General features: G+C 38.9%; 2 protein-coding genes across 3 annotated transcripts; both read right to left on the bottom strand.

Annotated features, from left to right (window-relative positions):
* Window positions 1-10425: 10425 nt before the first annotated feature.
* On the bottom strand, window positions 10426-44095 carry lgals8b (galectin 8b). 2 transcript variants are annotated; one of them, XM_079853451.1, is made up of 9 exons: window positions 43919-44095; window positions 43595-43683; window positions 42693-42903; window positions 42388-42507; window positions 41967-41993; window positions 41744-41832; window positions 41502-41667; window positions 25136-25281; window positions 10426-11388 (listed from the first exon to the last, which is right to left on the bottom strand). In XM_079853451.1, exons 1-9 carry the CDS (start codon window positions 43955-43957, stop codon window positions 11205-11207), a joined length of 1071 nt encoding a protein of 356 aa, XP_079709577.1. In that variant the 5' UTR covers window positions 43958-44095; the 3' UTR covers window positions 10426-11204. The 2 variants fall into 2 exon arrangements, with proteins under 2 accessions (XP_079709577.1, XP_079709578.1); XM_079853452.1 differs by having other exon boundaries at window positions 10426-12063.
* A 7739-nt stretch (window positions 44096-51834) lies between these two features.
* On the bottom strand, window positions 51835-58435 carry gnmt (glycine N-methyltransferase). The gene is made up of 7 exons (XM_079854353.1): window positions 58099-58435; window positions 55122-55249; window positions 54934-55047; window positions 54716-54858; window positions 53982-54106; window positions 51907-52090; window positions 51835-51853 (listed from the first exon to the last, which is right to left on the bottom strand). The coding sequence occupies exons 1-6, from the start codon at window positions 58302-58304 to the stop codon at window positions 51919-51921; spliced, it is 888 nt and encodes a 295-aa protein (XP_079710479.1). The 5' UTR covers window positions 58305-58435; the 3' UTR covers window positions 51835-51853; window positions 51907-51918.
* Between the last annotated feature and the right edge of the window lie 13654 nt (window positions 58436-72089).

Raw genomic sequence — 72089 nt, forward strand, 5'->3', positions numbered from 1 at the left:
ATTCCTGGTGAAAAATTAAAGTAGACTAGTGTGATCAACAGTGCCAATTTTCTTCAGATTTTATTTAATATTTCCAAAATTATTCAAAAATAATGTTTTTTTTACTCAAAAAATGAGATGCCTACTCTCAAATAAATGAGGCCTACGGTTAATCAGATGCAAATAGAAATATAAAACCAGCCCTAATTGAAAGAGAACAAGTTGACAAAAAGATTGAATCCAATATTGGGTGATAATACAACATAACAAGTGATTTATAAGCTATTTTGTGTAGTCCGGTCATTTTTGACCGGGAAGACCACAAGTGTGACAATGTGCCATTTTGTACAAAATAAAAGTTTTTCAAAACAAAATTCCTGGTGAAATATTAAAGTAGACTAGTGTGATCAACAGTGCCAATTTTCTTCAGATTTTATTTAATATTTCCAAAATTATTCAAAAATATTGTTTTTTTTTACTCAAAAAATTAGATGCCTACTGTCAAATAAATGAGGCCTATGATTATTCAGATGCAAATAGAAATATAAAACCAGTCCTAATTGAAAGAAAACAAGTTGACAAAACGATTGAATCCAAAATTGGGTGATAATATTGCATAACGAGTGATTTATAAGCAATTTTTTGTAGGCCGGTCATTTTTGACCGGGAAGACCACAAGTGTGACAATGTGCCATTTTGTACAAAATAAAAGTTTTTCAAAACAAAATTCCTGGTGAAAAATTAAAGTAGACTAGTCTGATAAACAGTGCCAATTTTCTTCAGATTTTATTTAATATTTCCAAAATTATTCAAATATAATGTTTTTTTTTACTCAAAAAATGAGATCCCTACTGTCAAATAAATGAGGCCTTCGATTATTCAGATGCAAATAGAAATATAAAACCAGTTCTAATTGAAAGAAAACAAGTTGACAAAAATATAGAATCCAAAATTGGGTGATAATATTGCGTAACGAGTGATTTATAAGCAATTTTTTGTAGGCCGGTCATTTTTGACCGGGAAGACCACAAGTGTGACAATGTGCCATATTGTACAAAATAAAAGTTTTTCAAAACAAAATTCCTGGTGAAAAATTAAAGTAGACTAGTGTGATAAACAGTGCCAATTTTCTTCAGATTTTATTTAATATTTCCAAAATTATTCAAAAATAATGTTTTTTTTACTCAAAAAATGAGATCCCTACTGTCAAATAAATGAGGCCTACGATTAATTAGATGCAAATAGAAATATAAAACCAGTCCTAATTGAAAGAGAACAAGTTGACAAAAAGATTGAATCCAATATTGGGTGAAAATATAGTATAATGAGAGATTTATAAGCTATTTTTTATAGTCCGGTCATTTTTGACCGGGAAGATCCCGGGGGTTATAGGGTTTTGAACACCACACAAGGGTTAAATCAATGTAGTGTTTTATGTTTTATAATTAGGCAGGATGATTTTCACATACTTTTGAAGCTAGAACTCAAAGGGACAACATCAATTAGTCAAAAGTCTTGTGGACACATATTTAATATGTGTTTTGTGTTCTTAAATCAGCAACTTTCATTTTATTTTTTTCCAATAACCACGCATAAACATTATTCTCTTAAAAATATAAACATCTACATACACGTTGCTCGCATATTATGGTAGCCCTGTTTGTGCTATATAGAGTGAATTTACACCTTTGCCATTAACAAGTTTATAAATAACTGAAAAAAGCACAAATATCAAGGCATGTCAGAACATCTCAAGGACCCCAAAAACAGCTTGGTCCCCAGAGGGTTAAGCTTCACACTGAAAGTTGTTAGCAGATTATTTCACATGTATTGCATCCATACGTTCAAATAAATTATATGTGGATGGATATACACCTTCTATACAAATAAAATTAGAAATACATTTTTTACAAATAACTGGGATTCTAGATAGTGTAACTAATCTTAAAGGGTTAGTTCACCCAAAAATGAAAATTCTGTCAGTAATTACTCACCCTCATGTTGTTCCAACCCCATAAGACCTTCGTTCATCTTTGGAACACAAATTAAGATATTTTTGATTAAATCTGAGCGCTGGATCACTCCTCCATAGGCTTCTAAGGCATTACAACTTGCTGGCCCAGAAAATGTATTAAAGACATCGTTAATATAGTCCAAGTAACTACAGTGGCTCAATCTTAAGTTTATAAAGCGACGAGAATATTTTTTGTGCGCAAAAAATAAAATAAAATAACGACTTTATTCCACTATTCATTTCCTTCTCTCTGGGCCTCGAGTTTTTCACGTAGTATAACTGCGCAGCGCTTCTGTGTGCATGCAATATCTTTGTCCAAGTTGCCTATGAGGACATTCGGGCATCGTGAAAAACATTTCTGGCATCGGACAATAAAGTTTGAACACCTATTAGTTTCTATTAATTTGAACACTCTATTAATGGAGGCCGATCGGAACAAATTTGTTGGGCCTCATGGTCCTAGAGGTCTGTGCGAAGTTTGAAAGAAAACAGCCACCGGGTTTTTGACTCATATCACTCAACGTATCACACATCCACACAATATTCAAATCATATGTTAAATCTTCTTATTCTGAATGACTTACCTCTTGAACCACGGCTGTCAATCAAATAATTTGTTCAATATTTGAGATTATTTGAAAAAATTACTTTTCGAACTCCTCGTAGGCAGTTTGTCCGAATTGCTCAAAACTTGACATGCATCATCTAGAGACCCTCATGGCAAAAACTTATCAAAAGAATTTTGATCTATTAAACCATTAAGCAGATACAATTTTGTATGTCTTGATTACATTACATGTTGTGTGCACAAAGTAGAAACTTATCAAACCTGTGGAAATATGGAGAACATGTCATTTTGAAGAAACATGCTTAGTTGAATGAATTACTGATGCTCAGAGGGCGCACAGTAAATTCTAAACTACCAGCCATTTCAACTGAAAGATGAAAGCTGTAATACTACAGTTGTCCACTAGAGGGACCCGCAGGACAATACATCTTTTTAATCTTTCTATCAGTTTCCAGCACTGACTAATAAATACATGTGTCAGGAATCAATCAGGCTCATTCACATCCACAACACAAAGATCACACTCACCCGAATACTAATCACCTGCACCTGTCATCAATCCCAGAAATCACTGAACACTACAAAGGAACACACCTCACCTCCAGTCCCTGTCGAACCTTGAACTAGGAAATACCCACTAACCTGATCTCTGTGCATTCCAGACTTATGTTCCTGAACAGTTCCAGTCTGTTTCCACAGTATATCCTTGTGATACTTACCTACTTCCTCGTCCTGAGATCCCGCGTTCTCCTCGGTGTGTTCCTCGGATTGTGTTTCGTGCCATACTCAAGCCTGCCGCTATCTGCAAGAGAAAAGACGATCATTCATGTTATTCTCACAGTACCTGTTAATGCATCTACATTTACCTGCTGTCCAACGAGAGCTTCAATAAATGTTATACTGAATCCTTCTTCCTTGGTATCCGAGTGTACATCCAGACAGAAGGTTCGACCACTAACCGCTATGGATTCAGCACAATCCGATCCAGGGATCAATCCAGCTGGAATTCCTCCGCTCGAGTCTGCCGAGCGCGGAGCGGCAGCGATCCCCACTTCCGCATCTGTCGCTTCTTCCCCGCTGTGTATTTCCAGTCCGATGGTGAAACCAGCGCCCTTCTCTGGTCGGGAAGAAGATTGCAATGGATTTCTTCTTCAATGCTCACTTGTTCTAGAGGTACAACCTTACCATTTTCCTACTGAACGTTCAAAGATCTCCTTCATCATTTCACTTCTATCTGGCCGAGCACTTCAATGGGCAGAAACCATGTGGAATCAGACAGGACCGGTTACCGATTCTCTTCAGAATTTCATAGCGCACTTCAAAGAAGTCTTTGGTTGTCCAATAGGTGATTCATCAATTTGTGAACAGTTATAATACCTCCAACAAGGCCTAATGTCTATTACAGAATACGCATTGAAGTTTAGAACCCTTGCCGCTGCGAGTGGGTGGAACGAGAGAGCACTCATCACTACTTACCGTCAAGGTTTGAACCCAGCCCTCAGATTACAACTCGCAATTTATGATGACGTCATGGGCCTTGAAAAGTTTATTCAACAATCTATCCGAGTCTCCCGTCGAGTTCAAAATTATTCTGCTGATCATCACCAATCATCATATGCTTTCTCATCCAGACCTACTAAGAACCCAGATCACCGTGGATTTGAGCCTGTGGTTGAGCCTATGCAAATTGGCCATACCCGTCTTTCTCCATCAGAAAGAACCAGACGCATGACCAATAATCTCTGTCTGTATTGTGGAGACAACACCCATTACATCGGTGTCTGTCCTGTTCGTTCACTTCGTCTCTTGGTGAGTTCTATGGCAATTAGTCCCCTCAGTGTTGCTCCACTATCCACCACAGTATCATTGATTTCTGCTGATGTTATCATTTCCGTTACAGCCCTCATCGATTCAGGATCAGCGGGTAATTTCATTTCGGGCGACCTCTGCCGGAAACTTCAACTCCCGAAAACTCTCTCCCCAACCCCGTTCACAGCCAAAACAGTGACCGGAAAAGTTTTGAATCCTGGGTATGTGAAACACAGAATCAAACCAATCACGTTAAGAGTAGGCTGTTTGCACGAAGAATCATTCACTCCTTTGGTGTTAGAAAATTCCACTTCTGCGATCATTCTTGGCAGACCCTGGCTCATCCAGCATAATCCCGAGGTTTCATGGAATAACGGAGATATTCTGCGCTGGGGTTCTACCTGTTTCTCTACTTGCTTCCCAAAACTTCCAAGACCTGTCCCTCCTTCGTCAAATACCATCTCCATTGCAGTGACATCTATCGAGAGCCCTCGAGAAAAACAGTCCACAGAAATTCCCCCCTGTTATGCTTCCTTTGCAGACGTGTTTAATCCTGAGAAAGCCTCTCATCTTCCTCCACACAGACCTTGGGATTGCACGATTGACTTGGAACCTGGAAAATTGGTGCCCCACGGTCACATCTATTCACTCTCCATTCCAGAACAACGAGCCATGGAAGAATATATACAAGAAGCCTTAAATCAGGGGTACATTAGAGCCCTGCAAGCCCGTCGGGGCCCGACGGGGCCCGACAGGCTAAGCCCATTCGGGCCGGGCTCGGGCCGTTTTTTTTTTTTTACAGATCGGGCTCGGGTCGGGCTCGGGCTTATTTTAGCTTCTCTCCTCATTGTGTATATAATTAACGTGCAGCAGAGCACACGTCACGAAGTGTGTATGAAATATTGTTATATTGATTATATTATAAATATTATACATCACCTAAGAAAGTAACACAAACGCAACACGCATACACGAACGCGCGCGCGTCACTCACGTGCATTAAACAGGTGACACTTCAGTTACTGAAAAGCAAAGAAAGGTAGGCCGTTTATTTACTTATTTTTGCGGTTTGATCCCGTAGCACTATATTCTCCCTTCATGTTTATGCTTCTGTGTAATGGACGGTTTGTCCAATATTTTTGGGCATGATGTTTCAGGCCTATAATAAAAGTTTACCTCTTAGTAGCGTGTGACGTGTGTGTGTTTGCGTGTGTAGCAGAGACAGTGCGCATCAGAGAGCGCGCGATGTGTGTGTGTTTGCGTGTGTAGCAGAGACAGCGCGCATCAGAGAGCGCGCGACGTGTGTTTGCGTGTGTAGCAGAGACAGCGCGCGTCAGAGAGAGAGAGCGCGCCAAAGAGCGCGCGCGTCAGAGAGAGCTTAAAAGTGATTGATGTTGGTCTCGGGTCGGGTCGGGTTCGGGCTGAAAAAATTGCAGGCGTTGTCGGGCTGGGGTCGGGTAGGGCTTGAACACCACGGGCCAGGGCCGGGCTAGGGCTGGAGTTTTTGGCCCGTGCAGGGCTCTAGGGTACATACGTCCATCAACTTCTCCAGCAGTGTAGTTTCTTCTTCGTGGCAAAGAAAGACGGGGGTCTAAGACCTTGCATCGATTACCGAGCTCTTAACAAGATCACCACAAAGTTTCGGTACCCACTTCCTCTCGTACCCACATCACTCGAACAACTACGAGGTGCTAGTATCTTCACCAAACTAGACCTCAGGAGTGCGTATAATCTCATTCGGATACGAGAGGGGGATGAGTGGAAAGCGGCATTCATCACCCCCTCAGGTCACTATGAGTACCTCGTTATACCTTATGGACTGGTCAATGCCCCTTCTGTGTTTCAAGATTTCATGAACGAGGTACTCCGTGATTTCCTCAACAAATTTGTGATTGTGTATATAGATGACATTCTAATATTCTCCCAAGACGAATTTGCACATCGACGACATGTCTCCAGAGTTCTCCAACGATTACGAGATCATTCTCTCTTCCTGAAAGCAGAGAAGTGCATTTTCCATCAAGAATCAGTTACCTTCCTCGGGTATATCGTGAGTAAGCAAGGAGTACAGATGGACGATGGAAAGGTTACCGCAGTCACTCGCGGCACTTGGCCCACTCCACAAACAGTAAAAGAACTCCAACGATTCCTTGGCTTCGCAAATTTCTATCGCATATTTATTAACAACTACAGTACCATAACTTCTTCACTTACTTCTCTTCTGAAAGGGAAACCGAAGTCCTTGACCTGGAATCCTGACGCAGATCACGCCTTCCAAACTTTGAAGAACAAATTCATCACTGCTCCTCTTCTACGTCACCCTAACCCAGATCTCGCCTTCATTGTTGACTGGAGTAGGTGCCATACTATCTCAGCACCAGGAAAATGTCCATAAACCTCTTCCCTGTGCCTTCTTTTCAAAGAAGTTGTCACCAGCTGAACAGAACTATGATGTGGGTAATCGGGAACTCCTCGCCATTAAGCTGGCTCTGGAGGAGTGGAGACATTGGCTCGAAGGGGCACAACATCCATTCATGGTACTTACTGATCATAAGAATCTACAATATCTCAAAGAAGCCAAAAGACTAAACCCACGTCAAGCCCGTTGGGCCTTATTCTTCACTCGGTTCCATTTCCACATTTCCTATCGGCCAGGAACCAAGAACATCCGTGCAGATGCCTTGTCCAGACTCCATGCCTTTCCAGACACCGTTGACGAACCTGAACCAGTCCTGCCCGCTACAGTTTTTGTTAACCCTATTATATGGGACATTGATGATCAGATCCAAGAAGCTACGGGACAAGAACCTATACCACCGGAATACCCTGACACTCTCACGTACGTTACAAACGAATATCGCCTACCTGTCATCAAATCTGCTCATTCGTCAGTTGGTACAGGTCATCCCGGAGCAACACAAACTTACACCCTTCTACAAACGATATTGGTGGCCGGGCATGAGAGAGGAAGTGCAGCGTGTCGTCCAGGGATGTCAAGTTTGCGCTGTATCGAAGACTCCCCGTCACTTACCTTCAGGGAAACTATTACCTCTACCCATTCCCCAACGGCCATGGTCACATCTTGGCATTGATTTTATTACTGACTTACCACCATCAGGAGGCAACACCTGCATTCTTATTATAGTCGACAGATTCTCCAAAGCCTGTAAACTGATCCCCTTACCGGGTCTTCCTACAGCTCTTCAGACAGCCGAGAGCCTCTTCAACCAGGTTTTTCGTCACTTTGGCATTCCTGAGGACATTGTGTCGGATCGAGGACCCCAATTTATCTCACGGGTATGGAAAGCTTTCTTTTCTCTTCTCGGAGTAACGATAAGCTTGACATTGGGGTACCATCCTCAGGCCAATGGACAGACTGAAAGAAAGGTTCAAGAGATAAATCGTTTCCTCCTCACGTTCTGTCAAAATCGTCAAGACACATGGCATCAATTCCTTGCCTGGGCAGAATATGCCCAAAACTCCTTGCATCAGACCACCACAGGATTAATTCCCTTCCAATGTTTTCTTGGTTTCCAGCCACCACTGTTTCCGTGGTCCGGTGAGCCTTCCGAGGTCCCTTCTGTTAATTACTGGTTTCGAGAAAGTCAAAGAGTGTGGAATGATGCCCACCATCATCTCCAGCAGGCCATACGCAGACACAAAAGATTTGCGAATGCACGACGAAATGACACGCCCACGTTTGAACCTGGTCAACTTGTCTGGCTCTCAACACGAGACATCCGTTTACGCCAGCCCTGCCGTAAATTAAGCCTATGATATATATAGGACCCTTCAAAATTCTCCATCAAGTCAATCCAGTCACATACAGGCTCCACCTCCCTCCTCAATTCAAGATTCACCCAGTGTTCCATGTGTCACTCCTGAAACCTCACTATCCTTCTGTCCTTCCTCCCTCCACGGAGCCTGATCCTGACTACACACCTCCCATACCTACCATCGAAGAAGATCCCATCTACTCCGTCCATGAAATCCTGGACTCCCGACGTCGGGGTGGTCGTTTAGAATACCTTGTCGATTGGGAAGGTTATGGGCCAGAAGACGATATCCTAGACCCGGCTCTTCTCACTGAATTCCACCAACAGCATCCACATCGACCAGCTCCACGACCTCGAGGCAGACCACCACGACGTCGGGGTCCTCGGTCCGCGCCCTCATTTTAACATGCTTAAAAACATTTTTTACATTTTTTTATTATGGGGCACTGGTAATATAGTTTTATATAATTAGTTTACAGAGGTATACTGCATGTGAAATTCTTATAGACCATAAAATACATTTTCACAATATATCCCAATAACATTGAAAACATATTTGTCTTGTGTGTGTATTTGTGTGTAAGCATGCTTAATGGAGTTAACAATTACCTTGCTTTAGTGGAGATTACTGTTGGAAACAAACACTTTAGTTTACAAAGTAAGACAATGGTGTCTTTACAAAATCATTACACAATCACATTTTGTACTGAGCTCTCAGTTTGACAATTGTGCCACATTATGAGTAATGTGAAACATGAAAATAGTGTTATACAGAGGAGACTTGCAGTAAAAATTTTGTTACCCATAATTTATTTAAAATATCTGTATCTACAACAAAATGTTTGTGTATGTGTAAGCATAAAGGTCTTAAAGGTTGTATCAGTGATTTCAGGCCCAAAAAAAAAAAGATCACATTCATCTAATCTTGCCTAACGATCCGCTAGCTGCCCGCCCCATAAGCATGCCGTCAAAAAAACGCGTCTCTGTAGGCAGCCTAGGCTCTGAGATCTGCACACAAAAATAACTGGTTTCACCAACCACTCAAAACCAAAACAAATAGTGTTCCAACCAATCACCGACAAGGGGGAGGGTGTTGTGAGGTTTTGAGCCAGCTTCTTCTTCAGCTCCGACTTCGCGTGCAGCCGTGCACGAGCACAAAACTTCACAACACCCACCCCCGTCGGTGATTGGTTGGAACACTATTTGTTTTGGTTTTGAGTGGTTGGTGAAACCAATTGTTTTTGTGTGCAGATCTCAGAGCCTAGGCTGCCTACAGAGACGCGTTTTTTGACGGCATGCTTATGGGGCGGGCAGCTAGCGGATCGTTAGGAAAGTTTAGATGAATGTGATCTTTTTTTTTTGGGGCCTGAAATCACTGATACAACCTTTAAAACGCTTGAACCTCAGTAATTGCTGCTCACATGCTCATTTATTTCACTGCATTCAATAACTAACTTATTCTCTCTGAATGAAAGCATTTAAACACAAGTTTGCTTTCTTTTATTTGATTGTGTATAAGCACTAATTTGCATGCTGTGCATAGAATTTCTAACATATAGAACAGTATGTTTTATTAACTACATTACAAATAAGCATAACCTTCAATTGCAAGAAACAATCTTACTACAAACTAAAACTACAAACAAACTAAGCGTGTGCTCCGATTCATTGCACTGGAGGAAAGCAATGCCTATAATGCCTATAAATGTTCTGAGATATACTGTCATTCATAATATTGCTAAAAATGCTACTTCTCTAGCCAAATACTTTAACGTTTGAGGACTCTTTGGCCAGAAACATTTTCAGTAGGTAAAATATGGACTACTCTCTGGCTGACAGAATACCAAGCATAGATATATGTCCAGTAGGTAAAATATGGACTATAAAATATACTATCTGTCTGATTGAAAATCAAGTGTAGAAATATGTTTAATAGATAAAATATGGACTACTCTCTGGCTGATCAAACATCTGTGTTTATGTTTATTGTGGTAGAAATTCCCATACGCACTAGTGTGAGAATCAAATTAATCTGACATAATCTAATTTAAATTAAACTTCCGTATCTTCTAGACACCTAGTCGTCTCCCATGACGACACCTACGATGTTGTCTGTGGATAATCCAAAATTATCCACAGACTCTGAGTCAGACGACGTCTCGCCCCCTATGATTTGGGAATAAAGGTCTCTAGTGTTTCACTAAACACCTATCACTTTGGAATGGAATGAAGATCTCTAGTGTTTAGCCTGCTGAGAAGTAACCAGATAGACAGACAATGCCTTTGAATATATTTTAATCACGGCCGGGTGGATCTCGGACCAATCCCAGAGAGAATACTACTGGCAAAAAGATTACAGCAGTTTATATATGTGCATGGACAAAAGTAACATGATATTACATTGTTTATTAAATTATGATTAGTTCTTCATTATGTGCAATTCAGCAAATCTAGCAAAATCAGCAATAAGTTATTGGGAAAGGCAAATTGGATTTCTTGAGTCATGAGGTTAAATACATATAACATCCTTCATGTTCCAATACATGTAACATCAGTAGGATTCTATGTGTATATATTAAACCTTTGAGAAGGACTCATTGGGCCTTGCTGGCTAATTAAACATCAGGTGTAATATGTGATTATGTATAGTAATTTAAGTTTTAAGGACTCGTTGGCCAGAAGTATGTTCATGAGGTGAAAACTATACTACCGTATGGCTGATCTATAACATCAACAATCATCTGTCAATATGTATTTGATGTTATGTTAATGTTAAAGGACTCTTTGTAAAGAAATATGTTCAATATTTTAAATTGTCACGATCACCAGCTGGAGTGCCCTTGATAGCCACCAGAGGGCACTCCACCCCATATTATTGTCATTCCCTCACTAACTACATCTCCCAGAACTCAATGCCTGGTCTCATCATTCCCAATTGTATTCAGATGGGTCTCATTACCAAATTTTCTGTGCCTCATCCAGTTTTACTTTCATACCCTAGCTTTTATAGCCTACATTGTCCAGCGGTGGTATAGCAACTGTCCAATGAGAATATACATTACATCATATAGAATGCAAGACAAAAAAGTCCATTTGAGGAGAAATGTGTACGTGAGAGTAGATACATGTTCTGGACAAATCCAAATCTCCTATCTGGGCTGGTTTCCAAGAAACACAAATACATTAAAAGTACATTAAAACAGATCTGTGCTGGAAGAAGAACAGCTTCTCCCTCTTGCAGCCTAGAGGGTCCAGAAAATTCAAGATGAGAGGTTTATCTTACAATATCCCCCATTTGATCATATGATCAGGTGATCTCAGTGTGACTTTTCTTCACAAAACTTAAACGATTTCCTTTACCTTCAAAAACTATCAGCTTCATAAAGCATCTTCAACCTTCAATAGTGCTTAAGAAATCACAATAGACAACTATTTTGTAATCCTCCACAAAATCCTCTGTCAAAAGGCTATGGTACGTTTTTTTCCATAGTGAAACATAGTGTTTTTCCAATGGTTTGGTTGGTGACTGTGGTCCCAACTGCATTGAGATCATTAACAAGCTCCTCCCGTGTATCCTCTCCTCATGATCATCCTTATCCCATGAGGCGAGATCTTGCATGGAGCTCCAGACCGAGGGCGATTGATGGTTATTTTGTATTTCTTCCATTTCCAAATAATGGCACCAACAGTTGACTCCTTCTAACCAAGCTTCTTACTGATGGTCTTGTAGCCTTGTGCAGGTCTACAATATTGTCCCTGATGTCCTTTGACAGCTCTTTGGTCTTGCCCATGGTGGTGGAGAGGTTGTAATGGAAGATACAGATTCTGTGGACTGGTGTCTTTTATACACATAACAAGCTGAGTACTTTCTTAAAGTGACAGGACTAGTCTGTGTTTCGCATGGGCACATAACCAATCTGTGGGAGGCAGAATTCTTGCTGGTTGGTAGGGGATCAAATACTTATTTCACTCGATCAAATGCTAATCAATTTATAACCTTTATATAATGTGTTTTTTTTTCTGGATTTGTTGGTTGATATTCTGTCTCTATCCGTTAAAATAAACCTACCATAAATATTATAAAAATTCAAACTTCAAACTTACAAAATCATCAGGGGATCAAATAATTATTTTTCCCACTGTAAATAATATAACAACTTTGTTACTCTATAAAGCAATACCAGTCTTTCCCAAAAAAATCTGGTCATAATCAAACAATAAATATTTTGTGACATTTGAGCCACATTTAATGCATGAATAAACAAAATTTAGGAAGTATTTGGATACTTTAGTTGTCATACATTTACTAAAGGTATGTTTTACTAATGATACTAACTACACCTTAATGAATGTGACTTCATTTAGAATATCCCTTATAAAATCACTCTGGAACCAGCTGGGTAAGCAATAATAATAAAAAAAGACTAAAAAGAAATTTGTAAAAAAAAATGATCCCATCAATTATTCTAAACATTTCACCAACATGTCCTTGTCACAGATATCTATGGAAATATGATCACTTCCAAGAGATGCCTATATAGATGAACATGCTATTATTATTTGAGATTTTAAGTTAATCAAATAATCTAAGAAAAATCAAGTGAAATTCAGTTATGTAAACCTAGAATGCATCTCACAGTATTCTCACAGTACTGCTAGAGCAATCAATTGTCTTCGAGTCTTTCTTGTTTTCATTGCGTGAAGAGGCCAAACTTAAAGGAGAACTCCGGTCAATTTTAACATTGAGCTCATTTTTTTGTAAATTTGGAGTGCTGTCAGTACAGAGAACAACGACAAAAATCGGTGTTGCCTACACCGTGTTATCCTCTTTTTAAAATTTGCACCCTGTTGACTTCAATGGGGCAAGTTTTAAACCTGCTTTTAGCCTCTTAACATCCTTGATGTGTCATTACAAGTGCCCAGCCATGTGAGTGATTCCTTCAGAGTGAACGCGGGTGAATCTGACTGCAGTAGATGTGAAAGATATGAATAAAAATTATGTTATTTCAGCCAGCGCACATACCTGTATTTACATCCTGTTTTCGGTCGAAGCCCACAGTAATCGATTGTCGAGTTCACGCGCATAGGTTTAGTACGTACGATCATGCGCCCGAACTCGACAATCGACTACTGTGGACTTCGACCGAAAACAGGATGTAAATCACATTTTTGTCGTTCTCTGTACTGACAGCACTCCAAATGTACAAAAAAATGAGCTCAATGTTAAAATTGACCGGAGTTCTCCTTTAAGTGGGTTGTGATTGAAAAAAGCCCTTCATGTTAAGTGATGGCTGACTGTAAAAATATAGTGAACCTCCTTTACATACATAGTACATTGTAATGTACATCAGTTTTAGACTTAACATATGGAAGTAAAATAATGTCAAATGTTTTTGAAACAAAAAGCCTGTTGAATTGCACTACTTGAAAAAATAAAATAGGCATTGCATTAACCATGCTTGCATTTTAATGCATTGTATTTTTAGGGCTTGCATTTTTATGGCCTGAAATTCAACATGGTTGAATATTTAAGCTGTGAATATTTCAACTAAAAACATTTCAAACACATTTTCATTATTAAAAATTCAATAATCCATATTCACCTTTCATATTTCACTTCCAAAATATTCAAACTGTTTAAAAATACAGCCTATAATATTCAACAGGCAATTTTCGGTCCATTTTATTTCGCTTTGCAAATTCGCTTCCACAAATTCAGTGGTTCAAATTCGACAGTAAATTCAACGGAACTGCAGGAAAAGCAGTAGATTACCGAGATACTCTCCATCTGCTGTTAGTCAATCTCACCAGCAGGTGGTGCAAAAGCGCGTGTTGTGACGAAGACCAGCAACAGTTAGAACAAGTCATTCATTCATAAAACTCACTTTACAGCAATGTAAGTGTATTTGTGATTATTATGTAGGCGGTTTTATGTTAAATTCAGTTTCTTCATGGTTACTTTCCCTGTGTAGCCTACAAGCATCTTTCTCTTCCGTGAACAAGATTATAATGTTATTCCCCGATGCGGATATACAGATCCAATGTTACATTTTTGAGGTTGACATATATTTCTCTTGGTTGTTTAGTGGCCTTAACTTTATATTGTGGCGATGTGCTGCATGCAAGCTATTAGGGTTTCCCTCAATACTTCAGGATTCCCCTGCTGAACATTGAAAACGCTTAACGTAGCTTAATGGACTAATTACAGTGATATAAAAGACTAAACTCGCAGGCAAGCAGATGGACTCAGAATAACGCGCAAAGTTTAATGATGAGCGTTTCCCAGTGATACATTGGCATAAAGTTGGCTTGACGTTGGACATTCGCACATTTAGGGACCGTCTCTAAAGTGTATACGACTTTGGTATACACGTTTCTAACTTCAATAGCATTTTCTAGAACGACTTACAGTCATAAAACCAACTGTAAAGTGTTCATGTAGTGTCAGGCATACTGCGCACCCTTTGGATTTTTTATATTTATTCAAATAAATTAAAGTTTGCTATTGAAGTTAGAAACGTGTATGCCAATGTTGTATGCAACTTTTGAGAAGGTCCCTAAATGTGCGAATGTCCAATGTCAAGCCAATTTTATATTTATTAGGCTACATTTAGTCATTTATTTAGCAGACGCTTTTATCCAAAGCGATTTACAGTTAAACTAACAATAGGAGGACAACAATATGCAAGTGCTATGACTCTTCCCCGTTTAACCCTCTGGAGTCTGAGCGGTTTTCTGGGCCCTGGAGGTGTTCTGACATGCTCTGACATTTATGCTTTTTTCAGTTATTTATAAACATGTTAATGGCAAAGGTGTAAATTCACTCTATATAGCACAAACAGGGCTACCAAAATATGTGATCACCATGCATGTATATTTTTTAATTTTTAAGAAAATAATGTGCGTGGTTATTGAAAAAAATAAAAATGAAAGTTGCTGAAATAAGACCACAAAACTCATAATAAATATGTGTCAATAAGACTTTTGACTAATGGATGTTGTCGCTTCGAGTTCTGGCTTCAAAATTATGTGAAAATAGTCTTGCTTTATCGTTCACATAAAACAATACATTGATTTAAATTGATGTAAAACAGGTTTTGCTTGGAAAGCCAATATGCGAGGGGGGCGTGAACGAGGAGTGGTTTACACCTGAGAATACAATGTCCCACCCACTCTGCATAATTAGCCATTCATTCAGGTGTGACACTGACTGAGCCACAATGCAAGGACAAAAGATATATTTAGAAGAAGACTTATATTGACCATTTAAGATTTTGCTTACATCTATCTTGTAAATATGTTTTGCTATTTTATTAAAAAGGTTACAATTACAACAATAATTACAATTTCAACAATATTTCAAGTGTACACTTTCTTTGTAAAAAAAAAAGATTATAGGCCTACATTTTATCTATGTATTCATTAGTTTGAATATAGCCAACATTGGAACAGCTAACATCTTAGTTGATGACTTTATTTTTGACAAAAATAGTATTTTATATATATAGAAATTTCTAAACAAAAGCTTATTTGATGTGGCAGTATATTCTACAGTAAAAACTGTACCCAAATCTAGTCAACAAAATGTTGTCTTTCATATTTCGCCTGACTGTAACGTTGTTTTTATGAAATATTAGGGCATATAAATGTTAATTTGCAGTTTAATACGTTGCTTATACAAATAGCCTACATTTTATTTCAACATATTTCAGTCGATTTTTACTCATCTCAGTATAGCAATACAGTTTGCTAAAACATCATCATTTATTCACACACGCGATTTAAATTTAAACTGTCTTTTTGAGAGCTGTGGTAAACAGCGCGCATCTCTGCCGTTCATTCATTCATAAACAGAAACCCGATTCACGTGAGAAGGAAAAAAACTTACAGTATTCCTCAGCTCGCTCCTCGATATACCCGCACTTCTGAGGTACAATTTCCATTATTATAATTCCTCACAGCGCTGCGAGACGGTGTAAACAAGTAATGTTCTGAATAAACTTGTGTTTTCTCGAGCTGATATGGGGGCGTTCACAGGTTTGCCTCAATCATTTGCGTTTGAATAGCGCGCGCTCTCCGTGGGCGTGTCACATTATTTTTGAATGAGCTGTAATGAGCTTGACTGGAATCGCTCTCTTTTAATACAGATTTCACAAGATGAGAATATTTGTTTTTTATATAAATTACTTCATTTAAAAGAAGAGAATTCAAGCTTCATGCCTGTGTGTCTGTATGCCTGTTTGACTGAGTATTCGCTGAGTTATTGTTCATTTTCGGACGCGTTTCAGAATGGACTTAACTGACAGAGAGAAGGCAGAACTCACTTCGTGTTTATTTTTCTTTATTTGGCAAAAAGCACAACACTTTGTTTTTATTGTGAGTATACACAAAAATAATACACATTTAACAGAATCGATTGATGTATGAAACTCCTATGGAAAATCAAAGTCAACAGAGTATTTATGAGTTTCTTTTACACAGATAAAAAAAAAGCAAGCTGGTATCGCCGGCGATACCGCCGACCTCAGGGGGTTAAGCTAATGCAATACACGTAGGCATAGCCTACTATACTATACTATATATATATATAGAGAGAGAGAGAGAGAGAGAGAGAGAGAGAGAGAGAGAGAGAAGAGAAAGTGTTAGTATTGATCAAGTGTTGATTTTATGCCAGTATATCACAAAACGCTCTGCATGAAACTTTGTGCGTTACGTTCATATTCTTAGTCCATCTAGCCTATATAGTGGCCTACAGCCTACATCCCCAATAAGGTGCGAGTTTGGTCTTTCATATCACTGTATTAGTCCATAAGCTACGTTAAGCGTTTTGTCCCGACGGAAGGGGAATCCTTGAGTATGAGATATTGACGGAAACCGATTATAATCCTGTTCATAGGTAGAGAAAGCTGATGACCTGTAGGCTACACAGGGAAAGTAACAATGAAGTTATTGAATGAAACATAAACACAGCTTTTGTGTCTTTATCATCTTTTCAGCATATATACTGACACAGATAATCATTTTCATTTTATGAATGAATGGCTTGCTCTAACTGTTGCTCTGTCTTCGTCAACAACAAGCGCTTTTGCACCACCTGCTGGTGAGGTTGACTAACAGCAGATGGAGAGTATCTCGGTAATCTACTGCTTTTCCAGCAGTTCCTTTGAATTTACTGTTGAATTTGAACCACTGAATTTGTGGAAGCGAATTTGCAAAGCGAAATAAAATGGACCGAAAATTGCCTGTTGAATATTATAGGTTGTATTTTTAAACAGTTTGAATATTTTGGAAGTGAAATATGAAAGGTGAATATGGATTATTGAATTTTTAATAATGAAAATGTGTTTGAAATGTTTTTAATTGAAATATTCACAGCTTAAATATTCAACCATGTTGAATTTCAGGCCATAAAAATGCAAGCCCTAAAAATACAATGCATTAAAATGCAAGCATGGTTAACGCAATGCCTATATTTTTTTCAAGTAGTGCAATTCAACAGGCTTTTTGTTTCAAAAACATTTGACATTATTTTACTTCCATATTAACACCTCAGAACCATATGTTCTTTAAAACTAGGGATGCACCGATACCACTTTTTCCAGAACTAGGCCGATACCAGTACTTATATTTTTGGTACTCGCCGATACCAAGACCTGTATTTTCATTTTTGTAATTTTGAAATATCTTAGGTAGAGAAACCAAAAGAATATGAATTATATTAATTGGTTTAATTTTGTTTAGCAAATATATATTTACTTCAGTTATTTTCATGCTTAATTATGCCTGTTAAAATGTATTGTACAAGCTTCTTGTCACAGATGGAACAGGAGTCAGACAGGTGGTTAGTGAAATGTAGCTTTATTAACAAACACGGAACCAGATGGAGATATGGTGAGTATGCAAGCAGATGATAATCAGACAGGAACTTAACTGAAGAATCCAGACAGAGGGATCAGCTTGCAAGCCTTAGAAAACCGATCCACAACGACGATGATACAGGTGTGGTTATTGGATCTGGGAAGGTCAGTCATGAAATCAATTCCAATGTGGGACCACGGTCGTTGTGGGATGGGAAGCGGCACGAGTTTGCCCTCCGGGAGTCTTCTGGAGGTGTTGGTTATGGCACAGACTGAGCATCCCCTGACGTACCGTGAAACATCTTGTGAGATGGACGGCCACCAGTACCGTTGACAGAGGAGCGAGAGGGTACGCCTGCTACCTGGATGTCCAGAGCCCGGAGCGGTATGAGCGGAGTCCAGAAGGGCGGCACGAAGATGACGAGGTACGAAGATGAGCCCCTCTGGACCTCCCGGCGGAGCGGGAGGACGAAGGTTCTCCTGGGAAATCTGCTTGTCGATGTCCCAGATGATCGGGCTGACGATCATGGCTGGAGGGAGAATGGGTTCAGGTAGAGGATCCTCGAACGATGAATGATGAAGACGGGAGAGAGCATCCGCTTTACAATTCTTGCTACCAGGTCGGTATGATACGATGAAATCAAAGCGGGTAAAGAAGAGGGCCCATCGTGCCTGACGAGGATTTAGCCTTTTCGCCTCTCTGAGGTATTCCAGGCTGCGATGATCGGTTATGACCTCAAACTGGTGATTGGCTCCCTCCAGCCAATGCCTCCATTCCTCTAATGCGAGCTTGATGGCGAGCAGTTCCCGATTCCCGATATCATAGTTCCGCTCCGCCGGGGATAGCTTCTTAGAGAAGAAGGCGCATGGATGGAGTTTGGGAGGATCACCCTGCCGCTGGGAGAGGACCGCTCCAACCCCTGTTGAGGACGCGTCAACCTCGACAACAAAAGGCAGATCAGGGTTAGGATGGACCAAGATTGGAGCGGTCAGGAAGGCTTCTTTGAGACGTTGAAAGGCTAAGATGGCTTCAGGACATAAGGACAGAGACTTGGGCACTGATGAGACTGTAGTTATGAATGAATGTTCTATAAAAGTTGGTGAACCCGAGGAATCACTGAAGATCCTTCACAGTTGAGGGCAGGGGCCAGTTCCGGATAGTTTCCACCTTCCTCTGGTCCATCTGGACTCCATGTTGGTCTATGATGTAGCCCAGGAATTGCACAGTGGTGGTGTGAAACTCACTTTTCTCCAGTTTCAGGTACAACTTATGAGCTCTCAGTTTCTCCAGAACTAGAATGACGTGGCGCTTATGCTCTGAGAGAGAAGAGGAGTAGATGAGAATGTCGTCTATATAGACAACCACGAATCTGTTGAGATACTCACGGAAGACTTCATTCATGTAACCCTGGAAGACTGCTGGAGCGTTGGATAATCCAAAGGGCATGACCCTATACTCATAGTGACCTGAGTGCGTGACGAATGTCGTCTTCCATTCATCACCCCGACGAATATTAATCAAGTTATACGCACTGCGTAGATCCAACTTGGAAAAGATGCGGTCCAACTTGGAAAAGATGCAGCTCTGCTGCTCTAGAGCTGCTGGGACCAGAGGAAGGGGATAGCTAAACTTCACAGTTTGAGAGTTGAGACGTCGATAGTCTATGCACGGCCTCAAGCCTCCGTCCTTCTTAGCCACAAAAAAGAAGCTGGAAGCGGCAGGGGACGTAGATGGATGAATGAACTGCTGCTGAAGAGCTTCCTCCACATACTCCTCCATGGCCTTCTGCTCCAGGATGGACAGAGGATAAACGCGGCCTTTAGGTAGAGTGGCTCCAGGTAGCAGGTCGATGGTGCAGTCCCATGGCCGGTGAGGTGGTAGCTTGGTCGCCAACTGCTTGCTGAACACATCCTGGAATGCCCTGTACTCTGCAGGAATCTCCACCTGGTGCTGGACTTCTGGACTCTCAATGGAAGTGGAGCAAACGGGAATCTTGGGTCTTCCCACTGAAGACGAAGGGAGTTCTCTGGATCTTCTTAACCGAAGCTAGACAGGTATGAGAACAGTTCTCCCCCCAGCGAAGGACCTCCCCGGATTTCCAGTCGATGGTGGGTTGATGTTGTACCATCCAAGGGCATCCCAGGATGAGCTCAGCAGTGGACTCCTCCAGCACCATGAAAGAAATGTTCTCTGAGTGTAAGCAGCCTATGCGGAGCGTCAGTGTGGGGGTGAAATGGCGAATTCGACCTCGGCCCAGCGGTTTTCCCTGGATGGTTTGGACTCTGAGATCTTGATGACTCCGGCGCTTATGGACTTTCAATTTTTGAAGGAGCTGAGTTGAAATGAAGTTCCCCGCTGAGCCGGAGTCGAGGAGAGCTTGCGCTGAGACAGACACAAGAGGTTAACAAATGAACAGTAGTGCGATTCGAGGTTTCAATCTTAGGAGGAATTTAAATGGAGCTTACCGCCGGGCGCTGTGGTCGAACTGGGCAGTTGCTGATGAGATGTTTATCACCCCCACAATAAAGACAGAGGTTGAGTTGAATTCGGCGCTGACGCTTCGTAGGAGAAAGATGAGTGGAGTCGATCTGCATAGGCTTGGGTGCTGGAGGAGCGACAGATGGAGCCGAGGGCGGAGGACTTACAGCGGTTGCAGGGATATCACAGGCAGACAAGCGTTGATATACTCGAATGGTTTTCTGAAGGAGGCTCTCGATTCCCATGGAATCGTCATATACGACCACCAGCTGACGGATATTAGGATTGAGACCATGTCGAAAAGCAGTAATCAGGGCGGTCTCATTCCAGCCACTAGATGCCGCCAGGGTGCGAAACTGAAGAGCGTATGTACTCACTGAAGAATTTCCTTGACGAAGGTTGTAGAGTTGATCGTGAATGGTGAGATCTGAAACTGTCTGGCCGAAAACTTCCTTGAAATGTTGAATGAAGCTTGACAGAGATTTGACTTGAGCATTCGAGTTCCAAAGGGATTGAGCCCACTGGAGAGCTCGACCGGACAGCAGGGAGATAACAAAAGCCACTTGGGCTGAATCATTGGAGAATTGATGTGCCTGCATTTGAAAATATAGCGATACCTGAAGCAAAAAAACGCTGCAGTCCTCCGCCTCTCCGGAGAATTTCGCTGGTCGGGCCATGGGACAGCTCGCAGAGGCAGCTGACGAAGCAGCGGGTGTTTGCGGAAGTAGATGCTGGCGTGCGGAGTGAAGGACGTCTTCGGGGACGGTGGGTCGGTTAGCCGGTGGAGATGGAAGTATAGACTGACGAACAGCCTGAACAAGCTCTGCGAAAGGATCGCGTGGTGGATTCTCCACGGGCTCCGTTGGATTCTGCATCCTTGGTCTGGTCTTCTGTCACGGATGGAACAGGAGTCAGACAGGTGGTAAGTGAAATGTAGCTTTATTAACAGAAACACAGAACCAGATGGAGATATGGTGAGTATGCAAGCAGATGATAATCAGACAGGAACTTAACTGAAAATCAGAGTCTCTGTTTCAGATGGCGGCTGGAAGATCTCAGGAAGAGGCCTGAAGACTGAAGAAGGCAGACGGAGCTTCGGAAGTAGACGGAAGGCGGATGAATCTCAGGTGAGTAGCGGGTAAGTAGCGTAAGAGAGTCTGTGTGTCTTGTAGAGACGAGACCAGTCAATGAGTGTGAGCTGAATATAAAGGGTGGTGGAATGATGAGATGCAGGTGATGATGATTAGTACTCCGGAGATGATGAGCGAGTGGGAGGAGTGAGTAAATCTGGTGGAACCCTGACACTTCTGTTACTTTCACTGTTCATTCTATTCCTCTATCATATTTTACCTTTCATTTAATAGCACAGAGTATATTTAGAGCTGCTTCAGCAGGGCTCAGTGCTAAGGATTTTTTTCTACTTGCCTGGTTGGGTCAGTGGTTCAAATGTTTAGATACCAGTGAAATAACAGGAAAAACTTATTAATGTTATTAGAGCCTAATTAATGTTAATTTAAAACATTATTAAAGACAAGTAAACCATTAGTAATAAAATAAGAACAAATATTTAAATTACAAATATAATAGAACAAGGATACAACTGAAATAAACAGTGATTTCAGGTGTTCAGGTAGTCCTAACAGTAATTTTCAGGTACAGAATTTGAATAAAGTAATCAAATGTAAAATAACACTGCATAGTCTTCACTGCATAAATTAAATATAGATTATTTTTTATTAAAGTTACAAAAGTCATTCAGTCAAGAGCAATTAGTGATTTATTTTTTGTCCTTTGTTTGATTAACATCAGTAGCAGGTTTATTAAGCTGTGCTGTCCCTTTAAGACCGAATGCATGGTTCAAATATACTGCTATACATGCGTTTTATTTCTCAACTGTTTATGTTCAGTTAGGATATTACCAACTATGTTTACTAGAATAGTCGCCAGTACGGGCAATTTTGGGTGAATTCAGCTCAAGTGCAAGAAGACTTCAAGAATTGAATTCAGTATTCAAGCACTGTCTAAATCCGGCTTACTAGGTGCAAGCTTCGGATGTTTGCACACAGTAATCTTCTTGTCCTGTAATCAGGGCCGTACCCACCATTGAGGTCCCCGAAGTGTGTAATTTTTCGAAGTGTACATAATAAAGGTTGTGAAATAATTGCCTAATATTAACTCTTACTTTGGTGCTGCAATGATATTGTACATCGCCACGATAAACAACCTCATCCGAGGTGCTTCAGCAGACTATCAACAATGCTCGTCAATATCAAAATGTTTGAGATGACCAATCAAATCCAAAGTAGACGGGCTTTATGAGAAGAACAGGTATTGCATACTGTGCCCAGGATGAGATTTACATTATTACAATGTATTCCTATTTAACACAGATATATGTTCTTTGCTATTACAGTGGAAACTATAAGCTCAATTTAACAGCACAAGCACCTATTAAATATATTTCCATAATAGTATTATTGTATAAATATATATTTATATACCTCGAATGTGTTTGAATATTTCGCCAGTATCAGCACTGGGACTTTTCTTACCGTTTGTATCACACTGCTTGTCTGTGTTTGCACAATTTGCATCATTAAGCCAGTAGGGGGTGACAGGTGACTGTCTTTAGAGGGAGCAATTGAACCATTAATTGAACTGATCAGTCCAAAAACATTGATTCATTATTATGTTTAAATGTTAGCAAATGTTAAATATGTGCCTTGTTTTACTTTATTTGCTATTGACATATCCGACCAAACTACAAACTTTCCAGCAATGTCTGGGAAAAGGGAAGCCCTCAATAAGCTTGCGGGTCTGTGCCGCTGAGCACTCAATCCACTCCGCGTTTCGCTTATCAGCTCGTGCACACCAGCTATATTGGCGTAAATATTTTCTTTTCGTTTTTAAACATTTACTTCATAGACATCCTTCTCTGATATATCCATTCTATTCTCTGTTTTCTCTGTTGTCTGTGTTTCTTTGTCACAAGCTGTATGGTATCGGAGCATTTTAATGAGTACGAGAGTACACAAGCATAGTATCGGACCCGATACTGATACCGGTATTGTGCATCCCTGTTTAGAGCCCTGCATTTCAGCCCGAGCCCGACGGGCCCCGACTTTTTTACGCCCCTAGGGCCGGGCTTCGGGCCAATTTTCACGTCATAGTTAAAATGCGGGCCGGGCCTCGGGCCTTTTTTGGGTTATCCTGCTTTTTATATTTTTAGACATTAATTTTAAAAAAAAATTTGAGAAGTTGACGTTGACGATAGAAAAACAAACATAGAAAGACATTTCGTAACCTCATAACTTATGGCGTTTTTTTCCTGTCAAATGTCGAGAGCGCATTATTGTAGCGTGAAAGTAGGCTACATTAATATAATGCGCGAGCGCGAATCTCTCTGCTTGCACACGGAATATAATGCGCGAGCGCGAATCTCTCTGCTCGCACACGGAGGCTAATGTGCCGAGCGCGAATCTCTCTGCTCGCACACGGAATATAATGTGCCGAGCGCGAATCTCTCTGCTCGCGCGCGGGAACTGTACGTGCCCTGCACTTAAAACGTGTTTTAAATACTGGCCATTATAGCCATCAGCTAATCTTAAAATTACACTGACATATGACTGACATGACAGTCTGTCTCACGCACGCACACAGAAGGTTTCCCGTCAGCGCGACCCACGATTCACCTCATGTGCAAATAATGGAGAATATTAAGAGAAAAATCGCGTGCGTGAGAAGAATTCGTGATAGAAGAAAGGAGGACTGGGTTAAAACCTTCCACTGTGGATGCTTAGCTATTCTTTTTCTCCACGATGCTCTGTTAGAGACTGTTCTAACTTTTCGTTTGATTGGACTTTATTTTCGTTTAACTGTTGGAAACCTCTGATGTTTTTCGTTTGATTGGACTTTGTTTTCGTTTAACTGTTGGAAACCACTGGAAAAAAAGAATGGCCATGTTCTGTGGTGCATTTTTGAGGTAAGATAATCTGCAAATAATTTGTTTTTAATTTATTTAATTTAATAGGCTATTGCTCATTTCGTTTGCAAGCGCTGTTGCGAGCAGCCTGAGCCTTCCTCAGTATTTCAAAAAAATTTCAAAATTTTTTACTCACTGTGGTTTAATAAATAAACATTTATTAAACTAACTGTCTGTGTGATATGCTTGAAGTTTTTTATATCTATTGATTTTATTGTAGACAAGTAAAGTATTATAGCATTGATTTGAGAGGCTCAATTGATCAAACATGTTTTACTTGCTGTCGGCTCGGTTTGCTTGGTCGTCATTTAAAAAAAAAAAATGCTCCAAACATTTGATTTGTCTAAATTAACCTAATAAAAAAACATAACTAACAAAACTGAGCTATTTTAAAGGGAAAGTTTTTTGCAAATAGGGCAGGCTGCCGCTGTGTAATGAAAAAAAAAAAAAAAAAAAAAGGGGCTCGGGTCGGGCTCGGGCTGATAATTCTGATGAGCTGTCGGACACGGGTCGGGCTAGGGCCTGAGCGTCTCGGGCCAGGGCCGGGCTCGGGCCTAAATTTGAGGCCCGTGCAGGGCTCTATCCCTGTTTAAAACCGTGTGTTGGCTGAGGAACACTGGACTGAAAAGTGAGGAATAATCTAAATATCCTTCTGTTGTTTTACATCTCACCACAATTGAACATTCTGCAGTTCCACGTCACCCAGAATCTCCAGCTGATCAATGGAGGTCAAGTCCTGCACTCTGTGCTTGTAATCCAGCAGGTGGGATCCGTTAACTGCTATCTTAAACTGATGAAGCTGACATAGGATGATCATCTGACAAGATGAAGCAAAAAAAAAAAAGTTTATTGATATACCATTTCACAAATACACAAATCTTGCTTCTGAAGACAAATAAAGTAACTAAAATGATTGATAGAACATGCTAGAATCATGCTACATTAGAAACATGCTAGCAAATGTGCTAAACCAAAAATCAAGTATAAACCAGCATATTGGTCCAGACAGGTTCATGCTGGTTCGAGCTGTTAAAGTGCTGAAGCTGGTCAAGCAAAACTGAGCTGATGCACCAGCACTTCTGCTTCCCATGCAGGGGACCAGCAACCAGCATCCCACGCTGGTCCCAACATGCAAAACATTCCTTATGCTGGTGACCAGCAATGCTGGATTTTTCAGCAGGGACATGTTGGGTCTACTATTTAGGCTTATTATTTTTCTTTTGATTCTTATTCTCAGACCAAAGTTTCTAAAATGAATCTGGGGTAACACTTTATTTATAAGATAGGTACTGTTACATATCTTACGTGTACTTACTATAGTAATAAACAGCAAATTATGCATATTTACATGCAGCTAACCCTAAACCATTTTGTCTCGCGGTCTGGTTGAAACTAAGCTGGGGTCTGGTGTTGTGCCAAATGTCGAATCAATGTCAAATCATCTCCTTTTTTGTTTATTATCTCATTTGTCGTGCACTAACCTACCTAACCCTAATTATATAGTAAGTACATGTTGTCAATTACTATTACATCCTGATTCTCTGAAGTTTTCCTTTTCTTGGTGTAGTAATCCCTCAACTAAAAATACAGCTCTTGATTTCTTTGTCCAAAATATATACTATACATAGCTGTTATTCCCTTTCCTGCCATTGTTGAAATACTATATACTTTCTCTGATTAAATTCTTTATCGTAAGTGAACCATTATACCAGAGTATAATTTCTTTCCCCAATTTGAACTGTTAAACAATAAAATGACATATTTACAAAACTGGGTCCAGCTTATTCCCCTTTAAGTGTTTGAACATGGATGTCTTGATTTTAATTTTTATGTATTTCTATCCGGCTATGTAACTAGAAGAGCACAAAACTTTTTTCTTTTAGTTGGAATGACCATAGGGTTACATAAACCACTTCTCAGTGTCTCTCGTTATGTTATGGGTAAATATGTCATAATTGGACCCATACAATTTTGTTAGGTCTTTATTAGAATTTTGCTTCCTAATTCAAGTCTTTATTTCATTGGAGTTCCTTATTTGGTTTACAGTTAAACATAAGACGCCATTAAAAATAAACAATCCACTTGTTCCTGACGTGGGATCCTTCTGAAGACTGTACAAAGATGTAAGCGAGCAGAGTAGAAAAACAATAGCCTAATTCAAAATGGCCCTGAGCACTTGTGGTGTGAACATCTCTGTTGTTATGACACGCTGCTTACTTTAAACGGCAGAAATGGTAAAATGGTTGTCATTTCGTCTCGAGTTCCGAATGGTGACTCAATGTCAGATCATCACCGTTTTTGTTTATTATCTCCTTTGTTGTGAACTGACTACAGCAGCCACAAAATGTGACATTTTGCAGTGCGTTTTCAGAGTTCCTTTGAAACTCAAATCTAGATAAGTGAAAATCTTTTACTCCTTATCTTGGTGCATTCGTCAACTTTTAATTTATAAACTAGCAAATATACAGTTCTAAAACCAAGCGTCATGGTTTTTACTTGTCTTGCATTTGAGATTATTAAGAATATACACTGCAGTGTTTACATTATGGTAAATTGACTGCATTTATATAGCGCTTTCAACAGACCCATGGCCTCCAAAGCGCTTTACATATTGCCTCACATTCACCCACTCATTCATACACCGACGGCGGTGTCAGCCATGCAAGGTGCCATCCAGCTCGTCGGGAGCAGCTGGGGTTAGGTGTCTTGCTCATGGACACCTCGACACTTGGTCAGGTGGAACCGGGGATTGAACCACCAACCTTCCGGTTTGTAGACAACCTACATGAACCACTGAGCCCCAGCCGCCACAATATTATCATGTCTATATAGCAGCAGCAGCAAGCAGTTTATGTAGTCGATGTGAGAATAAAGCACCATATTCGCTCAAAATCTCCAACAACGCTTTCAATATTATTTAAGGGCTTTAAAATGCATTACAAATTCAGACGGCAAAGTTAGAGAATATTATAAACAGCAGCAGCATGCATAGCAAATTCAGACTGCCATGTTAATAAATATTAACAGCAGCAGCATGGATAATAAATTCAAATTATAATGTTCGCAAATAATATTAACAGGGGCAGCTGTATTTTAGTGGCAAAGCATGGCTGGTATATGAACTCGTTAAAATGAATTAAGGATTCAATTATGTTCTCTTTCATAGGTTCACTCAACGCTGCGGATAGCGCAGTGGGATATTCTGTGAATGTGCCGATTGTCTGAAGCCCTATAGAATCACGCCAATTCATTGGCTGATGGCGCCAGCGCAATCTGGCTCCGCCCCGACGCTCTTACGTCGCATCATTACATATTCGCGCGCGCCATCTGCTCCTCAGATTTCTCTGCCTTCAGAACGAAGCGGTCACGTTGCCTTCGCTCGTGATTTTTCTGAGCTCGAAAAATACGACTTCTGGATTATTCTCGGCGCTTCTGCGACTGTTCAAGCGGAACTCTGTTTCTCCTTACGGTGAAGTTGCCATGGAATACCGACGCTGTACCCCGCCATGTGCTCGTTACATCGCTAACGACGACCCACACAGTAAGTGTGTTAAATGTTTGGGCTTTTCACATGCGCGCGAGGCAGTCATAGGATCGTCTAAATGCAAATTCTGTGAAAATTTGTTGCTCAAAACCCTCAAATCGCGGCTCGCGGTTTTTGAGAGGGAATAATTCGTCTCACCCTGTCGCGCTCCCGAGGCCTCTCGAGGATCCGCGACTTGGGGTTCGGATGTAGAGCTTGAGGATGTGGAGTTCGAGCAGACGAGCCCCGCTCTTTCTCTCCCTCCCTCCCCTCGGCACGCGCAAAGCATGGCAGTCGAATTTTCGCACGATTATTTGCGCCCCAGCCCGAGAGCACGCGTTCAGACAGTTCATGCCCAGGAGGGCTAGGAAACCTTCTGCTCCCTCACCTGTTCGACCCAGAGAACGTCCCTCTCATAGACCGGAGTTCTTTAACAGGAGGAGCGAACCGGTGCATCCCCCAACTAACACAGTTTGGGGAGCCCGTGGTCGCCCGTTTCCCCGTCAACGGCCTCACAAGCGCCTCCAGATGAAGCAGTCTGACAAACCGACCGCTCCGGCGGCCCAGAGCCGTTCCTGACCCTCCGGTCGGAAAAAGGAGAGCTCCTCTGCTTCCTCAAGGTTGGGACAGACCGCGCAAGCGTTTCTGCCCACCTCCCAGCTCTCCTTTCCTTGCCCTGTCACCTTCGCCACTCAGAGTGTCTCGAAGTGCAGGCCATTTTTCACCATCTCTACTCAGCCCAGCGCGGCAGGAAGGAGACGCTTTTTGCTTTCTCCCCTCACCCCCGACACTCTCTATAACTGCCGGTCGCATCCTCGGAGGCACTTTTCGTTTTCCTCCGGAGCAGGCGGACCTGGTCACCATGACCCCAGCATCGATGCCTCCCATCACGTGCCAGGACGCCAAGGGCTCTCCTGCACAGCCAACTTCTCTACCCCACGAATGTCAACACGGCACCCTCACTCAGGTATGTCGTCTGCATTACAACATCCCTCTTCCTCTTTCACATTTCTTTCAAGAATGGGAGCGCTTACCAGGGGTATCGTCTTGGGTTCTTCGCACAGTTCGGTTCGGCTACACTCTTCAGTTTTGCCGCAATCCCCCTTGTTTCAACGGGGTCTTTCCTACTGTAGTAGACAGCGCCACTCAGGCTTCTGTACTTCAGCAGGAAATTTCATCCCTCCTTCTCAAAGGAGCAATAGAGGAGGTTCCTTCAGGGAAAACAGAACGGGGCTTTTACAGCCGTTATTTCCTGGTCCCGAAGAAGGGCGGCGGTTTGCGTCCCATACTGGACCTCCGCCGACTGAACTTCGCCCTTTACAAAAGGAAATTCAAGATGTTGACGCTGAAAGCTATCATATCTCAGATTCGGCCAGGGGATTGGTTCGTGACAGTAGACCTAAAGGATGCTTACTTTCACATCCAGGTTGTACGGCGACACAGGCAGTTCCTCAGGTTCGCCTTTGGAGAAAGAGCGTTCCAGTACAGGGTCCTTCCCTTCGGCCTCGCTCTGGCCCCGAGGACATTCACGAAGTGTATGGATGCAGCTCTGGCCCCATTGAGGCTCCAGGGCATCCGTATTCTAAATTACCTGGACGATTGGCTCATTTTAGCCCAGTCCAGGGAGCTAGTTACCCACCACAGAGACATCGTCTTGAGTCATATCCAGTCTCTCGGTTTGAAGTTGAACTCGGAGAAGAGTGTTCTTGCTCCGGCTCAAAGCACCGTTTTCTTGGGGGTGAACATGGATTCCGTTCTCATGCAGGCCCGCTTGGCTCCTGCGCGGATTTCCAGTCTAATGACATGCTTGGCCCGTTTTTCGCTAGGCCATCATGTGTCTGTGGGCACTTGCCGCAGGATGCTGGGCCTAATGGCCGCGGCCTCCTCCGTGCTACCACTGGGCCTGCTCCACATGAGACCCTTCATGTGGTGGATGAAGCTCTCAGGGGTTCGGCCCTCCGGGCCAACCCTTCGCCTACTAAAGGTATCGCGCAGTTGCTTTCAAGCCCTGTCAGTTTGGCGGGACCCTCTTTTTCTTCGGAAAGGGGTCAGCATGGGTGCGGTATTTCGTCGCCAGATGATTACGACGGATGCCTCTCTCACTGGCTGGGGAGCAGTTTTCGAGGGCAGACCAGCGTGTGGGGTCTGGACTGGCGAGACTCTCTCTTGGCACATAAACTGCCTGGAGTTAAGAGCCGTTTTTCTGGCTCTGCATCATTTTCTCCCTCTTCTGGAGGGACACCATGTAATTGTCAGAACAGACAACATGGCAGTGGTGTCTCATGTGAACCGGCAGGGGGGTTCTCGGTCGCGCACCCTAGACAGGCATGCGCGTCACCTTCTCCTGTGGTCTCGGAGCAGATTCCTATCTCTGAGAGCAGTTCATGTCCCAGGGGTTCTGAACCTCGCAGCAGATTTTCTGTCGAGGCAGAAACTCAAATCGGGAGAATGGATGTTGAACCGCCAGACGGTGGCCCTGATCTGGGGCCTCATTTATAAAGCTTGCGCACAAAACGGGGCTGAAAACATGCGTACGCCAGTTCCTGCGCAAAAGGTGGGATTTATAAAGAAAAACTTGACGGGAAAATTTGCGCACCTGCACGCAAACTCTGACCCATGCGTACGAACGTTTTGGAGATGGAGCACTTTGGCGACACCGATGGTGAGCTGGAGTTAAATGTATTTTTGGTCACTTTTATACAGAAAATCTAAAGAAAATTAAACATATACAGAAAGATTATACAAATACAATTTCAATCACCAAGCCTGTCACTTGAAGCAAATATCCATTCCTTCTTAAATGTCCGCGGCAGCGAGCGTGTTGAGCCGTTTAGTGAAACTGACGCAAATAACAGTTTAAATAAATAAAATACTTCTGATATAAACATTTATATTAAATATGCCATTCAAATGAATGGAGTTAAACATTTAAACATGAAATAATTACTGAAGTTACAACATTTTTTTAAATTCAATCATTAGAAATATTAGTTGTGGATGCGATTGTTTTTGAACACTTTTCCTGTGGCGTGCATTAATGTTTTAACCACAGAGATAATTGCTTATCATGATAATACCAGATTGTCTGAGAAAATTGTTTCGTGCAAATAATGCCCAAGGCCTATCTGTTTCCATTAAAAATATAAATCAATTAAAAATACAATTCGGCAAGTGGAAAAGATTGAGAAAAACTTTCTCTGAAATGTATTTTATTTGATTTATGTAGGCTATTCAAAAACAAGGCAAGGATAGACAACTACTTGATTTGTATTAATGTAATGTTTCTTGTACCGTTTATATAATTTGCATATGATTATTCATCCACGTGATAACGTTTAAGTTATCACGTGGATGAATAATCATATGCAAATGATATGTAGATGAGGATCTGCATAGTAAAACTAGGCGTTGTAAGCTCCATATATGGTTATTTCGGGTGGAGACGCATGTACGCACAATCTTCCGCTGACTGGGATTTATAAAGTGAATTCTGCGCAGGTTCTGGCGTACACACGGTTTTATAAGTCTGAATATTTTTTTGCGTACGCCATTTTTGGCTTTCGGGTGCACGTACACTTTTAGTAAGGTTCCTACGCACAGTTTTATAAATGAGGCCCCAGGGAGGTTTTCGGAGAAGCGGAAGTGGACCTCTTTGCATCTCAAGAGTCATCCCAATGCCCGCTTTGGTTCTCCCTGAGTCCCCCGGCTCCATTAGGGATAGATGCGTTCGCTCACCCTTGGCCAACGCAGAAACTCTACCCACCCATCAAACTGATCCAGGCGGTCTTGGCCAGAGTGAGAGAGAGCGGAGTCCGCCTCCTCCTGGTAGCTCCGTTCTGGCCGTCTCAGCCATGGTTTTCGGAGCTAATTCCTCTGCTGGAATCTTCCCCCTGGAAGATCCCGGTCAGGGAAGACCTGCTGTCCCAGCTGCAGGGCAGGATATGGCATCCTCGCCCAGACATGTGGAAGCTGTATGTTTGGCCGATCAGAGGCCGTTAGCATTAAGTTCTGATCTCCCAACTGACGTTCTCCTGACGTTCTCCTGACTACTCGACCATTGCGAGTGCTAGAGCCCCTTCTACAAGGAGGCTATATTCTTCCAAATGGAAGGTTTTTGAGACATGGTGCTTAGCACATGATAGGAGCCCAGTTAACTGCCCTGTTGGTTCAGTACTGGAATTCCTGCAGGAGAAGTTTGCTTCTGGAGCAGCTGCTACCACTCTCAGAGTTTATGTCGCAGCTATTGCAGCACATAGGGAATCAGACGAGATTCCCCTGGGGAAACTAAGGTTAGTTTCGGCCTTCATGCGTGGGGTTAAGCGACTGAAACCGGCTCGCTCCCCTAGAGTTCCCTCATGGGACCTTTCTGTTGTCCTAGAGGGTTTGATGAAGGCCCCCTTTGAGCCCTTGGAGTCAGCTCCGGAGCGGATTCTAACTCTCAAGGTTTCTCTTTTGTTGGCTTTGTCCTCATTAAAGCGGGTAGGAGACTTACAAGCTCTTTCTGTTAGCGAGTCTTGCTTGGACTTTGCTCCTGGCTTGGTTAAGGTTTCCTTGAGGCCGAGACCAGGGTATGTCCCCAAAGTTCTTTCCACAACTTTCCGCTCGCAGGTGGTTAACCTTAACGCTTTCCACCCTCCTCCATTTTCTTCTGAGGAAGATAAGAAGCTTAACTTGCTCTGCCCAGTTCGCTCTCTTAAGACAGTGGTTCCCAAACTTTTAACAGACATGTACCCCCTGAGACATTATAGATCTTCCGGAGTACCCCCAACACCACCAATTGTTAACAACAAGTTTTTTTATTTTTTATTAATATTTATTTTTATCAATTTTGTCGAGAATAGTGAATAGAATCATAAACATATGATACAAATCTAATCAAAAGTCAACATATGATACAAATAGGGCTGTGACGGTGGCAGTTTTTTACCACCGCGGTAGTAATGGACCCAAATACCGGCGGTGTTGCGGTGGTCTGGTGGTTGTTTTGAAATAAATAAAAAAACAAAACAAAGAAACAACACACTAAAGCCTGTAAAGCATTGAAATAAATATCAGTAAATACTGGTAACCTACATAATATAATAAAGTTGAATCTATTTAAAAATAAATAAATAAATAAAAACTTTCGTTAAATTTTCCACACAAAGACGCGTGATACAGCCTACGCTCTGCTCTTTGAGAGGGATGTGGGACACGAGCAGGAAAGAGACCATCGATCTATTTTCTGGTATCTTCATGTTTTCTACTTGTAAAAGGTATGAAGAGCGAATTCTATCTTCCACAAGGGCATTTAGCCACTGATATGGCATTTAGGCTATGTTTGCGCGCTGCCAGAGAAAGCCAAACTAAAATCACCCGCGCGTGTGAAACGCGCTTTACAAATGAACTTGACGCGCCTTACCAATTATCATATGTCTAATAACAAGCACAAACTGTGTTAAAAAGAATTTGACGTACAAGTAAAAATGTAGGCTATCTGTCCTAACACAGTAAAGAATACGAAAATAATCGACCTAAAAGCGAACAAAGGAAGAAACGTTTATAATCCCCTTTGGAAATGGGTGAGACGCGAGTGAAGATATGGGAAAAGAAACAAGAGATTCCATGCAGGGATGAGTCACGATTTTTGAATATTCGATTAGTTGATTTAATTATAGAATATCTAATGTTCTAATGTCTGTTGTGCGATCATTCTCTAAAATAAAATCTCCATGTTCTGGTGCTGATGCGGTGGTGACGAGTTCATGTAACCAGAGGGTGACGCTGCCAATAACGCACATAACAGCTGTCACAAAGAGCCGGCAAAAGTAATGAATGTGTCAAATATAGCAAGGAGACATTTGAATAGTTTATTAATAAAGTGTTTGTTTTTTTGTGTCAGTGTTAGTTAGTTGTTGACGATGCTGACTCGTCATCTTCGCAGTGAACGCGCCTATAGAGAGAAATGCACACTTCATACGGATTACATGCATATGCTAGTCGGTTTATTTTCGTTTTGAATTGTTTTGTTTAAAAGTAGACGGTTCAAGCTCTCTATAAGGAATAACTAATGAAATATTTTTAAATTCGCTAATAATCGGATGACCAGATTGCAAACCAGAATTCAAAGCCGAAAAAGCTTAAGTTTATGGGCTCACGCACAACTCTCTCATTCGTCATGATTTCAAACTTTTCCATGGCTGCGATATAACATTTAATTGCTAACCTATTATTTCTTTTGTAAACAAAGCTTTGTGTGTCATAATATTAATGTAAAACAGCATTCATTTTTTTTGGCAAACCACCGCCGGTACTACTCAGCCACCGCGGTGGTGCGGTTGTCAAGATTACCGGCAATTCGCGTACCCCCTGAAATCAGTCCACGTACCCCTGGGGGTACGCGTACCCCAGTTTGACAACCGTGGTCTTAAGATATATTTAGACCGCTCAGGCGGTTGGAGGAAATCTAACCAGCTTCTGGTTTGCTTCGGTGCTGGCCGCTGTGGGCTTGCTGCATCAAAGCAGAGGATTTCTCACTGGGTCACAGAAGCTATCTCGTTGGCTTACGAGGTGCGTGGCTTGCCTTCACCTCTTAGCATTAGAGCACATTCCACCAAAAGTGTGGCATCTTCTCAAGCTCTTTTTAGAGGAGCACTTTTGGAGGACATTTGTGTTGCGGCAGGCTGGTCCTCTCCGCACACTTTTGTAAGATTCTACAATTTGGATCTTGACATGACCCCGGGTTCCCAGGTTCTTTCTGTTTGAACTCATCTTGGTCGTTGTCTCATTTATGTACCAGTCATGGAAAGCGCTCTAGCTTGGCGAGTTTGGTAGTCCGTTCCCACTGCGCTATCCGCAGCGTTGAGTGAACCTATGAAAGAGAACGTCTCTGGTTACTTGCGTAACCTATGTTCTCTGAATAGGGAACGAGACGCTGCGTTAGCTGCCAAGCTCCTCGCGCTGCTGACAGTTTTCTTTTCGGCAGAGAAATCTGAGGAGCAGATGGCGTGTGCGAATATGTAATGATGCGACGTAAGAGCGTCGGGGCGGAGCCAGATTGTGCGGGCGCCATCAGCCAATGAATTGGCGTGATTCTATAGGGCTTCAGACAATCGGCACATTCAGAGAATATCCCACTGCGCTATCCGCAGCGTCTCGTTCCTTATTCAGAGAACATAGGTTACGCAAGTAACCAGAGACGTTTTCACCTATTCAACGGAGAATAGCGCAATTCTAAGTATTTGTATTTGTACAGCAGCAGCAGTGTGCAATTATTATTAAATATTATTAAATAATATAATTATTAATATTATTAATAGCAGCAGCGGCAGAAGAGAGTAGTGAATGTGTGTGAGGGTATAGCGAAAAAGCATTATGGTAAGCATAAGTCATTTACGTCACACAGTTAGTTGGTCTTGGGAGTCGGTAGTTTATCACTACAATGGCGCAATCAGATCATTTTAAGCTGCCAAACTCCGGGAAAGTTTTCAGTCCAATTATCCAGTAAGCGAATACATTCAAACAATCAGTCCAAAACGGTGCTAATGTAAAGAAAACCAGTCTTATTACATCAGAGATGAATGATAGTGACTCGCGGACGGTTTTCAGTTAATTATTCATTCTGGTGTACGTTTAGCTTTAAACATGAGCTCAGTCATGGCCAGATGATGTAAAAAACAATGTTTCTCGGCTGGATAAAGCAAACCAGCATCTCGCTAATAAAGTTTTGATGGATTCATTTTAGAATTAGTAACAGAGGCTTGGGCACAACTATCAAACTGTCAACTTGAGATTTGAATCCATGGAACAAGGAAGTAGTTCCGCATAAAAGAGGGTTTTTAAAGACACACTGTTGTTGTTTCTTATTTATTTACACACTTGTGCTGTCGAACTGTTGTACAGTATAAATGTAATATCACACTCATAGCCATGCGATTTGGCTGTATATCAGGCCTCCAGCCTCGTGCCTACGGCCGAATCACAGCCGTGCAGATATACAGCCATATCATTGGTGGTGGTTGAGGAGATTCCCCCCTTCTATGTAAAGTGCTTTGAGTGCAGAGAAAAGCGCTATATAAATGTCATGAATTATTATTATTATATCGTATGGCTACTCGTGTGATATTGCTCATAATTTATATTATAAATATATATATATATATATATATATATATATAGAGTCTACATAGGTGGCATAGGTCAAGTCACCTTCATTTATATAGCGCTTTTATCAATATAGATTGTTTCAAAGCAGCTTTACAGTGATAATAGGAAATTAAAAGTAACAGAGATTGTTGTGGCTTTACAGCAGCTCTAGAATAAAGTTGTTGTCCAGCTAAAGATAGTTTTTGATTGACTCACTTTCATTGCAAAGATCATTAGTTATTAAAGGGACACTTCACCCATTTGCATTAAGCTTTGCATTGTTAGAAACCCAGTCATACTATTGAATGGTCGTGCAACACTCTCTCATTTTCCCCTGAGACGGGAGAAATCTGTTATTTACCTCTTACACTTCCTCCTACAATGACGCAAAAATCGTCATTTTGCGTCATTGTAGGAGGAAGTGTTAGAGGGGGGGATTTCTGTTAAGACTACAGACACTAGTTTCTCATCTTTCCCAGGGTGGGGCGCGCTCACGCTACAGACCTATTACAGATCAGTGGGTGGGACTTTACTCTCTGAAACTGAAAGCAATATCCTCCATCTTGTTTGAAGCTAAGCTAACAGGCGCTGTGGAGACAGATGTAAAGTTATGACAATAGCGGAGGAGAGTGCTCAATATGATATAGAAGAAGAGGATTTCGGAAGTCTGCTGCTTGAATCAGGTGTTTGTGGCTACCTTTACAAGCCGCATTATAGCGAAGAGCAGCCGAGGCAGAAGACCTGCCTGCCGCGGACGAGGAGCCCGGACTGGCTCGAGTTAGGGCGGACTGGTGGCGCCGGTGATCTCACAATGCAGCTACGAACCGCTACGAACACAGAGATAGAGTCCGTCTGCGGCAAAGAATTTCAACGATGACAATTTCTCCTGGACGAAATCTCTGAATCAGACGAGGACACGGACGTTTGTGTTGAGAACTATCCTAGTTTCGCACCGCATATGTTCTGACTGAACATCCAGGTACCATGCAATAATTCACCTTTTCGAAAGAAATACAAACGAGGAGTAATGCACTATATGAGTTCGCCAACTAACTAGACATTTTGTGTGAATGTGAAATGAATTTCAAGCTCTGGTAGTAGCTAGCCTTGTAGACGGAAGAGTGATTTCTCTTATAGGCAGATATGCGCTTTCTGGATTAGTGGGAGTGGCTTGCGGAGCTGTGCAATGTGGTGCATTGTGGGAGTTGTTGTCTTTCATACAAATGCGTTCTGAAGTTATTTTTTGTCTTGTCTCGGTCACGAAGGCACCAAATTCAAAAATTATTTTACATTTCGACTACATATATGACCCACTTTAAATAAAAAACAATGTTCAAATGGGTGAAATGACCCTTTAACTTAGGAGCCGCTTACACAACACCGTTTTAACTGAGAACAGAAAACTTTTAATGGGTTCTGGCCGTTCATTTGCACGACAACAGTGTTTGGTGGCTCGAGAACGCAAACCTTGAAACAGGTTCCAAGGCGTAAGTTTTGAACATTTTTGAAAAACGTTATCATCTCCATGTAAACTTAAAAAACGTGAATCCTGTGAAAACGGCGACAGCGTGCACATGCATATCATGTGATTAGTCTATGTATGCGCATTTGAATATATATGTGCGCAAGCGTGTAGTCTTTCTTTACAAATTGACATTGCCAAATTACTTGTCTGGCCTGCATAATACAGAATTTTAAGTCGTTTCCGCGGATCGATGTGAACTGGAATCATTTTTATAACGTTTTATCTGTACAGAAGTAAAGGGAAGGGAAGGAGGCCTTCACACGGGAGAGACTAGTTGACACTTCAGGACTGCGTTGACGTCGTGTCCAGGCGCAGGTCCTTTATCAGATCTGGATACGGCCTGGATCCGGCGGACTACGGTAAACCTCGGGATAAACAGAGAGACTAATATTAGCGTAGACGCCATTCTTCTTATGATATAACGGGTACATCAGGTGTAATGGAAAGTGTTCCCGGTTCCGGCTGACCTAAGAGATGTGTTTTTAGTCTAGATTTAAACTGAGAGTGTCTGCTTCCTGAACAATGTTATGAAGACTGTTCCAAAGTTTTGGTGCTAAATAGGAAAAGGATCTACCGCCAGCAGTCGATTATCAACTAGCCAGAATTTTGAGATCGCTATAGACGTGAAGGACTATAATGCGTTAAGAGCTCGCTCAAGTACTGCGGAGCTAAACCATTTAGTGCTTTGTGAGTAATCAGCAATATTTTTAAATGTATACAATGTTTAATAGGGAGCCAATGTAGTGTTGACAGAACCGGGCTGATATGGTCATACTTCCTGGTAAGAACTCTAGCTCCAGCGTTTTGGACCAGCTGGAGTTTGTTTATTAAGCATACAGGGCAACCACCCATAAGAGCATTACAAAAATCTAGCCTTGAGGTCATGAACGCATGAACTAACTGTTCCGCATTTGTCAGTGAGAGCATATGTCGTTATTTAGAAATATTTTTAAAGGGGTGGTTGATTATGATTTCACTTTTTTATCTTTAGTTAGTGTGTAATGTTGCTGTTTGAGCATAAACAACATCTGCAAAGTAACGACGCTCAAAGTTCAAAGCTAAGGGGAGATATTTTTTATTTTACACAAATAGCTTTTTAAGGACTACAACAAACAGCTGATAGGGACTACAATGAGCTTCTTCCCAGGTTAGTGACATCACAACCCCTAAAATTTACATAAACCCTAACTCCGGGAACGCGATTTATAGATTGATTAATATCAATGAATCAATGACTAGAAGATAGTTAACTCCACATCAGCTACATACATTCATCAACTAACCATTCAGAAATGTCCTGTTGTGTTCTACATGTTGTCACTTCTTCTTGAGTCTCTCCATCTTTGTCCGACTTTTTGAACATAAAATGCTAAAAGTTTTAGAAATTTTTAAATGCATGTCTGTGTGAGGTAATCGGAGCTGCAAACAAGCTCCGCCCTCTGTGCCGGGAGCAGCAGCTCATTTGCATTTAAAGGGTTAGTTCACGCATAGGCCTGTCGCGATAGTCGATAAGTCAATTAATCGCACGATAAAAAAAAATGAGCTCGATAATTTTTCCGGCCGCGATAATTCCATTTGCATGCTTGTTTGTTTTCCTCGTCTCTCTCTCTCTACCAAAGAGACTGGATGACCACTCTCGCTCGGTTCTTTAGCGTATAGGAGGAGTGAACCCTCTTGTTGTCAGTTGCATGGTCTTTGTGTGGGGAGGCGGCGCCGCGTTTGCGGCTACTGCCGGGAGAGAGAGAAGACGCTAATTGTGAGTTGCGACAGCGAGCCCGATCACATGAAAATGCGTATCTATACCACGAATGTTATTTCTCGTGCCATTTATACGCCAAAAATAATTTTTGCGTGCATATGATACGCTCTTTATGGCGTGTAATACGCACGCACTCCTCACCCCTAATCCTAACCAAGTATTTTCAGTGCGTAGCATACACGCAATAAAGTGCGTCTCCGTCTTCCCGACAGTACACAATCACTTGACAAAGTAACAGGAGGACAAAGTAACCGGAGGACAGTGCAGAATGGTGTGATATGGCTTGTTGAGGCTTTTTTTAATTTGTTTACAAAGGTCCTAACTGTCAGTTTGGCCTGTTATGGAATGTATCACTATTTATGCCTAATGTCTAAAGCCTAATGTTTAATATTTTTTGAAGTGCAATTTTACATCCATTTTATTTATTAACAGACATTTATTTTGTTAGTTATTTTGTTTATTTCGGCGTCTGTCCCCTTGAAGGGGGTCGCACACCGGACGCGCAGCTCAGCGCAGTGCCACGTCTTTTAAATTCGAACACATTATTCTCTATGAGAGTACACCGGCGGCGCCTTTCGGCGTCTGTCCGCGGCGCCCAGCAACGGCTCAGGACCGTGCTCAAAATCCTGCCGCGCCACAGAGCGCCATTTACATAGTTTTATATTAAATTTACATTTATGTGTCTCAAATCGTAGTTAATGTATATACGGACTTCACCCCGTGCTGCAATATACATTTAGTTTTATATTTATTTACAGAAATCAGAAAATTGCTGATGCTAACGGATTTTCAGGTGAGAGTTGTCCTAGACGTGGCGCGGCGCGGCGCTGAGCTGCGCGTCCGGTGTGCGACCCACTTAAGAGTCCATTGCTTTCATTGTTTTTGGTTGTTTTGTTCATTTTTTTGGATATTTAAAATGTTTTCCGTTTTCAATGTTTAATATTCTTTAGAAATAAAAGTTTATAGATCGTTGAAAAGGTGTACCTGCATTATTATGCCATTATAATTATATTAAATGAAAATGGTCTCAGAACGACAATATTATCGTTTATCGCGATAATTTCTTGGACAATTTATCGTCCAGCAAAATTTGTTATCGTGACAGGCCTATTCACGCAAAAATGAAAATTCTGTCAGTAATTACTCACCCTCATGTTGCTGGTCATGTGTGTGATGCGTGTGAAGTACAACACAGAAGCGCTGACGTACAACACAGATGCGCTACGCTGTTACACTACGTGAACTAACTCAGAGGCCCACATAGAAGAAAATTAATAGTTGAATAAAGTCGTTATTTTTTTATTTTTTTTGCGAACAAAAAGTATTCTCGTCACTTGATAAACTTAAGTTTGAGCCACTGTAATCACTTGGACTATTTTAAACATTGTCTAAAAAACTAACTTTTCTGGGCTGGCAAGTTTCAATAACAAAGAAGCCTATGGAGGAGTGAGACAGCTCTCAGATTTAATCAAAAATATCTTAATTTGTGTTCCGAAGATGAACAAAAGTCTTACGGGGTTGGAACAACATGAGGGTGAGTAATTACTGACAGAATTTTCATTTTTGGGTAAACTAACCCTTTAAAGGGACACACATAAACTGTTTTTGCTCACCCTCAAAAAGTGACAATTTTAACATGCTATAAAAAATATCTGTGGGGTATTTTGAGCTAAACCTTCACATACATACTGGGGATATCAGAGACTTATTTTACATCTTGTGAAAGGGGTATTATAGATGCCTTTATGATGGAAGAATTCAGTTTTACAGATGCTAGAAATAAGGCTTTCAAATGAAAGATTGGTATCAAAGAGCACACCAAGGTTCCTAACCGACAACGAAGACTTGACAGAACATCCATCAAGTGTTAGACAGTATTCTAGGTTATTACGTGCGGCGGTTTTTGGTCCAATAATTAGAATCTCTGTTTTTTTCAGAATTAAGTAGTAGGAAATTACTAGTCATCCAGTTTTTTATATTAGCTATGCGTTCCGTTAATTTTATAAATTGGTAAGTTTCGTCAGGGCGCGAAGAAATATACAGCTGAGTATCATTAGCATAACAGTGAAAACTAATGCCATACTTCCAAGCAAAGGTCAGAGGTACCTCAAAGTAGTTTCCAGCTGAAAAGGGAAAGTATGGCAGTTCACGCTCCTCTGGCCCCCATGACTGGCTGAGAAGAGAGTTCCTGATAAGCATGCCAGATTTGATGTGTGAGTTAAGGTGCAGGGCGATGTTGTTTGATTGGCTGCACCTTAGGTTAACAGTGAAACTTGAGAAAAGACAAAACAAGATAATTAGATGTCAAAGGCAAAAACTGCACAAAAGATAATTTTAGTATCTACTACCTGTGAGGGAATAAGCTGATATGCCCTTTGATTGTTATATGCTGCCCTGGAATGACTCCTCTAAGTAAACTGCCCTTGTAGGGTATGCTCTGCAAAATCACAGTTCATGTTGTGAGTCATGTATTTTTCATGTTAATATGAAGTGCATTTTTTTCATTAATAAGAAAAAAATGAATTGTGCAAAATCAATTGTTGATGTCAGGTGCAGGGATGCTAAACTTACTTGGTCATCTGATTTTGAAAATATTGCCTGTGCAAAAACAGAAAATATGTCATTGCAAAGTTGAAATGCATATTATTTACCCTTTTCAACAACATCCTTTTCAGCTTTATCCTAATGTTTTGTATACAAATATAATTGTGATATAAATTATGCCCAAATGATATTAATTATGCATACATGGAGCTGAACTAATTGTATAATACTGTTTAAAAACCTCAAAGTTGGCCAGTCTGTGCACTGTAATCTAAGGACAGGGTGGCTACTATGTTTTTAAAAAGATATATATTTTTGGTCACTATATCATTCCCATACTTGAGTGTTAACTATTATACTAACATTTGGAATGTAATAATGATAAAATGAATAATAAAGAATGAGTAGGTGTGTCCACATTTTTTGAATAGTAGTGTTTGTCACTTACTGAGTCAGGGATAAAGCCAATGGCATGCAGGTCTACTTTTCCAGAGACTGAAAATGTGTCGACCATCTCAAGAGGAATTCTGTGTTCATACTCCAAAATGTGAACGCCATTTACTGCTACCTACAAGTAAATTAGTTAAATTCCTGTCACTAAACAGATCTAAAATTTCTCTCTGGAAATATCTCTATTACAACAACTACTAAGAATAATAATTAATATCTGGGTTTAAATGCTTGAAACCAGATAGGCTGAAGACTGTTAACTAGTTAATATAATAAAAACCTGATATAATGTTTCACACTCACTTTGAAAACATCACAAAGTACCAAGATAATGGTCTCAAAGGTAGCTCCTTGTTTAAAAGGCATGAGGTCCATATTTTCTTCTTTTCCCCAGTTTTCGTGTTGTAAAGTGTTGCACACGATCTGTGGAGAGCTGCTGAAGCGGGGATTGAAGTGAAAGGCAACATCTGCCCGTGGCTTTGTGCTGCAGCCACATGTCATATCAAACTGAAACCTATGGAAGCACATATTGTATTACACTGAAATATTTGTACCTCCCTTTTTAGTAAGCCTCATTTGTAGTAAGCCTACGTCAATGTGATCACTTGGAACCTACTACGGCAACTGAAATGAGAAAATAACATTTAGGTGAAATATAGGGTTTTTAATTGAGTATACTGTATTCATATAAATGGAGTTATTGCTAAAATACCACCTGTAGTGAATCTCACCTGGCTGTACAACTTTTAAATGTGAAAATTTAGGTGAATTGTATAGTATTCTTATTTATAAATTATTGGTAATATAAATAATTTGTATAATAAAGGGAGTTGTTGGGGGGGGGGGGGGGGGGGGGTCCCACCCATAGCATATCATATCATTGTCATATCATTGTGAGACAATTAACAGTGTATGTGAACATGCCATAGTCCTAAATATATAAAACTTAAAAATCACTTGAATGAATGAATTATTTGACATTGCTTATATGTTTGCATTGTAATTTGTGGGTGGAATATTCAGACGGTTCCATATGCAGCAGACGATAGTGTTCACTACAATAAACATTAAATGAAACTGGGACACAGCGGGCATAGAACCTTAATCATAAATAAAATGAATGAAGAATATGGCATGCTTTAAGATTATCATGTAATTTATCATTAGAATAAACCAACGGATGTAACGTACTGAGTTGACTTTACCTGTCAGCATCATGATGAACACATCCCTGTATAACAATCATCTCTCCTGGGTGAAGACCACCCGGTATAATCTCAGTGAAGGGGACAGTCTGGTGAAAATAAAAATAAAAACCACGTTCACAAGGTTATAAACACAATCATTTTGCATTTTATTGCAGTCTAGGTTACTATTATGATGCTTAAAAAAACAAACAAACAAACGCTTGAGAAAGGTTAATTTCGTAGGCTATAAACGCTAACGTTAGGCTAAATACAGTACGTATTGTTGTCGTAGCCTTTGCTTAGGCTGTAAGGGCGTCTCAAATAAATAAATCGATGACTTACCGGACTGAGAATCGTCTTTTTTGCATTTGCGACTGACATTAATATTCCTTGCTAAAATCCCGTTTTCTCCATAGACAAAGGACTGACAGGCTGCGTCTCAAAATCTACTAGTGATGTTACATATGACACTGAAGCTTCGATACACAAACGACTCAATTTCTAGTGAAGCCCCGTATCGGGGTGTGTATTGGTTTCATAGAGATTGGTTTACTAGAGTCACGTGATCGATGACAAACGAAGCCTCACTTTCTGTCCAATCACGTGCGCGTTTCGCTTTGGGTGTCAGAAGGCTCGAACTCCAGATCGTATTTAAAGGTCCCATTCCATGGATTATTTTATTATTTTATAATGTTTCCTGGGGTGCCCTTATAATGTTAGTATGTTTTTTAGATCAATTTTTTTTTATAATTTAGAAATAAAAGGCATTTTTCCTAGCCTGATTTCATCACCTGATTTGAACACTCTGTTTGAAGGGGCGTGTCTGCTGTGAGACTTCAATGTAAACGCCCTCTGCTGTGATTGGCTGACATGCTTGCATATGAAATATCTGGCATTACATGTGGAACTATCTGCAAAACTTTTACTATTACAGCTATTATACGTTTTTACTATTACAGCTATCGGGATTAACGAATCGTCAGAAGTTTTTTAAGTATTTAGATCTATTTCAATCACATAAAAGGTTGCAGTGATGAGCATTGAGCAGATGACAGCTATGGAATTCCAAAGCTGCCAATATTAAAAATAAATAAATACATAAATAAATATACAAATAAATGTAAAAAATAAAAAATAAATAAATATATATATATATATAAATAAATATACATAGAAAAGCAAAAAAACGAAAATAAATAATTATTTATACATTTATTTCCTTATTTATGTATATATTTATTTTTTTCCATATTTATTTATTTATTCTTGTATTTATTTCTACATTTACTCATTTCTACATTTATTTATTTCTACATTTATTTATTTTTACATTTATTTATTTCTACATTTATGTATTTCTACATTTATTTATTTCTTCATTTATTTCTTCCTACATTTCTTCCTGCGTAGGGTAATGAGGAGGGCGTGGTTTACCTCAGACATAGCAATCGAGCTCAGAGTAAGCGAAGGCGAAGGGTTGAGGCCACAGTGACACCCTGTGGCGAAATACAATAAGTATAGCTAAGCTCACTGACTTTGATACGGTCTGTGACTGCGAGGTATATGGTCAAAATCCAAAATCTTACTGTGTGACATGGAGGCTACTCTTTATTCCGGACATGGCCGTAGAACATCGTTTGGTCTGGATTTGTAAAATGTCCTGTGCTGCGTTCCAGTCCACTTTTAGACACGCACTTGCGAACTTCCCTAAGCACTTCCCCTCGGGGGAATCCCTGCCGCCATTTTGAAGTGCGTTCCACTTCGTGAAGTGGACGAGGGAAGTTTATATGGACAGACCCTCGTTCCCTCAATTTTGACCGAGGGAGCGAGTCTGCTTCAAATGTACACTTCAGGCACCTATATGTCCCACAATGCAACACGATTGTGACGTCACCGCATATCTCGTCTAATCACCACCACACAGACAACTCTATTAATTATAATTTTTAAAATTTAAAACAACCCAAACACACCTATAAACATTTGGATGCTGCATTAAACAAATTCTTAAAGGGAAAAAAATGTAAATAATAAATCAACTCCACAGCTGATTCCAAGTGATCAAGGGCTTAGGACGTTCCAATTCAGCCCATTGCAGTTTCCGCCAGTAGTGGGCACTCGCAATGACGTACATCCGAGTGAACGAGACGAAGGGAAGTTAGCGAGTGAAGGGCATGACAATTTTGGACTGGAACGCAGCACTGGGCTAACAAACATGAAACAGGGACTCTGAAACGGAAGCGCTTGATATTTTCCATTTTTCGGTCAGAACTCACGGAAAGGAAGCAGGGCACATATAGGCTACAGTGAAGTCGACGCAAGCATTGACAAATGCTTTTGAAACGAGACCATTGCATTTTAATGTAGCCTAATTTCCAAAAACAATACTGACAGCAACAGAAACATTTTTTTTATTCTATTAAGCGGTGGTAGTCTTTAGCCTACCTCCATAAATGTCCAGGGGCAACCTTATTAAATGTATGAATGTCACGTTAATCCACAAGCTGCTGAATTTGCTGCCGTGGCAGGCAAATTTATTTAGAATGGCAGATTCTGACATGATAGCCAGGGGACTAAGGTTTTCACGGATGAAATAGTGCACATAGAAATGTCTCCGTGGACGGCGCCGTCTTTTATTTCAACCCGTTATATTCGCTGTAGGCTATCACTGCCATAGTTTGACCAAACTCCTCGCCACAATCATTCCCTTTAAATAGACTCCACAATGGTTTGCCAGCTGATGATGATGATGATAACAATAGCCTATAATAATAATAATAATAATAATAATAAAAAGAAAGAAAGAATGATGATAATAATAAGCTATAAATTACAAAGTTATGTAGGCTACTAGCTATTTTTTGTTATGTTTTTGGGCTACAGAAATTTTTACAAAATTTAACAATAAATAATTTGATTTGATCTTTGAAGTAGCCTATAAGATAGAGATAGCTTCGATATTTGATCACTGTGGTTGGTTACAAAGACTTTACTATTCTGAAAATAATAACGAGATACAAACCTGTAAATATTCAATCGACTTTTCTTAAATTCATAACAAAATATTAATGCATTCGTAATTTCCATTTCTGAATAGTTGCTATATGGTCACGCAGGTTTGCGCATTAAACTCATGGCCCCGAAAAATAGCCTATCAACAATTATGTTGTTTCCCCGAACATGACCCCTCTCTGCCAACTTTTTGAACATTTGGTCATTTATTTATTTATTTATTTATTTATTTATTTATTTATTTATTATTATTATTATTATTATTATTATTTAAATAACGCATAGGCCTAAATAGAAGATCAGAAACAAATCCACAGCTGAACCGCTTCAATGTCGAGTTGTTTTTGATTCGGTGTATTTTAAGGAGTCAAACGAGTGGATTGAACTCACTCATTAAGACAGTGACTAAATTCTGCCACCTGGTGTCTGTTTTAGTTTCATATTAAACGTAGGCCTATCACTTCATTGATTCCATCATACATTTATGTCTTCAAAATGTAAAACACTTCATAATATTTTTATGCACTTGTAGGCTAATTGCTGTGTAAGTGCATTAAGATCTCTTCTGTATTGATGGCTCTGATGAAGCTCTGGTTGGATTTTAGTGGTAGGCTAACTGCCCTACAGTCTTATCCTCTAACTGAATTTATTGATGTGGATTAACGTGACGTTCATTTAATAAGGTTGCCCCTGGACATTTATGGAGGTAGGCTAAAGACTACCACCGCTTAATAGAATAAAAAAAATGTTTCTGTTGCTGTCAGTATTGTTTTGGAAATTAGGCTACATTAAAATGCAATGGTCTCGTTTCAAAAGCATTGGTCAATGCTTGCGTCGACTTCACTGTAGCCTATATGTGCCCTGCTTCCTTTCCGTGAGTTCTGACCGAAAAATGGAAAATATCAAGCGTTTCCGTTTCAGAGTCCCTGTTTCATGTTTGTTAGCCCAGGACATTTTACAAATCCAGACCAAACGATGTTCTAAATCAAAGTCAGTGAGCTTAGCTATAGGCTACTTATTGTATTTCGCCACAGGGTGTCACTGTGGCCTCAACCCTTCGCCTTCGCTTACTCTGAGCTCGATTGCTATGTCTGAGGTAAACCACGCCCTCCTCATTACCCTACGCAGGAAGAAATGTAGGAAGAAATAAAAGAAGAAATAAATAAATGTAGAAATACATAAATGTAGAAATAAATAAATGTAAAAATAAATAAATGTAGAAATAAATAAATGTAGAAATGAATAAATGTAGAAATAAATACAAGAATAAATAAATAAATATGGAAAAAAATAAATACATACATAAATAAGGAAATAAATGTATAAATAATTATTTATTTTCGTTTTTTTGCTTTTCTATGTATATTTATGTATATATATATTTACTTATTTTTTCTTTTTTACATTTATTTGTATATTTATTTATGTATTTATTTATCTTTAATATTGGCAGCTTTGGAATTCCATAGCTGTCATCTGCTCAATGCTCATCACTGCAACCTTTTATGTGATTGAAATAGATCTAAATACTTAAAAAACTTCTGACGATTTGTTAATCCCGATAGCTGTAATAGTAAAAACGTATAATAGCTGTAATAGTAAAAGTTTTCCAGATAGTTCCACATATAATGCCAGATATTTCATATGCAAGCATGTCAGCCAATCACAGCAGAGGGCGTTTACATTGAAGTCTCACAGCAGACACGCCCCTTCAAACAGAGTGTTCAAATCAGGTGATGAAATCAGGCTAGGAAAAATGCCTTTTATTTCTAAATTATAAAAAAAATTGATCTAAAAAACATACTAACATTATAAGGGCACCCCAGGAAACATTATAAAATAATAAAATAATCCATGGAATGGGACCTTTAAATAAGCACCAGATGGCGCTGTTCTCGACACTCTCGAAGCTTTGAATCTTTTCCCGGAACAGTCAGGGGAAAGCCTCAGTGATTCATGAGGCTTCATTTCCCCATCCCTAAAATCTACGGAGATTTCAGGGATGGGGAAACACCATGTTTGAGCATCATATGTAGGAGGTTCCAGACTGAAAAAACGAACGCGAGAGAGATCAAATCTGCGCGAGAGGAATAGCTATAGGCAACGACTTAATTATAAATAAAATGAACGCAGACTACAGCATGTTTTAAGATGTAGGTTATAGTTTACAGTAAAATGTCTAATAATGCCCCCCCCCCCCCATATTATTGGTTATATAGGCTACTGCAGATTGTTGTTGTTTTAGGCTACTTGATTTAATTACAAATAAATCATAAATCAAATTAGTTCTATTAAAAAAAAAAAAAAAATCAAATTGTATGAATGTGATTTTCTTTATTTTTTAGGCATTAACTTAATGACACTCAAGTGCATGGTTGTCAACATAAGACTCTACACGGAGGAAATTAGAAATTGTCGGATGATTCAAAAATATTGAATCACCAATAAATCCAAAATATCGAATCACCTGTTAATTCCGATGACCCGAAGCCCTAAAATTAAACTTTTTTTTGTCCAGAAAGCTAATTTCATTTCATTTTGATGAAATTTTATCTATTTTCCTACCTTAAAATTACTAGATATTTATCAATAAATAATAAATAAATAATAATTTAAGCACATTCTTTCAATTTACATTCCAAAATAACCTTTTCATTGGGTGCTCACATTGGACGTCTCTGGTGTTTCCGTCGACCTCTTGTGGAAAGAAATAATATAACATGATGTTTCATGACTTTTGCACTTTAAAGTTTTTTTTCTGTATAAACTGAAGTGTCAGATATTGTAATAATTCAAGTAGTAAGAAAAAGGTAAAACCTTGAAGAATATTTATTTGAAAATGCTGATTTTAATTCTGAATAATAAAAAAAAAAAATGCTGTTACAGCTTCAAAAAAAAAAACAAAAAAACAAAAGCTGTGTGTGTGTTTGTGTGTGTGTGTGTTGTGTGTGTGTGTGTGTGTGGGGGGGGGGTGTTCTACATTGTAAATGTGTTCAAATCTAACCACTTCATATCTGTGTGCAGTCTGCATTGTCTAATATATATTTTACCACTCTACAGATAAAGTGTTGTCGGGAAAATTCGGTTCGCGTATCTACCCCGAAGTGATAAAATTATGTGTCGTGTTAGCGGCCCCTAAGTTAATAACTAATGATCGTTGCGACGGAAGTGAATCAATCAAATTAACTTTAGCTGGAAAATAACTTTATTCAAGAACTGCTATAAAGCCAAAACAATCTATGTTACTTTAAACTATCCTTGTATCTCTGTAAAGCCGCTTTGGAACAATCTACATTGTTAAAAGCGCTATATAAATGAAGATGACTTGACTAATATGACCCCCATTCATTTTAATGGGAATTCCTATCCTAGGTGTGTGTGGATGTGGATGTTTTCAGCATTGGGGATGTTCTATAGTCTCATGCCTTCATTTGTGTGTCTGTTCTAAATTGTGCCAGAATTTGTTATATTTTTTGACAAATTAAAATCCTAACATTCCATGTATTCCTATGGAGGTCAAATTGACCAGTGAGGGAAAGATTTGTTACTTTCTTTTTTATTTCAACCACATAGACACATAAACCCAGTCAATTGTTTTCGTGCATTCCAAGTTAAGGAACACAATTCCTTAAGGTCTTTGACCACTCCGATGAACACCCGATTTTTTGTTAAAAAAAATAAATAATAATTTCGGGTTCAAAATTACCCGTGGGAAGGATGAAGAAACAGACGCAGCTGGATCATTTCCATAATGACCAACACAATCTATCAGATTAGCATCTGGTTTAAGATGTGCTACCAGTAAATTGACTAGCGCAGACTTTAGTAAATCACCTTGCATGATTCATTGAATTACTCTCCTCCCATAAATTAAAATGCAATCACCTTACAAAGCAAAGATGTCTGGGATGTAGTTTTACAAGTTTGTACACTGACCTAAACATTTGACTCACAAACCTCAAGATTGGTGACATCTTGTAGAAATTTTTTAAAAGGTGAGATCTTAACATCACAACACAACAAATAACCAATAATAAAGATAAAACTTTTTTTTTTTGGTCAGCAAACAGAGAAACAATAATTCTCTTACAAACCTCATAATTTATTCATGCTGCAATTCATGATGGGAAATCACAAACCCTTACATTTCATCAATATTGTTCAAAGTTCTTTGTTCAGACAAGTTGGGGGACAACATTTGGGTGAATTCTGTTGGTCTACCATGGTGTTTTATGCAGTTTAAAGTAATTCACACTTCTTAGCACTACTTGAATCAAATGGTCTCATAAACCGTTGCTTTTTTAACAATGTAACTAATTGGTTTAATTAATCCAACTTTTAAACATGTTTTACCTATGAACTTGACACAATGAGGAAAAGAAAATAATGTTAGAGCCCCCAATAAGCAAGCCAAAAGCAACAATGGCAAAAATTCCACAAGAAAATAGTTTAAACATTAAAAACAACAACAACAACAAAAAAAACAGTAGAGTAAACTTTAATCTTTGCGTATCAATAGTTCATTTCACTATCAGTCAGTTTGCAATATTGTGTCTAATATGCAAGTTGTTGGTCTGAATAGCATGGATGTGATTACCTGTGACATTGTGTCACAACTATTATTATAATTATATTTATATTGATTTTAAATATATTACATATTGTAGCATAATCCACAATGATTTAATATTTGGGAGAGGGAAAAGGTGGTGTTTATGTATTTATCGTTTTATATTCTGACATGAGTCAGTGTCCAAAGATGTCCATCTAGCATGTTTAGAAAACAATTACAAAGCAGCACAGTGAAAAAAAACAAAAAAACATTCTGTGTGAACAGGCTCTTGATTATGTTCTGTTGTAAAGTACAATGTAAATGAAAAATCTTCAACGCAAAAGAAGCTGTTATTCTGGAATTGCAATTCAAGAAGATACAAAGTGATTGTGGCTCTACATTTAGACACTCATTCTAACTCATGTAAAATGTGGAACCTGGATATCAAAACAATTATACAAGAAGTGGTATAATTCTTTCTAATAATTAAAGAACAAGAATGTGTAATGTGAAAGGTAAAAAAAACAAAACAAAAAAATTATTGTAAAGCATGAAGGAAATAATAAGTAATAAAATTAAGAGTATGTGGGCCTCTTACTAGTTCAAATGAGGTCCAAATCTGTGTATGAAATCCCTAAATCAATTTTACACTTTCCAAAAAAAAAAACTAAAAGTATTCCCTGATGCGTTGTCTTGCAAGCCCCAGTCATGGCATTTGCACAGACAAACAAAGTTTTCCATGTGAAGATGAAATGTGAATTGCAGAATTCATGTGGCTTTAAGTAGTCTTTTTAACCACATGGATGAAATAACAGGGAGCTTCTCCTTGCCCTGGGGTGTATTGCTTGAAGTCACCATATACATTGTGCTCGCATTTTCCAAAAAATGATGCTCTTAAAATCTCCTTAAAACTCTCCACACGATGGGGGTAGTATGACAGGCGGAATTTACTACAAGACACAAAGAAAAAAGCATATGAATAAAAACATAATGTATAACCAATTCCTGATACACACATACATTTTCAATGTATATAAAATATACACATTCATAATTCACACATTTATAATTTCATATAAAATAGTAATAGATCAACAAAAACGACAAGTAATGAGATATTGAAAGAACTGTTAAGCAAACTAGTGTTTGTGTCGAACCTCTAAAAAGTATATATATTCTACAAATAATTTTGGATTTATCTTAAATGCTAACTACAAATTATTTTACATATACTAGGGATGCATTGATTGTTTGGCTACCAGCCGGCATAAATCTGTTCATAAATTCAAGGCTGATCTTTTTTATAACTGCGACATGCACAGATTTACGTATGAATAAACACTTGCTCAGCCCTTAAAGCATGACATCACTGGAGGCTGTATTATTGCATACTGTAAAGCATTTGCAATGTTATGGATTCAGACCTTGTTTATTTCAGATGATTATGGCTGATTGTTTTAAAAATATAAATAAGTATTAACTGAAAGGTCCCCGTTTTCAAGAATCGCTGAGGTAATTGTTCTGGCTCAGTAAACTTAGAGATAGAGGACAAATATCCTGCAAAAGAATGTAAAAAATAGATATGGTGGAATGGACAGGAGCAACATGAGGGTGTGTAAATGATAACAAAATGCAAATTTTTGTATGACATCACACTGAGGACAACTAAGGGACTCATACGCAAGTATTACAAAAGGTTCAAACATTCAATGATGCTCCTGAAGGAAACACGATGCATTTAGAACAGGGGCTGTAAACATTTGAACAGGATGATATGTACATTTTTCTTATTTTGTTTAAATATCATATTTTTTCATATAGTACTGCCCTTCGGAAGCTACAAAGGATACTTACATGTCTCCCAGAAGACAAATTAAGTACAATTTACCTTGATCTTCAAATTCAAAAAGTTTACAACCCCTGGTTTTTAATGCATAGTATTTCTTTCTGGAGCATCATTGAATGTTTGAACCTTTTGTAATACCTGCGTATGAGTCCCTCAATTGTCCTCAGTGTGAAAGGATGGATCTCAAAATCATAGTCACTGCTGTAAAGCAGTGATCTCAAACTCAATTCCTGGAGGGCCACAGCTCTGCACAGTTTAGCTCCAACCAGCTCCAACTCACACCTGCAAGGAAGTTTCTAGTAATCCTGAAGACCTTGATTAGCTGGATCAGGTGTGTTTGATTAGGGTTGGAGCAAAACTGTGCAGAGCTGTGGCCCTCCCAGGAATTGAGTTTGAGATCACTGCTGTAAAGGATTCAAATATGCAAAATATGCTGGAAAACCAAAGAATTTGCAGGGTGTAATGGTACACAGAAGTCACGGTTCGCTACTTAACTCGGTTTTGGGGTCACGGTTCGAAAGTTCAGTACAACAGGAAAAAGGGTCACACTTTAGTTTAGGGTCCAATTCTCACTATTAACTATGATTTTTGTCTTTTTTAAATTACTGCTTATTAGTTAGTAAGGTTTTTAAATTTAGGTATGGAACTTAAGGAATGGATTAAGAAATGTAGAATAAGGTCATGCAGCATAAGGCAATAATATGTACTAAAAAACAGCCAATATCCTAGTAATATGCATGCTAATAATAAACAACAAGTTAATAGTGAGAATTGGACCCTAAAATAAAGTGTTACCGGAAAAAGCAACACATGCACAGTGCAAGGTTTCTTTTATTTGATTTTGAACAGATAGAAGTGCAAATTACAGTATGTCCCACCAAACGGCATTTAGTCCCCCTGAGGTAGTTGGTACAGTACAGTCTCCTATAGTGTATTAAGCACTGACAATGCATCACAACCACCCAAAAACTGACCCCACCAGAAGGTCACAGTACCTCGTCTCAGGCGGAGTCTGAATGTCCTCTGGTTGAGGCAGTATTAGAGTGTAGTCCAGTGTGATCATGTGAGGCTTGTTATTAACCCACAGCACTGAGGTGGATATGTCCTGCCTCAGGTCACTCTGAAACATAAGTCCTTAAGTATATGAGCCTCACAGAATGCAACAGAGTAATTTTTTTTAAGTTTAAATTTAAATTGATAAAAATATGACTTGCTTACTGAGTCATTATAGTGTATATAATTTATTATATACTATGGTATAGCTTCTCCAGATTTAAGCATAATTTTATAGAATGATTCACCAACTACAGATCCTGTCAAACTATGTTTTTTTAAATTCCTTCTTATATGCCTACAGTGTTGTCTTCTAATCCATGATTTGGCTCAGTTACATTCATGTTTAGGCAGGTAAGGTTGACAAAATAGTTACCTGAAGGCTTACATGGAATATGACTATATTTTTTCTATTTTTTTGCAGCTAACAAACAATCAAGTGAATGCATAACTTTAGTTAAAAGCCAAGCACCATTATAGTCTATATATGCTATTCTTAAAACACAATGAAGTGAACTGTGATGTGGTTACATGTACACAACTGGGTTCCCTTTCAGTCAGTCACGTTCAACGTTACTTTCTCAGGCGAGATCCCAATTCATCAGTCGTTCTGACGTAACTTCTCCGTTCCCTCCTTCAGGGAATGAGGGTTACATAAGTAACCGAGACGTTTTACCTTATAGTAAATATTCTTTCCTTGGGGCGCTTGACCAGTCTCGAGGATGTAATCATAGTTACGGTGGTCAATAATTAGGATCCCTCCAGGTTTCACCATGCTGGCTATGTTTTGCAAGGCAAGCTTCTGATCACTCTGGTCCCCTGTGAGATATGAGAAAGAAGTTATTTAGATAAATCTGTCAAAATCTGAAACCTATTTTGCTTTGGTATTCTTACCTTTGAAGTCTGGTAAATGAGCAAATGAGTTCCCTAGACAGATTACTGCATCAAAACCATCTCCAGGTTTCTTCACATCTTCGTGTAATGTTAGCCAGTTGGCCTCTTCAATTACTAAAAAGACCATGGAGAAACCTTAAAAAAAATTTTTTTTTATTATTCTCACTCAAAACAGAGATCTTCATTACCCCAGTTATCGAAGGCTGGCTCTTTTCTCCTCTCCCATCTCTCTTTAAGAGCATATTTGAGCATTTTGTCACTGGCATCCACACTAACCACCTTGAATCCCTCCTCTACCAACATGATGGAATCCACCCTTAAAAAAAGGTAAAAATGTGCAAACGTAAAACCATGTGCAAATACATGTCAACACCATTGCTGAGTATTTTCTCCTTAAAACTGCAGTGAACCAAAGAATGTCTCAAAAACGCGGTTTGGAATCTCCAGTGTTTCTGACGTCACAAACTAACCAATCACGTCAACATGCCGGTGGGCTTTAGCATATCGTTTGCTATGCTGCAAAGCAGGCGAGTCTCAAGAGAAGCCAGGCTATCCTGGTATATTTTTCTGTTGATATGAAAAATCATGTACATTTAGCAATATAGCAGGTGAATTTTGTATATGATGTATATTATGATGTGATAATGAACTATATACCTTTCTCCACTGACATTCTGAGTTGTTCAAAGCATTTCTAAGGATACTGACTTTTAGAAGGTAGCCGTGAAACTCTGAGATGGTGAACGGGAACATGTTTTTGTTTTGTCAACAATGCAAACAATGTTTTGTCAACGGGTTTTTGTAACATTAGCAACACATCATTAGCTGTTTGATAAAGTAGTCAAGCAAAAGGCTAATCATATCAATTACCATTATGTGTCTGAAGTTGTAAAGGGCGATACATAAAATACATCATCATTCTGATACATCGACTTGTAGAAGACCTTGTATAATTCACTCTTCCACTTCTTCTTCTGAATCAGTTTCTGGTTCAAACATATATGGCTGAATAAAACCAGTATTTCCACTTGCTATTATGCAGCGTTTACTATGGTAAAGTTGACCGAGTGGATCTCTCAGCTGGTGTAAGTGATTGGAGGTGGGGCTAATTTGTATATTAATGTATCCACGTATACCAGGGATGGGGAACGTCGGTCCTGGAGGGCTGCTGTCCTGCAGAGTTTAGCTCCAACCCTAATCAAACACACCTGAACAAGCTAATTAATGTCTTCAGGATCACTAAGGCTACAGGCAGGTGAGTTTTTATCAGGGTTGGAGCTAAACTCTGCAGGACAGCGGCCCTCCAGGACCGACGTTCCCCATCCCTGGCCTATACTAAATGAAGCAAGGGTGTAGAGTTACATTCAAGCTATTTTAAGGCATGAAGAATTTTTTTTTCACAGAATTTTTATTTATTTAAATGTCATTTTGGTGATCAAAGATGAGTTTTAAGGGATACAATTATTGACTACAAGGAGACTAGTCCCAGACTAAAATGCATGTTTGAGCTGTTTTAACTGAAACCAACTTGCACTGATATATCCAAAAATATGTCAGTGCCATTGTTTTGGCTCAAGATGCACACCAGTAATGCTTGTTTCTAAGGCACGTTTATAAAAGCTACTTAATTGTCCTAATTAAACAAAGGCCTAATCCTGGCTTAATCTAAGCCCTGTCTTTGAAACCAGGCCATTAGTATAGGCTTTTGCTGACTTAATTTTTGTACATACAGGTGCTGTGTTAAGCAGCACATACTGAATGAACAGTGTTTCTGTTGCTACATGAAAACGTCTGAAACGTCTGTTGCTAATCCAATCTGTGAAAAATTGCGCAAACGTCTCTACAGGATGCAGAAACTTTTTGGAGTTTCAGGAACAAGACAAGAATGGTACATTGTAAACATATACAGCGAAACTAGAGAGCCATTTTATTTCAAATTTGAAGTACTTCATAAAGCTCAGTGCAAGTAGACCATTAATGAACAAAAAACCCTGGGAAATGTAATGCATGTGTAATCCAATAGAAAAACAGAACAACATGTTTGGGCTGGAGTTCAAAGGTACGTCTAAACAGAAAACAGGTTTTGTAGGTCATGCTGAGTTAACAATTGTCCATTAAGACTCCACAAAATACAGACTATCATTAATGTGTCAATTGGCAGGGAGCAGAAGTTCCAGTGGATCATATAGACATACACACACATATATAAAATGTTTGTAACTACCCCACCCCCATTTTCACTTACTTTCATCTCTTTATGCTGTACCTACAAAATATATTTCAATAAACATATAATGTATTACTTTGTTGGTGTCATACAGATTTGTTTTTGCTGTCAAATTCAAATGCCACTTTAAAAAAATAAATATCATTGACACTTTACAATAAGTTGTATGTTATTAGTTAACATTAGTTAACTACTGCTACTTTAGTTAACATGAACTAAGAATGAACAATACCTCTATATAATTTATTTAATCTTAGTAACTACCAAACAATGACTATTTTTATTAACTAACATTAACAAAGATTAATAAATACTGTAACATATGTATTGCTCGTTCATTTGTTAGTTCATGTTAGTTAATACATTAACGGAGTTAAAAGCTTATTGTATTATTGTAAGTATTACAATTTTATTGTAAGTGTTACAGAATCATCTTTCAAAAGTATATTTAGACTATCTATTACACAAAAAGATAAAACTTTTTTTTTCCAAAATATAAAACACACAACAGCTCTGATATAACATCACTTAAAATACAGCTGGCAGTGGCCCAGTGACAAAAAAAACAAAAAAACACAAGTACTCTTTCATCGTTGGACTGGCTGCAAAACTGACTTTGTGTAATTTAGCCAAATGGCATTCCACTCATCAAAAAGCTTCAAGGCCAACCCACATGACCCAGATTAGTAGCTAAGAGGTGGAGTTGAGTAAACCAAGACAGTAACCAATCTATCAGTGGACTAAATGTCCATAAGGCTAAATGCTTTGTTATTAAATCTGAAATGACCCCCACTCCTATCAATCGGACAGATAAGCAGAGTAAATAAAGTAGGCCTACTACAGACAATCGCCCTGGCCTTGCCCATCAGATATCATGTGAGGGAGAGTTTTATTCGTTTTATTCATTTCTTAATTTGATAAGTTTTATTAGTTCATACCCTGTACCGCAGGCTACATCCAGCACCCTCTCAACCCCATGTTTTCTGAGCAGGGAAAACACCCAGCTCTTGTACTCCTCTGTCCGGCTCCGAGTGTCTCCGATGTACAGTTGCCACACTTTCGCTGCTTTACCGTCGGCATACTGATCAGGAAGACCAACTGCACCTATACCGAGAGAGCGTGTACGGTAAACACTGTCCACCATACTGAATTATCACACCACGTGAACTGTTCGTCTTCCGGATCTGAAATAAACCTCCTGCCAGTTTTCTGTCCTCGGTTGTCTGCGTCTCTTTTTCATGCTTACATGTCTGTTGACATTTATATTGCGTCTGTGTTGAAACGGAAACTTTTGACCAATCGGACGCCCGTATACACTTACGCCTACATTGCAATTGGCCGAGACGTGTGATGACGTGCCAGGCTGCTGACACACCCGATCTGTATTTCATCATATTTTTAAAAGGTTAAAATTAGATGTCAGGAAGAGAGTGATTGATATGATAATGTTGGCAAAATGTCGAAATGTGGGTCTTAGGAACTAAAATATATTTAGAACATTTTGCGTCTGAAGTTGTGCTTATCAAACAAACAAACAAACAAACAAACAAACAAACAAAAAAAACAACAACAAAACACCTGCCTCTGAGTTTTTAAAATGGATATTTATGGAAAGAAAAAAGTCTCATAGCTGTTTTCTATGTCCATTGTTTTCATTCGTGAGTTTGTCTTAAGATAATACACTGAAAAGTAACATGTTACTTGACATTTTGATGTAGGCTAATAGTTCAATTACAGTCATGATAAAGCTATGAAAATGTATAATTTACTGTCAGTAAATTAGTTTTCTTCAGTTGCAGCAGACAAAGTCTGGACTCAGCACTATTTTTTGCACTTGCATTCTTGAACAGATAATCTCTTTCCACCCCCTCACCTCTCTTGTACTCAGTGACACCAGTGTGACTGATTGAGAAGGAAATAGTAAATTAGCTGGCTACACTAGTGTATCCATTCAAGCACAATAGCACTGGATGAAAGATAACAGTTTCGAAAACAGTCTGATTCATGTTGACTGTTCATGGAATCAGTCAATTCAAATTAAGTAAATATGTAAGCGAATAGAGTGTTATGTCAATTGGCATTAAATCAGAGGCAATTTAAATCAATTAGACAAATCAAAACATACATATAACAAATATCCAAGTGCTATGCTTAACTATTCTTACAATCTAATACATGCATTTAACCCCCAAATTGTATTTTTGAAGTTACTTGAATCAAATATTTGATCAAATTCTTCCCTTAATTGAGTGGCACTTTAAAGTATTAATTTACAATGTGAAACATGTTGTTATTTCTAACAAATAAACCATTAAAAAAGCTGTATGATACAAGACTTTATGATATGATATATAGGATGTTCGGTATGCCCAAACAAACAGAACAAAAAATATTTTTCAAAAGAATCAACCTAGAAATGACATCCTTATAGTGATGGGATAAGATAAATGTTTTAACACCAAAATTGCACACTTTATCTGTAAGATCTGTGAGGAAGAAATAAATAAAAAAAATTACAAATGAAAATGCTACATTGTTATCCAAACTGCTTTTAAATAGACCAGGTGTCTTTTTTTCATACACATTTGAGATGCTACAGAAGAAAAGAGAAAGAGAAACAATTTAGAAGACATTTGACAATGTAACAAGGAAATTCAGTCTACGTTTTCTCTTTCCTCAAAAGTGGGACATTCATACATTCATAATGGACAAGACATTGGTTTTGTGTAATTAAATTATTAACTTAGGCATGGACAAACAGTATAAACATCCTTTCAACCTTTGACCTTCTGCACTAAAAGAACGAGGTTAAAGAGCAGATGAAATGAAATATTTGTGTTGATCAAGTGATGATTGATGAATGTTATCTCAATACAAATGCACTACATGTATCAACAGAAAAATAATATATTCACATTTATTTGAGACAGATAATCTTTGCAACAGCCACAAGGTAAAGGCCTCAGTCTCAAAACTGCACTAAATTTGTTGTTGTATTCAGCCATATGTCTTAAAATTTAAACACTGATTTTCAAAGCTTATAGTTGCAATAATACGTTTGTGAACCCTTTTATTATCCAAGTGTCTGCATTAATAACTCATAAAATGTGGTATGATCTTAATTTACTAACAATTATAGACAAAAGCAATCTAACATAACTAACACAAAAACAATTGTACTTTTTTGTTGTTGAATACATCAAGTAATTATTCACAGTGCAAGGTGATGTAACAAGTAAACCACTGAACCACCAGTATTTATGCCATGCTATGTGTTCCCATGTCTGGTTTGGACTTTTGTCTTATTTCCTGTTTCTTATTTCCATGTTTGTAGTCCTTTGTAGTTTTTCACGTTGATTAGTTCTTGATTGTTCCCAGGTGTGTTGTTAGATACTACTAATCATATCATGTAGTAAAATATCATTTATTGTTACTACTGTAAATCTATATTAAATTATTATGAGATCTGGGTGTACTTTTTGATCATTTCATTTCCTGTTTGGTATGGAATAACGAGAAATGAAAACCAGCTCATTTATTCGTTTTTTAGTTTAGTTTAAAAAACGAAAAATGAGATTTTGGCTTGATTATAAATTATACATTTTTTGTTTGTGGTTTACAAATCGGTTTATGGGTTTGATATTTCATTTGCACACGTGGGTGGCGCTGAAACGACCCTTTCATCTGATTGGTCAAAACGCTCCGCCTTCAGTAAGCTACGAGCTTTTCTTTCTGACAGGCAGAATAAGAGTCAGTACGAGTGCGGCACTGACAAATGCACTTTAATAAAATAATGTCTGAAACCACCACTCACTGTTAACTACGCACAATATTTGAAACAGAAATGGTCACGTGCTGCTGAGACTTGCAAGCAACCCCATTAATGTGAGCCAAAGTATATGACAGATTATTTTAGCATGATGTATTTCCCATTGATAAATACAGTGCAAATAGTTCCGTCTCTTTGGATAAAAGGGAAGTGGAAATAAAAATCAATAATAGGCTGAACTGTACCATGATAATATGTCCGTAACATTTACCACTCTTGTCTTTTATTTACACCAAAAGGCAGGTAGGCGTGTGTGATATATAGGCTATAAATAATTTTGAAAATTGAATAGAAATAAAGTTTATATTTATGAATATAAGCATGTGTAGCCTACTCAATTCACATGAAAAGAAAGAGACAGAAAAGAGAGAAGCTAGAATCAGTGAACGTACATTAATACTGACAAAATTACCAGGTTTGGGATTAATTAAAATCATGTTGGTTGAAGAGCATGGCATACCTTTAAAATGTTATTAGTTTTATTATAAAACTAATACAATTTTATTACACACTGAATTGGTCGATGCTTCTCTGAGTTTTCTTTATTATGTTGGCTTAAGAGAGTCAGCATAAACATTAAACATTATTATTATTTATTATTATTATTATTATTATTATGAGAAATTGACTCGCCTAGAACTTTAATGCTTCACCAAACTCAGCTCAGACCTTCAGACTGGTCTGACTCGCTTATATCTTTTCTAACTGGTCAGACTTACTTTCCCAAAAAATCCATTGACTTGCGTTATCTGAGCAATGAAGGCCGTAATACTTAATGCTGTCCACTAGAGGGGGCGACAGGATAATAAGTCTTTTCTACTCTCTTTCCCTGTTTGCATCAGTTTAAATGACAAATAAATGCATGAATTTCATTCATAAATAGGCTGTGTATCCACTCTCTAGTTTATTTTAAGATATTGTTATTCACACTGGTTTTTGCATTTAATGTTTGTCCATCTGGAACTTTTATTTGTCATGAGCTCTATATTTTAAGATGTAGCCTAGAAATAAAAAATATGATTCAACAACACAAACTCTGTTTTTACGCGGCAAATTTGTTTTCCTTTCAAGTCGGCTATAGCCTACAAGTTATCCTGCTTTTTGCCATGGCTTGCCATACTGCCCAGAATAAACAATATTTTCTCCACACGAGATGTTTAAAAACCCTGCATGTAGTTTTGTGAAGACAAGCGCATATCTTACAAAGGTTCCAGTTCTGTTTAGGCTAGTTTAAACATTACAAATTGTAGTTTGTAATGCTTGTTATGTTCCTAAATTTATATAGGCCTAACACATTTAAACTTCTATCTATCTATCTATCTATCTATCTATCTATCTATCTATCTATCTATCTATCTATCTATCTATCTATCTATCTATCTATCTATCTATCTATCTATCTATCTATCTATCTATCTATCTATCTATCTATCTATCTATCTGTACTATTTATCGACTGAAACCAACATCAGTCGGTTTCTGACGTCAATCCGACTTTCATTTCCAACCAAAATGCAACCCCTGCAACCAAAATCATCCCCACTGACATTACTACTTTCTACTCAAGGACCTCGACAGAATTGTAGTGGAGTAAAAAGTACGATATTTGTCATTCAAATGTAGTGAAGTTAAAGTAAAAAGTTTCCAGAAAAATAAATAATAAGTAAAGTACAGATACTCAAAAAGTGTACTTAAGTACAGTATGCTGCTCAAGTAAATGTACTTACTCTCCACCTCTGGATGTTTTACACAACAAGGATATATTCCCATTGGGTTGTTGGGTTTTCATGTTTAATGGGAACTTTAGACTTTTATACTGTACAAACTGCTATCCCCTAACTCTAATGTAATGGGTAGGTCATCTACGGACATCTAATGTTACGGACATATTATCATGGAACAGTTCAGCCTATTATTGATTTTTATTTCCACTTCCATTTTATCCAAAGAGACGGAACTATTTGCGCTGTATTTATCAATGGGAAATACATCATGCTAAAATAATCTGTCATATAGGCCTACTTTGGCTCACATTACTGGGGTCGCTTGCAAGTCTCAGCAGCACGAATTACGTGACCAGCAACATATTTCTGCTTCAAATATTGTGCGTAGTTAACAGTGAGTGGTGGTTTCAGACATTATTTTATTAAAGTGCATTTGTTAGTGCCGCACTCGTACTGACTCTTATTCTGCCTGACAGAAAGAAAAGCTCGTAGTTTACCCATGAGTTTACCATGTAGCTTACTGAAGGCGGAGCGTTTTGACCAATCAAATGAAAGGGTCGTTTCAGCGCCGCATACGTGTGCAAATGATATATCGAACCCATAATAAACCGATTTGTAAACCACAAAAGAAAAAGAAAAAATCGAGCCAAAATCTCATTTTTCGTTTTTTTTAAAAACTAAACTAAACTAAACTAAACTAAACTAAACTAAAAAAAAAAAAAAAAAAACAAACAAACAAACAAACAAAAAAACAATAAACGAGCTGGTTTTCATTTCTCGTTATTCCATTCCAAACAGGAAATGAAATGATCAAAAAGTACACGGACCGATCTCCTTCAATGCTTTCAGAATCTGTATATTCTATACTTAATATTTTTAGAATAACATATTTTAATGACAGTATTGAATGATATGAAAAAATAATTATTTTATTTATCAAAATAAACAGAAAATTGTACAGACTTTGCTAGTGATTGTTTTAAACAAGTATTAATGTAGACATTATTAAAAACATATTATTTTATCTTAAGTATTTGTATCAATACTGTGTGCCTTAACCCAAAACGATACTACTTGATATGATTAGGCCATCTGTCCTGCAATAAAGAACAATTAATAAATGCATATTTTAAATGGAATGCTAAAATGATATTAACTTGCATGAAATGAAATGCTCTGGGGCAGAAACAATTTACTCAGTGTGATCAGTGTGATCCTTGCAGACCATCAGTTATGAAGGACACACAGAAAAACAACATATGTCAATTTCAGATATTGCAATAGAACACATTAAATAAGCTGCTATAAATTTTGAATGTTGGTTTGTCAGCTTAGATCGTTATTATTTATTTGAGGTGTAATCTTGTACAATGCCAATGTTAAAATACATTTTAAGCATAGTTACTTCAGATCACCAGTAGAGGTCCTCATCGCCTCACCAATTGCCTAGGAAATCATCATCTTCGCCTGCGCATTCAAGTCTGAGTTTATTCGTGCTGAGTGTAAATCATCAGCAGAGTTCCATTATAATTATTTTACCCATTATGTAATTCACTAAAACAAATGTTTTGGCTCCTGTTCACAGTCAGTAGGCTATCAAATATTTATGTTGTTATAAATTAAATTATTATAAATGTAGGGGGAGACTGGGTGGTTGTATAATTACAGATAAAAGAGCAATAAGAAAGTATAAATAAATATCTGTGTAAAGAATTACAAATGTTGTTGTTTGGGAGAAACACTTTAGACCATAGACCATCACAAAATAGACCATCTTCACAAATGAAAGACAAAGCAGGCCTACATACCCACAGTTGTATTGGGAAATTACAATATAGACTATAGCATTTAAAACATTACATATGGACTATAAATTATGCAAACTAGAATAAATAACTTACAATAGGCCCAAATAAAGTGACATTACATTTGGTCACATTCATCAAACAAATCTTACAGTCTTCCTGCTCTTTCAATTTTCTTGCTACTTTTTTTAAAAAGACTTTTATATTCGACATTTTGATTATTTTGCTATTTTGATTATAAAATTGGTGAAAGTGTTGTTGAAACTATATTTATATTAATTAATCAGTATATAACAAAATAGATCTAATTTCTTAAATTAGATGGATGTTTTATGTGGGATTAGAAGTTTAGTGGAGTCTTGAATAACCCAGGATCTCTAAAAAAATATCTGAGAAATTGAATTAGGCCCGTTTACACAGAGGACGATAACTATAACGATACACAGATATAGTTCTAAAAATAGTTCTAAATATAAAAGAATAGCAGAGCCCTCACCACAACAATAAAAATGGAATCACTTTCAGAATGATTTTCTTTTCCAGCTGATGAACCATAAAAAAAACATTGACAGCCAATCAGAATCCATCATTTACTTGTACTGTTACATTTCTTTCAGGTATACTTTTTATCATTCCATGTGAAGTAACCTTTTTTATCACCCTGTTTGTGAACCTTTATGACTTCTGAGGAGTGTCTTTATGAAGCAAGACTGTTTTACAATTCAGTAGAAACTTTTTATGGCGGCATGGTTAGTAGCAAACTTTACTCTTTTCTTCCATTCTGCAAGCATGTTTCTGATGGATACAAAGTGTGATACAATGCAAAAATTGGCAGCTTTCAGAGTTACAATTTGTGTTAGGCCTAGTTACCAAAATGAACAACTCTCAGTTTTAAAAAGAGAAAATATAGTAGGTTTGAAATGGTAAATTGAAAAGGGTGGAGTCTTACACTGGAGCATTTTAAGTAACACTGGCCTCTGTGCTCACAGAGGTGTATTAATATTGTGGTCAAAATGGGTTCATGTTAATGAGTTGGCCAAATTTGAATAAAGCACTCAGATAGCCCAGTTGCCTCACACTGTATTGCTGGTATGCAGGCTCTAATCTGAGTCTTTTCAGCATTTGATGAATGAAATAAATATTCAAGAGACTGTCGCTCCAGCACTTTTCCTGTACTGAAATATAGTGTGATACAAATCCCTAGATGTTGTATCACACAAACAAACGTGACAGGTTCCCATTGTCACATCCCTTCCTCATGACCATTAAGTTGAAATAAGTGGCCTTTGCGTTTTAGAAATAGAATTCACACAGAAAACAATTGCGAGAATGTAATGACGTGGAAAAGACAAAGGTTGATAACTTTATAAGGCCATAAAATAGAAGAGACTAGGGCTCATCTTGCAAGATGGGCATGTTTTAGCACCATTAATGCTTTTAAATTTGACCTTAAATGGGACTTTAAGTTCAGTTTTACACATTACAGTGGATATAAAAAGTCTACACACCCCTGTTAAAACAGCTGGTTTTGAATTGTAAAAAATAAAACAAAGATAAATCATATCAGAACTTTTGCACCTTTAAAGTAAAAATTATAACCTATGCAATGCCACTGAAAACAGTGACACAGAAAAAATAAAAATAACCTAACTGCATTAGTTCACACTTATATAACGAATATGGCTGTGTTCAGAATTAGTAAATCACCAAGCTCATGTGAAGTACTACATACCTGTCTTCACCTGAACTATTCTTGTGAGATTTTTACTTGTAAGACATCTTTTTTTTTGTGATCAACTTTTTATTGTCTTTAGATATAACAAAATAACATCCATTCAAGCTAACAAACAGGGAAAAGGGGGAGCAACAGACATATGAACAATTTAACAATCTGAAAGAAAAGGGGAAGGACAAAAAAGGTTTATATGGTCATTCAAGTCAAGTCAAGTCATCTTCATTTATATAGCGCTTTTAACAATGTAGATTGTCTCAAAGCAGCTTTACAGAGATAAATGTATAATTTAACGTAAGATTGTTTTGGCTTTATAGCGGTTCTTTAGTAAAGTTATTTTCCAGCTAAAGTTGGTTTTGATTGATTCGCTTCCGTCGCAACGATCATTTGTTATTAAATTAGGGCCGCCAAGACGACACCATTCTCTCTACACAGACTTTAAACGCGATCCTGTGAGAAACGCTGATGGCGTTCAGATGCGCATTAAGAACGGGTTCAATAGTTATGTGCGTTTGAATATATGTTTGCAGGTTTGGAATTCCCTACAAACCAAGCCTAAACAAATTACTGGTGTTTCCTTATAGTTTTGATTCAGAATTTTATTTTATTTTATCAATTCGGGGTAGATACGCAAATTGAGTTTTCCCGACGACGCTTTATCTGTAGAGTGGGAAAGGGATCCTCCATAGGGAGAGACTAGTTGGCACTTCAGCACTGCGTTGACATCGGGTCCAGGCGAAGGTCCTTCGTCAGATCTGGAAACGGCCTGGATCCGGCAGGCTGCGGGAAAACCTTGGGATAAACAAAGACACTAAAATTAGCGTAGATGCCATTCTTCTCATGATGTAACAAGTACATCAGGATTTATGGGAAGTGTTCCCGGTTCCAGCTGACCTAATCTATGCAGCCTAATATTGAATTATAGAAGTCTATAATGTATTATGTGAATGCTATGTCAAAGAGATGTGTCTTTAATCTAGATTTGAACTGACAGAGTGTGTCTGCTTCCCGGACAATGTTAGGAAGACTGTTCCAAAGTTTTGGTGCTAAATAGGAAAAGGATCTACCGCCAGCAGTCGATTTTGATATTCTAGGTATTATCAACTGGCCGGAATTTTGAGATCGCAATAGACGTGAAGGAGTATAATGCGTTAAGAGCTCGCTCAAGTACTGCGGAGCTAAACAATTTAGTGCTTCGTAAGTAATCAGCAATATTTTAAAATTGATGCGATGTTTAATAGGGAGCCAGTGCAGTTTTGACAGAACTGGGCTAATATGGTCATACTTCCTGGTTCTGGTAAGAACTCGAGCTGCTGCGTTTTTGAACTAGCTGTAGTTTGTTTATTAAGCGTGCAGGGCAACCACCCAGTAGAGCATTACAATAATCTAGCCTTGATGTCATGAAAGCATGAACTAATTGTTCCGCATTTGTCAATGAGAGCATATGACGTAATTTAGATATATTTTTAAGATGGAAAAATGCGGTTTTACAGATACTAGACACGTGACTTTCAAATGAAAGATTGGTATCAAAGAGCACACCCAGGTTCCTAACCGACGACGAAGACTTAACAGAGCAGCCATCAAGTGTTAGACAGTATTCTAAGTTATTACGTGAGGAAGTTTTTTGTCCAATAATTAGAATCTCTGTTTTTTCAGAATTTAGAAGTAGGAAATTACGAGTCATCCAATTTTTTATATCAGCTATGCATTCTGTTAATTTAGTGAATTGGTAAGTTTCGTTAGGTTTTGAAGAAATATAGAGCTGAGTATCGTCGGCATAACAGTGGAAGCTAATTCCATGTTTCCTAATGATATCTCCTAATGGTAGCATGTACAGAGTGAACAGCAGCGGTCCTAGTACTGAGCCTTGTGGTACACCATACTGAACTTGTGATCGATAAGACACCTCTTCATTTACTGCTACAAACTGATAACGGTCAGATAAGTATGATTTAAACCATGCTAGTGCAATTCCACTAATGCCAACATAGTTTTCTAGTCTATTTAAAAGAATGTTGTGGTCAATGGTGTCAAACGCAGCACTAAGATCGAGTAACACTAATAGAGAGATACAACCATGATCGGATGATAAGAGCAAATCATTTGTGACTCTAACAAGAGCAGTCTCAGTACTATGGTACGGTCTAAATCCGGACTGAAAATCCTCGCAGATATAATTTCTTTCTAGAAAGGAACACAGTTGTGAAGATACTGCCTTTTCTAGTATCTTTGACAGAAAAGGTAGATTCGAGATCGGCCTGTAATTGACTAATTCTGAAGGATCATGTTGCATTTTTTTAACAAGCGGTTTAATCATAGCCAGCTTAAAGTTTTTTGGTACGTATCCTAGAGACAAAGACGAATTAATGATATTAAGAAGAGGATCTATGACCTCTGGAAGCATCTCTTTCAGTAGCTTAGTCGGTATAGGGTCTAACATACATGTTGTCGATTTAGATGATTTAACGAGTTTAGTAAATTCTTCCTCTCCTATAGCAACAAATGAATCAAATTTTTCCTCAGGGAGACTACAATGCACTGCCTGATGCGATACTGTAGTAGACGGTTGCATAGTTATAATTTTATCCCTGATATTATCAATCTTATAAGTGAAGAAGTTCATAAAGTCATTACTGCTGTGCTGCTTGGAAACTTCTGTGTTTGAAACTTTCTTTTTCGTTAGTTTAGCCACTGTTTCAAATAAATACCTAGGATTATGTTTATTTTCTTCTAATAGGGTTGAAAAATAAGCAGATCTAGCAGCTTTTAAAGCCTCTCTGTATGCAATCGAGCTCTCTTTCCATGAAATGCGAAATACCTCTAGTTTTGTTTTCTTCCAGTTTCGTTCCATTTTTCTGGCTGCTCTCTTAAGGGCCAGAGTGTGCTCGTTGTACCACGGCGTTGGATTATTTTCTTTAATCTTCTTTAAGCGCAAAGGAGCAACTGTGTCTAAGTGCTGGAAAAGAGAGAGTTAAAAGTTTCTGTTGCAATATCAAGTTTTTCTAAGCTATCCGGGATGCTAAAATGATGAAACTGATCAGGAAGATTATTAATAAAGCAATCTTTAGTGGCAGAAGTGATAGGTCTAACATATTTGTAACACGGAGTCGGCTTTGCAGCCTTGGCTAAATGTAATTTACACGAGACTAGATAATGATCTGAGATGTCATTGCTCTGCTGCAGAATTTCAACGGCATCAACATCTATTCCATGTGATAATATTAGATCTAGAGTATGATTACGACGATGAGTAGGTCCTGACACGTGTTGTCTAACTCCAATTGAGTTTACAATGTCTTTAAATGCCAAACCCAATGCATCTTTTTCATTATCGATGTGTATATTAAAATCACCAACAATTAGTACTTTATCTGCAGCCAATACTAACTCTGATAGAAAGTCCGCAAATTCTTTGATAAAGTCTGTATGGTGCCCTGGTGGCCTGTATACAGTAGCCAGCACAAATCTCAAACGTGATTTATCATTTATACTATATATTTTTACATTAAGCACTAACACTTCAAAAGAATTATATTCGAAACTTGATTTCTTAGTGGTTTTGAAAATATTGCTATACATTACAGCAACTCCTCCCCCTTTGCGTTTAAGCAATTCCTTTATATAATCTTATATGTTGAAAGAAAAACATTGCCATGCAACTCGTCTTGTTAATTTGTGCTATTGATCTCCTTAAAGTAACCTGGAGGGGGGAAAGCAACAGCATAGAAAAAAGAAAATTGAGCTGAGGTAACAAATTCATTTTGACTGTTGAGATTCAAGTCACTATTTCAAGGAGGCAATGAATCCAAAATGTTTTTGTATACGTGCGTAGTAAATCAGTTCTGTATTATTGTTTTCTTTGCAGCTGTAAAACCGGCAAACATCATTCTCTTTTGTAATGAACTTATACAGTAGTCAGAATCATCATTGAGAAGACATAAACCTGAATTAGACATGGTATCACTTTGTAGTAAGGAGGCAAAACAAAATTTACACGTGTCCATAGGTTGACAACAATTGGACACTCCCAAAACATGTGAAGAAAAGTACGTGATGATACAGTGTTACAGATATGGCAGTTATAGATCAATTGCAGTTTCATTTTGAACCTCTTGTTATGTTATGGTCTATGGATGACTTTGAAATGGATAAGACGATGAACCAAGTTTTTAGAAGTTAAGATAAGAGTAGACCAATCGACAGATCAGTTCAAATCGGATAATTCACGATTCCAGATAGATTTAATAGAAAGAGGCTTTGCAATGTAATCATTAAGTTTACTATATATTAAAGAGACAGATGGCCGACCAGAGGATAGTGCGATCCATTCCCACATAGAATGAGAGGAAATGGGGGATGCCCAGGGAACTCCATACACCTTGAGAGCAGAGTAACTTAAAAAAGACAAAATGCTGGTAAACAAAACGTCTCAGGTTACGACTGTAACCTATGTTCCCTGAGAACAGGGAACGAGACACTACGTCAGAATGACGCTATGGGGAACGCCTCAGGCGTGACAGGTGTCTGAAATCACTATCAAATCACGGCAATCATAATGACCGACGACAGCCCGTGAATCATTAACGTGAATGATTAACGTGCGACCTGCAAGTATAAAAGGGGCGCCTCGCGAACATGACAAACATCCTATCGTCTGAAGGGACTGTTGCAGGCAGGCCCCGAGGCATGGCATGAAGACGTAGTGTCTCGTTCCCTGTTCTCAGGGAACATAGGTTACAGTCGTAACCTGAGACGTTCCCTTTCGAAAGGGAACTCTACACTACGTCAGAATGACGCTATGGGGAACGATATACCAACGCCACCATGCTAAGGGGAGTGCATGCCAAATGGCAGTGACAACTGTCAGAACCAGCAAATTCAAATGAAACGCCAGAACCACTCACCCCCAGGTCACACTGGGCTGTTAGTGACAGCACTCCCTATGGTCATAGCCCAAGCTATAAGATACCACAGAAAACCTCCAAAAAACATAGTTTAGTGAAAGGTCTACCTGGGCCTGCTCAAGGGCCTAGGACCACAACTTCTTAAAGGGGTCATATAATGGTACATGCACTTTTACAAGTTGATTGCACTGAAATGTCTGTTGGCAGTGCCTGTACACAACCATCCTATCATGATTAAAATCCATCCAGTGGTTTTGTTTTAATCTCCATATATGTTTGACCATCTATGAAATCAAGCCGTTCGATATTGTGACGTCATAAGATCGTACGCCCCTCCCGCGATTGTGATTGACAGCCGTGTTTCAACACAAGACCCGCCCTGAGCGAGCTGTGACAGCCGTCGTCATAGTAGTCCGCCATTGTTGATATGCTGGAGTAGAATGGCGTCTAAGCGATTGTGGTGTTCTGTTCTTAGATGTAATAAGGAACACAGCAGTCATTTGGATGTTCCTAAATCTGAGCCGTTGAAGATGCAGTGGCTGAGTTTTGTTTTTGAAGCGATATGCCCAAAGGATTGACGTGCCAACGTGTTACTGCTGAACCTCCAGAAGATGTGAGTGTAATGTTTTATTAACCTTTATATTAGTATTTATATTAATCTTTGCGAAATTTGCAAACCTTGCTGCAGGCTTCACAATGAATGCGTCTAAGGTTTACACTCAGGGTACATTACGGCATGTTTTCTATGTACGACGTTCTCAATATAATTCATAATCACACGTTTATAACGAATAACACGTGGTTATTGTGTTAGATACGGTGTACCCACAGAACAGAGGGGCGGGGTGAGCAAAGCTCATTATCATTTAAAGACACATGCACTGAAACGGCGTGCTGAAAACAGAGCTGTTTTTGACCAGGTAAAATTAGTG

The sequence above is a fragment of the Squalius cephalus genome, assembly GCF_949319135.1.
Source record: "Squalius cephalus genome assembly, chromosome: 20".
Taxonomy (NCBI): Eukaryota; Metazoa; Chordata; class Actinopteri; order Cypriniformes; family Leuciscidae; genus Squalius; species Squalius cephalus.

Coding starts and splice junctions, on each gene's coding strand:
- lgals8b (XM_079853451.1), bottom strand. CDS start 43,957: ATGTCAGTCGCAAATGCAAAAAAGACGATTCTCAGTCCG. Junction 42,508..42,692: donor TACTTTGTGATGTTTTCAAA/GTGAGTGTGAAA, acceptor ATTTACTTGTAG/GTAGCAGTAAATGGCGTTCA. Junction 41,994..42,387: donor TTGGCTTTATCCCTGACTCA/GTAAGTGACAAA, acceptor GTTTTTGCACAG/GCAATATTTTCAAAATCAGA.
- gnmt (XM_079854353.1), bottom strand. CDS start 58,304: ATGGTGGACAGTGTTTACCGTACACGCTCTCTCGGTATAGGTGCAGTT. Junction 55,250..58,098: donor GATGTAGCCTGCGGTACAGG/GTATGAACTAAT, acceptor CCTTTTTTTAAG/GGTGGATTCCATCATGTTGG. Junction 54,107..54,715: donor GAAAGAATATTTACTATAAG/GTAAAACGTCTC, acceptor CTTATGTTTCAG/AGTGACCTGAGGCAGGACAT.